The 72,089-nt window shown below is 37.2% G+C and overlaps 1 pseudogene; it reads right to left on the bottom strand.

Annotated features, from left to right (window-relative positions):
- Positions 1-40,158: 40,158 nt before the first annotated feature.
- Positions 40,159-63,819, bottom strand: LOC114497314 (annotated as a pseudogene).
- Positions 63,820-72,089: the final 8,270 nt, after the last annotated feature.

The raw sequence follows: 72,089 nt of genomic DNA, 5'->3' as shown, positions 1-72,089 counted from the left end.
AGCTGATCCTCTAACACAGATTGGCCTCTCCCTTAAAATAGACAGGTTGTTCATTAGAAACCATACCTTATTGGAAATAAGCTGGGATAGTCCAAGATGGGTGACACAGGGGCAGGGGAATATACCCACAATTTTCCCAGAAGACCTAAGAGCATCTCCTGGGGGAGACCCAGGAGTCCCACCTTCCTGAATACAATAAAAGCCCCCTCTAGAGGCAGGTGAAGGTGGTACTGCAGTGCTGCCAGATGTTGGATGACTCAGTCCTGGACCTTGAGATGATAAAAAGCCAGAGACAGATCCCAAAGGAGAACACAGAAGGCAAATAAATTCTGCTGAGACAAACTCCACCTTATTCTTCAGAATTTGCATAATTTTTTTCTCTAGCATAGGTTTTGAACATTTTTTTCATTTTCTTCAATTGTTCCAACTAATTCACTATCTTCATCTTTTATTTTTTATTTAGATTTTTATATATTATTTTATTTTTATTTCAAATCTCACATTGCACCCTTCCCTTTTCTTACTCCATTTTGCCTTCTTCCTGCCATTTCTTATTTTCATTTTGAACTTTATTCCCCCTCTTTCTATGCCTTGTTCCTCCTATTCCTTGCATTTATATTTCTCCTCCATCTTCTCAAAATCATTTTTGTCTTTTAGCCATTTCACATGCTTTTCCCTCTCTTATAATATTCTTATTTTCTTTATACTTTTATTAATCATTGCTTATTTTACATGGGTGTTATAGTTATTGCTGTTTTTCTTCAATTTTATTCCTATTTGTTCACTATTTTTTATTTCAAATCTCATAGGTTACTCTTCCCCTGTCTTACTCCATTTTGCGTTCCTCCTACTCTTGTTTACTTGAGTTTGGAGTTTTATATTTTCCCTTTCTTAGCCTGAATTCTATTCCTTAATCTTATTACTTTTCTTCCATCTATACTCTCAAAATTATTTTTCTTTCTTTTAATCAGTTCACATTCTTTTTCCCTTTCTTATACTATTTTTATTCTCTTTCCATCTTTATTAGTCTTTGCTCATCTGTCATTTATAGACCCTGTTGTGGTTTTTTTTTTACTTTGTTCTTATTGGTTCACTATTTTATTTCAAACCTCATATTATACTCTTCTCTTTCCTTACTCCATTTTGCCACCACCCTTCCCTTCTTTACTTATGTTTTAAATTCTATTTTCTCCCATTCTTTGTTTTGTTTCTATTGCCTATTCTTATTACTTCTCCTCCTTCATACTACTCAAAATCATTTTTCTATCCTTCAGTCATCTCAAATTCTTTTTTCCTATCTTATAATATTCTTAATCTTTTTCTATCTTTATTATTCTTTACTCGTTTGCTATTGATATTGCCCATGTGGTAAGGGGGTATTTTTGCTGGCATGGGTTTGGTTTTCTGGGTAGTTTTGCTTTGTTCTGCCAGCAATAGTACAGCATGTAAGAAATGGCAAGGGTTGTAACTCTCAGTCAGCCAGACCAAGAGGAACTCTCCAGTAAATGAGCCATCAATAATCAAAGCCATACTACACAAGAGAACCCACAGAAACTGAATAAAGGGCATTCCTAGAGTATCTAGCTCAGGAGATCAAAGAGACTGCATCAGTCTATTCCACAGAACTCCTACCATAGAAGCTCCTCCCCGTCCACCCAGGAAGACAGGAAGTCAAAGCAGAGCAATCTGAGACACAGAAACAAACAAAAGAGTCACCTAAAATGGGGAGACAAAGAAAAAAATACCCGATCAAAGGGAAAGGAGAAATTCCCAGGAAGAGCTAAGTGAAGTTGAGGCAAGCAATCTATCAGATGTAGAATTCAAAATAATGGTTATAAGGATGCTCAAAGAACTCAGTGAGAACTACAATGAACTTTATGGTAGCTATAAGGAACATAGTGGGAACTATAGTAGCATGAAAAAGGACATAGAAACTATGAATAAGAACCAGGAGAAAATGAAAAAAAAATACATTATCTGAAATAAAGAATACACCAGAAGGAATTAAAAGCATGATAGATGAAGCAGAGGATCAAACCAGCAAGCTGGAAGACAAGGTAGAAAAGAAACACCCAGTGAAAGCAACAAAATGAAAAAAGACTCCAAAAGAATGAGGATAGTTTAAAGGAGCTTCAGGACAACATTAAACATAAAAAAATTTTCATCAGTTATACCAGAAGGTGAAAATGGGATAGAAAACCTGTTTGAGAAAAATAATGACTGAAAACTTCCCTAACTTGGTGAGGGAAAAAGTCATGCAAGTTCAGGATACACAGGAGGTCACAATCAAGATGAATCTCAAGAAGCCCACTCCAAGACACATCATAATTAAAGTCACAAAATTTAAAGACAAAAAGAGAGACTTAAAGGCAGCAAAGGGAAAACAGCTAGTGATATACAAGTGGGCTCTCATAAAGATATCAGTTGATTTCTCAACAGAAACACTACAAACCAGAAGGGACTGGCATGAAATACTCCAAGTAATGAAAAGCAAGAAACTGCAGCCAAGACTACTCTATCAAGCAAGGCTCATATTTATCATGGGAGGCAAAATTAAGAGGTTCCCAGACAAAAGAAGTCTAAAAGAGTACATCGCCACCAAGCCAGCACTGCAAGAATGTTAAAGGGACTGCTTGAAGAAGAAGAACGAGAGAGAGAGAGGAACACAGGTACAAAGGGGAATAATGGCAATAACTAAGTACCTATCAATAATAACCTTAATGTAAATGGATTGTGTGTTCCAATCTTAAGGCATAGGGTAGCTAAGTAGATAAGAGAACACGATCTACAATATACTGTCTATAAGAGACCCACCTCAGAACCAAAGATCTACACAGGCTGAAAGTGAAGGGATGGAAAAACATATTCCAAGCAAAGGAAAATGAAAAATAGCTGTAGTAGTATACTTATATCAGACAGCATAGACTTCAAAATAAAGACCATAACAAGATACAAGGTAGATCACTACATAATACTTAAGGGAGTGGCCAACAAGAGTATATAAGCCTTATAAACATATATTCATCCAACATAGGAATGTCTGAATATTTTACAAAAATCTTGGAGGCGAAAACATTCAAGGACATGGAGACTGAATAACATGGTATTAAATGATGAACGGATTAACAATGAGATCAATAAAGAAATAAAAAAGTATGAGGAAACAAATGAAAATGAACACACAACAACCCAAAACCTATGGGACACAATGAAGGCAGTCCTGAGAGAAAATATAGGCCTATCTAAAGAAGACAGAAAAATCTCAAATAAACAACCTAATCATATAACTACAAGAACTAGAGGAACAACAACAAACAAAGCTCAGAGCAAGTAGGAGGAAAGAGATAATCAAGATCAGAGCAGAATTAAATGACACTGATGCTAAAAAAACAGTGCAAAGGGTCAATGAATCCAGGAGCTGGTTCTTTGAAAAGATAAACAAAGTCCACAAACCTTTAACCAGACTCATCAAGAAAAAAAGAGAGGACCCAAATTAATAAACTCAGAAATGAAAGAGAAGTTACAAGTGCCACCACAGAAATACAAAGGATTGTAAGAAATTATTATGAACAACTATATACCAAGAATCTGGACAACCTAGGTGAAATGGACAAGTTTCTGGAAATATAAAATCTCCTAAAACTGAATCAAGAAGAAGCAGAAAGCCTGAACAGACTGATAACAACTAGTGAAACTGAAGCAGTAATAAAAAAAATTCCCAGCATGCAAAGGCTCTGGATCAGGTGGTTTCACAGGTGAATTTTATCAAATATTCAAAGAACTGACATCTATCCTTTTCCAACTATTCCAAAAGATTCAAAAAGAGGAAAGACTCCCACACTCTTTTTATAAGGCCAGTATTATCCTAATCCCAGAACCAGGTAAAGACACAACAAGAAAAAGGAAATTACAGGCCAATATCTCTGATGAACATAGATGCTAAAATCCTCAACAAAACACTGGCAATCTGGATCCAGCAAAAATTAAACAGGTCATACACCACAATCAAGTGGGATTTTTATGCCACAAATTCAAGGATGGTGCAATATTCCCAAATCAATAAACATAATATACCATGTAAACAAAATGAAAGACAAAAATCAGACGATCTTATCAATAGATGCTGAAAAAGCATTAGACAAAATCTAGCACTCTTTTATGATGAACACACTCAGCGAAGTGGGAACAGAGAAAGCATACCTCAATATATTAAAGGCAATATATAAGAAACCTACTGCCAACATCATACTCAATGGGCAAAAACTAAAAGTGTTTCCCTTAAGATCAGGAACAAGACAAGGGTGCCTGCTTTCTCCACACTTATTCAAGATAGTACTGGAAGATCTAGCCCCAATGATTAGAAAAGAAAAAGAAAAAAAAAAAGGCATCCAAATTGGAAAGGGGCATGTAAAAATGTCATTATTTGCAGATGATATGAGAGTGTACACAGAAAACCCTATAGTCTCCACCAAAAAGCTACTTGACCTAATAAGTGAATTTGGCAAAGTTGTGGGATATAAAGTCGATATTCAGAAATCAATAGCATTCTAGTACACTAGCAATAAATTATCAGAAAAGGGAACTAAAAAAAATTCCATTTACTATAGCGACAAGAATAATAAAGTATATAGGAATAAATTTAACCAAGGATATAAAAGACATGTTTTCAGAAAACTATAGAACACTGAAAAAAGAAATTGAGAAAGATATAAATAAATAGAAGCATATACACTGTTCATGGACTGGGAGAATTAACATCATTAAAATGTCCATACTACCCAAAGCGATCTACAGATTCAATGCAATTCTTATTAAGAAAGCAATGGCATATGCCACAGATCTAGAACAAATATTCCCAAAACTTACATGGAATCAAAAAATATCCCAAATAACCTTAGAAATACTGAGAAATAACAAAGTTGGAGGGATCACAATGCCTGATATCAAACTATACTACAAGTCTACTGTAATCAAGACAGCCTGGTACTGGCATAAGAACAGACACATAGATCAATGGAACAGGATGGAGAGCGTAGAAATAAACCCATGTCTTTATGGTCAATTAATATTCATCAAAGAGGGCAGGAGCATGCAATGAAGTAAAAACAGTCCCTTCAATAAATGGTGTTGAGAGAACTAGATTATTACATGCAAAAAAATGAAACTAGACAACTACCCATTTATACCATACACCAGAATAAACTCAAAATAGATAAAATACTTAAATATAAGTCATGACACCAATAAACGTCCTAGCAGAAAACACGGGAAAATCTCAGACATCCCACTTAGCAAAAATTTGGCCAATATAGCCATTAGGGCAAGGAAAATAAAGGAAAAAATAAACAAATGCAACTACATCAAATTAAAAAGCTTCTGCATGGTTAAAGAAACCATGATCAAAGTGAAGAGGGAGCCAACTGTATGGGAGAACATACTTACCAATGACACATTGGACAAGGGTTTGATCTCCAAAATATATGAAGAACTCATATGACTCAACACCAGGGAGACAAACAATCCAATTAAAAATGACCTGAACAGACACTTCTCCAAGGAGGACATACAAAGGGCCCACAGATGTAGGAAAAAATGCTCAATGTCATTAGCCATCAGAGAGATGCAAATAAAAACCACAGTGAGATACCACCTCATTCCAGCCAGAATTGCTATCTTTAATAAATCAACAAACAAGTTCTGGTGAGGATGTAGAGAAAAGGGAACCCTAGTACATTGTTGGTTTGAATGCAGACTGGTGCAGCCATTGTGAAAAACAGCATTGATTTTGATGCAGTGATTCTATTGCGGTGATAATATCCTAAGAAACCCGAACCACCACATGAAAGAACTTAAGCACCCCTATGATGTTCATAGCATCATTATTTGCAATAGCTAAATCCTGGAAACAGCCTAAGTGCCCATCAGTAGATGAGTGGATTAAAAAACTGTGGTACATTTACACAATGGAATACTATACAGCAGAAAGAAAGAAGGAAGTCCTGCCTTTCTTGACAGCCTGGATGGAACTGGAGAGCATTATGCTAAGTGAAATAAGGCAGTAAGTGAAAGACAAATACCATATGACCTTACTTATAATTGGAATCTAATGAACAAAATAAACTAATGAGAAAAACAGAATCAGAGACATGGAAACATGGAACAGACTGATACCTGTAGGAGGGGAGGAGGAAAGGGGAGAATGGTAGAAGGAAGGGGAAGGGACTAGTCAGAGAGCATGTATGAATGTCTCATGGACATGGACAACAGAGAGGGGACTGTGAGTAAGAGGGTCAGCAAAAGGGAAAGAAATTGAAACAACTGTAATAGAACAAACAATAAAAAAAAAATTAAAGGCCTAACCAGAGACCTGCTTGAAGTTTGATTATTTGATTACAATATATAGTTACAAGGTGATCTAGAAACTACCTGCTCTCATGGACCAGAGTAAAGTAGAAGTTAGTCAAAGTTTGATTGACTCTAAAATACTAGGGTAATATTTACCTTCAGATCATTTGCCTTACCAATTTTGTTCTGCTCCTCTTAATATGAAATTAATTCATATCCTATGAGGTAATATTAATTGGAAATTATTTTGATAACAATCTAAACTATGGGTAACCTATATATTGATAATCAATAGATTACTGATATTTATTTGAAGCTTATTATGTATCAGATGTTATGCCAGGTGATTTTTATATACTGCCTTATTTAATCTGAATGGTAAAATATTTACCCCAGCTTACATGGCTATTAAAGGAGTGAGATTCCAAATCAGGTTTGCTTGACTCCACAACTTGAACTTCTAACTAGAGCCTTGCATTTTCTTTGCACTCCCCTGATCCCTCAGGGGCTTGATGGCACGTTACACACTGTAATAAATCAGAATCTGGGCAACCTGCATGCCAACATGAGGAACATCCGGGATCAATGCTCATCCAGTATGCCTCTGCATACTCAAATGTGATATCCTTTACATTGTGTTTTCATTATATTTTTATGTACTTTGAAATGTTTTTATCTAAAGGAGAAAATATGGTCAATTTAAAAATATGAAAAACCATTCAAAATGTGTATAACCAGCAATCTCACTGTTACTATTTCAGTTTCTTTATCCTTTAATTCTCTCTATTGTCTATCTAATCTCTATTTTAAACTCTTTTTTTTTAAATGGTACTGAACTGAACACACTGTTTTAAACTTACTTTTCACACTTCAGTTAACAATGTGCAAATATTTCCATACTTTTCTATGTGACATGTTTCTGAAAAATGTGTTTGAAAGCCAAATGTTTGGTCCAACAGTAGACTCATATCAGAGTGGGTGTAGTAGAATAAGAATCCTTCTCAGAGAACAAAAAGATGTCACAAAACCCATAATTATTGTTTCTGGAGGTGTGGCTTCACTTAGGCATCAGTTGGTGGAGAGAGGCTCCCCTGGCTCCCGTAGGAACGGGAGTTCGCTGCCAGTTTGGACACTAACATTGGGCTGCCAAATATTGCACAGTGACCGTAGGAACTGTAAGAGCCAACTCTGGAATTTCTCTTTTGTTGGTGCTCAGTTTTTCACTTCCATACCTCTGTGAGGTCTTAGAGAAAGGTAGGGAATCCCCAGTGTTTAATTACTGCAGAGAGGGCCTGTGTTTACCTGATTGTGACAATGGATTTCACCATCCTTATTTTTGAGGAGCTGACAATTTCTTCTCCTAGTTTCCTATCACTGGCCTGAGGAGCAGCTTGAGCCTTGATTACTTAATTAATCAAATGACTATATTGAGTACCATCTTGCATGTCCTAGGGCTGCCATAACAAATTACCACAAACTGGGTACTTTACAATGACAGAAATTTTCTTTGCTCACAGCTCTGAAGGCTTGAATTCAGAAATCAAGATTGGCAGAGCTTCACTCCCTCTGAAGCTCAAAGGGACAACCCTTTCTTGCCACTTCAGCTTCTAGTGGCTGTCAGCCCTCCAGTCTCTGCCTCTTTGTTCACAAGGCCTTCTTCTCTGTGTGTCTTCTTATCTTCTATTGCAGAGCACATCACTGGATTTAGCTCTCACTTGATAATTCAGGATGATCTCATGGAGATATCCTTAACTTAATTACGTCTTCAAAGACCCCCTTTCCAAATAAGATCACATTCACAAATTCTGAGTGGACATACTACTTTTGGGGAGTGGAGTGGATTAGCAATGAACATCATTCAACCCTCTGCACTACAGTTCTGTATTCCAGAAACTTTGAACATGAGCTGGTATAAAAGACATTTAAGTAAGTGTAACATACTATAGCAGTGTTAGAAAACAGGCATGGCAAAATTGCTATTGGAACATTGGAATACAGAGAAGGAGAGGAAAATTGGGATGATGGGATGTGGATGCCTGGGAAGCCTCATAGAGAATGACATTTCAGGCCAAAATAGAATGATTCATTCTGGGCCTTGAAAAGGTACTTTTAAAAAAAGCATGATTAATTTTAAATATGGTTATTTTAAACAAGGTTTAAGCAAGTGAAGTGAACTGGCATTGAACATTAGGGAATGGTGAGGCCTGGGGAAAACTGGAGAGCAAGTGAAGTAATTGGGGTATGATTAGGTCTAAAGGCGTAAAAGACCACACTTTCACCCTTGTATTCAAATTTGACCAGCATTGCCGTGTGGAAAACTGGATAAAGTGCCCTTTTTTTTTTGAAATTTGAGGTTCTGAGTGACTATTTTTAAATATTTTGAGACTTTGTTCTATTCCTAGTGCCTTGGTCTAGTCTAGTTCAGCCTCTAAATTTCTTCCCTGGGGCATTCTAATGTGTCCGGCCTCCACTATTCAGTCTGTCTTTCTTACCCCACTGATCCTCTTTCACATCAGTCATATTTACGTCCGCCTGCCCCAAATTAGGTTTCATTGTTTTCATGCCAGTCTTCTCCACTAGTCTGAAAGCTCCACAAGAACAGAAATTTTGTCTTAGTTATCTTTCCTCTTGCTATTCTGTCCACAATATCTATTACCTAAGAGTAATTTAAGTAATTTACTCAATAAATGAGTGACCTGGGAAGAAAACATGCATTCAGTGTTCAGTGCTACCAGAGTCCAGTTTTATGAGAAAGCACATAAAACCTCAGTCCAAAATTTATCTTCTACTGTCAATGGTGAAATAGATTTAGCTAATGATCATCCACATTAGTGTTAAGCAAATGTGTGGGATGCTAGGAAAAACCAATTCATTTGTCAATGCTTATTTCCTGATTGTCAGTCTAGCAAGAATATCACCTAAACTGAAGTCTATGACAGTCCACTTCATAAAGTAGCATTAAGTAGATATATGAACCAGACTCCAGTGTTTTGAAAACCCATTGCCATTTTTTAAAAAATCCTTCTTAGTTTCCCTACCAGGGGTCACAAACTCAAATGCAGGTAGCATAAATGGGTGAAGTGAGATGGTGTTAGACATAAGAGAATGGTGGGGACTATGGCAAAGTGGAGAGCAGATACATTAATAGGGCAGCTGCCCCTCAGCTCCAGCCAGTTGTTGCCACTTGAAAATGTCGGCCTAGGGGTGGTGTGTTAGCAGATGTTTAAGTGTCTCAAGGGAAGATAAAAATTTTGGATTTTTCTATACCATTTTCAGATTTTAAAAACGTAATGTGGCCTTGGCCGAATAGTTCATTGGTTGGAGTGTCATCCTGGACACCAGGAGTTTGTGGGTTTGATTCCCAATCAGGGCACATAGCTAGGTTGAGTGTTCAACCCCTGGTCAGGGCACTTATGGGAAGCAACCAATAGATGTTTCTCTCTCACATTGATGTTTCCCTGTCTCTCTCTTTTTCTTTCTCTCTAAAATCAATAAACATATCATTAGGTGAAGATTAAGGAAAAATAAATAAATAAGTATACAATGTAGAAGGAAAATAAAGTAGATGACTATTTTGCAACTCCCAAATAAAAATCAATGTGCTAAGCTGCCAATAACTTACCTTGATCTTATTTAGTAGTCTTAGAACTTTGAAAAAGCCTGGAGATTTTTCAAACCTGACTTGGAACTTTTCCTGAAATGTTTATTCCCCTTTCAAAACTGGAGTTTTAGAGAATAGCCATTAGGGAAGAAGTCAGAAAATGGAGCCTCATGGACAATAGACTCCAGTCAATCAGCCTCGTATCTAGAAAACTTGAAGAAACATTTCTGAAAGTCATTTTTCTATAATTTTTGAAAAGTCTGATTCTCAATGATTGAAATTGACTAATGGTTGCTCTAAGGGTTTCCTTGGTGTGAAAAGAGTTTCAAAGTGATCTAAGTGTCTCCTGAACTGTCGTGGGCTCCCTGAAGGGTAAATGTTTCCTCCCCTGAGTGAGAACTTGCTACATACTTTTCTAGAGGGTGGGGTTCTTATTTTCTCGATCAGCTCCTTGTCCTCCACGTTCTAGCTATCCAGCTATGTACTGTAAGCATGAATGTGTGTGCATCTACACAACTTAATCTCTTCGACACAGGTTTTTGTTATTTTGTTTTTGTTTTTGTTTTTGCTCATCCTGGAACTCCTCTGTGAACACCCAGGTCGGGAACCCCCGGCCTGGCCCGAAACCATGAATGAGCGAATGGGAGGTGGCTGTCATTCCAGTGTACAAGGTACCATGCTAAGTAGGTTACATGCATTTTCTTATTTAATCCTCAGAATAACAATTCTCTGGGGCAAGCATTACTGTCACCACTATCTAAGTGAGTACATTACAGTGGATATGTAATAGAGAAGCAAGGATAACTCCTCTGAGGGCACATAGCTAACGTGTGTCAGGATTGTTGTATTATATTGTGAAAATGAGAAGCAGAGGCTTTGGCTTCAGATAGAACTGGATTTGAGACCTGGCTCTACCAAATCATAATACTTAATTTCTCTGAGTCTGAGATTTTTCCACCATGGAGCCTAGTAAGTGCCTGCACACAATGATGTAGGTATAATGAGTATGAATTTGCCAAAACCATGCTCAGGTGCAAAATATCCAATTAGCTATTTTTCTAAAATCAAGCTAAATCTGATTCTAACCCATATTTTGAAGACTTCATAGAAACTTCACTATCAGTCGTCACTGAGATTGTCCTTTCCTTTGTCCCAGGTTTATAGAGATATCAAGAATATTTGAGCATATGTGAGTTAAGGTCACTTTTTTTTTTTGAAAGGTGGCAACGAACCATCACCATTTGTGTGAAAAAAAAAGTCACACAAATTATTTTTTTTAAACTTACCACAAGCACCTCTAAAAGTAGCTGCCACTTTTAAATACATTTACAGTTGTGAATTGCAGTGTAGAAAGTCCTGACTTTCATGTGATGATCTTGACATTAGTTTCAACTTCTGAGTGAGCAATGGTTATGATTTAGCATTTCCATGACTATTTATTCCTCAGCAACTCAGACACTTTATATTTCCCCATTCCCCAAGAAAATGCTATGATTCGTCATCATGAAGTAGTCCCTCATGGACAGTTACATTTTCCTATGTTTCTATCAGAGTTCGGCTCCTTTTTGGCTCTCATAAACTCATCTTGCTTTCATGTTGCTGTTAAGTTGTTCTGTTTCTGATGCATTTAAAGATACAGGCCTCCTTTTCTACCGTTTCAGTTTGAAGGGCTGGTCTTTACCAGTCATTCTCCCAATTAGTAGAACATCATATATTCTTTTGAACTTAACAGCTTGGTGCTGCTTTGCAAGACTCCACCCCAACATCTCTAAGATAGTTCAGGAAACTGGTGATGTCTATGTTGTGTCACCATCATTCTGTTGTTGTCTCCAGGGTGAAGTACCCATACACACCACGAAGACCACGTGCCAAGAGTGGCACTCCAGAGTGATTTATTCATCTGTGGTCCTCTGGATTTGACATCCACAGTCAATGGTCTTCCTTAGACTAGCCATAGACAGCAAGCACTCCTCCTCAAACTGGCTCATGCAACAGCATGGCTAAGACATTGTGTGAAATCAGTGAAGACACTAAATGAAATGTTATGTTGTATTAGCCTCTCCATAAAAACAGGTTAGGGATCAAAGTCCCGCAGGTTTGTAATTTTTTAAAAGTTTGTTTTTTAAAATTTTGATAGTAAACTAGAGATTTTGATTGACAAAGAAATTGTTTTTGCTGTTCGTTGTCAAGCTTCAGGGAGGTAGTGTGGTAGTAATGGTGTGTATGGGAAGATAGGGGCAGGTGTGTGTTCTTCCTGCTGGTGAATGATGAAGTGGGAAGGAATTGACCCACTGATTCTCGTTTTCTTTACTGAAATATCTTTGCTTTAAAAATAACATGATAAAGAACATCTTGTAGATAAGAGAATTGTATTTACTTTAAATTACCTTGATTTCAGATAAAAAAGAGGACCAAAATAAGATAATGTATTGCAATCATCTGTGTCAATTAAACAAATCACAGACTTGTTTCATAAATATGAATGCAGTCTTATTAAATAATGAAACTGCTAAGAAACAAACTGCCTTTAATTTCCAGACATTAAATAGGTAATAGTATACCTAATTTCCAAGCATCAGCAATGTGTTCCTAATAAAGAACATTTAGACCTGGGCTTTCTATGTAATTTAATGGCATAATGACAGAATGAGGGACAGGAATAGTCTGACTCTGCCCTGTCATGATTTTATGCAGAGACACACTGAGCTGGCAAAAGAAATTCCAAATTTATACCAGTGAACTATAAAAGCTCCAAAAATAGATTTAAGGTGCCGGTATATACCAAAAAATACAGTTGTTGTAAATTATTACTTTTATGTGTACTCCAAAAAAAATTATTTGTACTTAAGAAAGAATCACTACTTAAAAATTTCTCGGTGCCATGGCCACACTACATACTTGCTTATATCCCTCTCACACTCTCACTCAACATGTGTATAGAGCTCTTATAGCACTTCGGATAAGTAGGTCATAGTCTTTATCTTCTAATTCTAAAACTTTCAATGGCAGCATGGAAAAAAGCACTGATGCTTTTGGAAAAACTGATTCAGTTTTTGAGTAAGTTGAAAGTTTTCAAATCACCTTCTCTCCTCAGATAGAGGCACTGTGGATACCAGGGAAATTGTCAGCAAAATTTCCCTGAATCTAAACAATGTAAGTTAAAACGCTGTGCCTTCCAATTTGTTCAGATTTCTTGTCTTCTATATTAAGCTGAAGGGGAACGTGTTCAGTGAAATGTCTAGTCAGTGATTCTATCAGTTTAGGAGCAGGATCAAACAAATGGATGAATCGTGCAATAAGCCTTATCCTCAGGAAAACGGGTCATCTTTCTGCGAGCAGTCAGACATCTGCAGCCAAACCAGGTTTAGGTGGTTGGAAATGTCATTTAAGTAGATTCTTTTCACTTGTTCCTGAAAAAAAAGAAATGTCACCGACAACTATTTGTCTTCTCAAAGACACTGCTTTCAAATATCTTATCCCACAAGCCAAGGAATATATTTAATTCCAGAGAAAAGCCTTTCAGCGCCCCAAGAAATCCTTTTTGTTCAAAACTAATCAATTTTTGTTTTGTGCACAAAAGTAAAATACTTTGTCAAACTCTCTGCAGAAATCCTTTTAGCTATCTTAAAAAATACATTTGATGCAGCCCTGGCTGATTTCTGTTATATGGGCAAAAATTTACTTTGTCAAATTATATTCTTCAGAAAGCCTTTCAGCTGACTTAAAAATCCATTTTGTGTAAAACAATGACCATGCATCAGCTCAGAGTGATTGCACAGTAGTTACTTAGCCTGGAAAATGGCAGCAAAATGTCAGCTGAAATGAAAGACACACCGCCCAGGGCTTATCAGGGAAAGTGCAGATGATTCATGTAACATCATAAATAAATAACGCCAACTTTGTGTTGAGGCAGGTTTAACAGTGGAGGTTCTTTCACCAACTACAATGTGTTTTAAGGCAACAGTAAGTCGGGGGCGGGGAGCCAACCTGATGACAGTGACATGTGCTAAGATAAGGTATGGTGGCTTGAATGCTCATATTTCAAGGTCACTAAAGATTATATGTGTGGGTGAAGAGTTAAAAAAATATCCTCTGCTCAATGACAGGTTAGAATTTAAAGTATCAACAAAGTAATGATAATCATAGAGGGAATGAAATTTCTCAACCCAGTCCCAAGAACAGCCATATTCTTCTTCAGTACTCTTATCTTCTTGGCTTGCTCTGGCTGAAGGAGTTGCATGCAGAAGAAAAGGGGCGGGAAATAAAGACAGGATGACAACAAAAGTGAAGACCCTGGTCTTAGCTTGTGAAGTGCCAGTTCCTGGCAATACAATGGTGCCCTCAGCCAGCTAACCAGGGCAGATGCACAGGGCCCACTTTCTGAGGGTCCTATGGCTTGATTTAATCCTCGAATGTCAACCCCTTGAAATTGATAATATTTTGGACCCTAAGTCTTTTCATTTTGCAGGGAGCCCTGAAATTATGTAACTGGCCATGATCAAGGCTAAATAGGTCTGCCTGTGACCTTCACAGTTCTTATGTACTTTTGCCTCCATGGTCCTCTTTCTTCATAAAAACATTAAAAATTATATTTTACAACTGCACTGGTATAAGGATAAATATATTAAACATTTTATTTGACATTTTTTATGATTAAAAAATTTAAATTGTTTTCACGGGCCCTAAAATTATTGTGGACCCTGATCTGTGCCCTACTGTGCTAAATGGAGGAGCTGGCTCCGGGGCACAGCGGGTGGAGAGTAGGCATCAGCAGCCCATTTCAGCAACTCCCAACAAGTCCATGTCCATGTGTGCTGCTGGGAACAATCGCTCTTGGACATTAATTTTGTCACTGAAAGATGGGGCCATATTCTTTGAGCATGTATTTGTAGCACGTTATATGCCACAGAACCCAGGTGGCCCTTCTCCAAGTAACAACATAATAAAGAGTGTGGTTAGTACAGCGACATTTCCAGAGTTCTCAGTCTTTTCTGTAAGAACCTGAAAAATTCTATAAGTTAAATCAGAATCATATTTGCTCAGACCTGAGTCAGGTTATGGCAACCACACCACAGACTTTAACATTCCCCTGCTATTGTTCTAGTGTTAGATGGGCAAGACAGGCACTAACCAAAATAACTGAGTGATTAGAATTAACTTGCAAATGATTGTTCATACCTCTAGACCACTTTATTTTGGTGTGCTTTTAACCCCATCTGCGGTAGCTGATGACTTCCTTTTCACCCTCCGGAAACCCAGGGAACCCCACTGTAGGGTTCCATGGGAACACCAACTGCTCTAGGATCAGACTCCACATTTTGTGTCTTCCACTTCCCTGGTTCACGGCCCTCCATCAGAGCTTCTCTGCCCAGGTGGCTCTGATATCTGACACATGTAGCATGGAACTGTGCAAGGTGAGTTTCTGTGGAACTCAAGAATTCTCCTAGCTTGGTGTTTCTTAGCTCTGCCTGAGCACCAATATTACAAGAGTAGAAAAAAATAAAATATCCTGGCCTCACCTCTAAACCTATTCAGTCCACATTTTCAGGGAAAGTGTCTGGGTATTTGTGCTCTTATAAAGTCACCCAAGAAATGCTAATATTTGGGTCAATAACCGACACACTTTCCCGACTGGTCATCTGATGCAGAAATCACTTTTATAGATTTCCTGACTTGACTTGGTTCTGCATTTGGAAGAATGACAGTGGTGAATAGATGTCAAATATGATCACCCTTAAGGGAGATATCCATATAATAAAATATTATCTTCAGTCTCTTACTCTCATACTATATAACACTTGGGACTATGATGTGGATTTTTACTAAATTTGAAGGGTATATTTGGGATGGTCGATTACAGTACAGGCTCTGTGGCTTGCACACAATTTATTTTGGGAGTCTCTGGGAGAATCTCAAATAGATTGGTGCATTTTCAGAGTGGCTGAACTGAAGTGCACCTGTGTGACTGCCTTAGGGAGGACATGAAATACATGGTAAGATGCTGTGAACGGAGAAGACCAAAAATGAATTCAAACATGAGTCTTAAATCAAGAGCCAGGGGGGAGAAACTCTTGAATGCCATCATTCATTTGTGATTGAGCTGTTTCTCACAAGAGCAACGTTATAGTTTTGCTTCTTATATAATGTTAGATGCTCAATGAACATTTATAGTAGGTGCTTAATACATGCTTTTTGCTTGAATTAATCACAGTAGACAGGCTTTTTGAGGTAAGTCATCTATAATGACATCTTTGTTAAATAATTATGTTTTTGATTTGCTCTCCGAGTTAAGAGGGATTACATGCCTTTTATAAATTTCATTGTTTTCAAAATGTAATAAAAATGTTAAGTTTTTCATTTTCTGTAGTCTCTACTGGACACTCCATATTGGATATTTGACTTTAAGGCTTTCCAAGGGCCTCTAATATCACCTAGACTGCTGCACAGCCGGGTTCATTCTTGCCATACTCTTCAGGCTGTTCTTTTAGGTTCAAATAGGAAGAGCTTTAATGGTACAAAACATTTTAAACACTTCTTAAAATGCCAAGATTATTTGCTGAAATGGGCTGCCCTGAGAGCATCTTTGTTTTGAATTGCAAATGGAAGTTCATAGATTGGAGTCTGCCTCTGCAGTGCTTAGCACTTCATTCTCTCTTGTATGGTTTGCAGCAATGAGAGGTTAAGAATCCAGAACCTAACTTGTTAAGTTAATATTTCAAGGGTAAATCACAGACCTCTATGTCCTAGGTCAAGGTCTTAAATTCTTAAGTTCATTGCCTAGTATACACTTGCAAGTGCAGCCATTATTCCTGGTGTGGGTATTCTTAATAATTGCTCATCTCTCAAGGGTCTCCTGTGACCTCAGTACTGCCCTGAACTTTCCTTCCCCACCCTTCTACTGTTCCCTAACTATTGCATCTCAGCTGGGGTGTCTAATTGTATTTTTCAATTCTCATTTCAACAATGGCTCCAATTTTGCAGATCCCTCAAAATAATCACAAAAATAGCTGCAGTCACCAAAATACCCCAGATTTTTATAATTATCTGCTTATGTATACAGGGTATAAAAGAACTCATTATGCAGTACTTATTTATGCCCTTTCATATTCAAGTTTAAAGACTTTTCTGCTTAACTCCAGCTGTCTATTTGTAGTACATTTTATAAAGTCAGGTAGTTAAGACAGGGAGAATTATGTATTTATGACACAAGACCTTATATTATATGTAAATTATATGCTGACTTTTCTTACAGTTCAAAAGGATATACCAGGGAATTTTCCTTATCAGTCCATATGCTTTATGTTTCCTCATTAGCAGCTAACAGAGGAAGAATACTTTAGAAGCAAGGAAAAATTTGTAAACATATATGCTTTTCTGAAGGTTGTTTGGAATATGGTACTTTAATTTTATTAGGCTTTGGGAAAAATAAATCACATCTTTAGTCATGGTCTGCGTCTCTACAATAGTCTTATATATTTAAGTGTGAGTGAATTTGATTTATTTTCCTGTGTCCACTCAAAGTATTCCATCCTATTAGTATTTATGTCAGCTAGGTTGAAGAGTGTTTTATATCTGGGCCCTACACTCCTTTTCAGATTCCAATTTTATTGTGGGTCTGTTAAAAGGTCACTTTAACCTCTCTGTAAAATGAAGAGCATAAAGACATATGACTTTTCTGTCACTTTGCCGATACCTGTCAGAAAACATTCAGCCTTGCTTGCGCTGCAGTAGGTTTGTGAAAGAAAACCTGTCGAGATACAAAAGATGACATGATGAATAATCAAAATAACTCTGAGCTTTAAATGTAATCCTATAGGAAGTGTTATGATGGGGAGTCCTGGGCAAAAATCACATGATAATTTCAATGTAGAAAACAATTCACAATGACTTTGTCTCCTTCCACATGATACCATGTCGAGCAATGTCCTCAAGCTTTGGAGGCCTTCGGGTTACAGCCAAACATTGATTATTTGTCAGATAATGCTATCAGACTTACAAAGACATCCACAGTCCTCCTGCAAGAAAATAAATGACTCAAGAATCTGTTTGGTGAAAAAAAAAGAAAGAAGACACTGCATAAGCACTCTAAGAGTCAACAGAGGGTTGCAAGTGGACTATGTTTTGATCACATTTCAAGTCCATTGCTAATATTATTAAAATTTATTTTCTCCATATAACGAGATATGATTTTTGCATTTCAGAATGAGATTTGCAATGTATTAAGTGGGTACCTGTGCAAGGTCAACTCTAAGTAAGTTTTTTGTCTTCAGAATTTATGGTTAGTCATCAATAATTGTAGCTATATGCCCATAGAAAATTACTAGTTTGTTTTTGTTTCAGAATATTTGGTGCCAACTGGAATTAGGACCAAGTGAATATTTTTGTATGGTGACTTGGATGACTTTGGGAACTTAGTTTTCTGGTACCTTGATAAACTCCCATATGTCTCAGGCATTTGGTCCTTGATTTCTTTGGGCACTCACATCTTTGGGACATTTTCCTGTGCTTATGACAAAGCACTTGGGGTAGTCTGTTACTGTTTTCAGCCTCTCCCTTCATTTTGAGGGATTTAATCAAAATGACAAGTTTGAATCATGAGGGTTTTCTCTGTAACTGGTCCCAGCTGGGACAGGTCATACTGTGGATTTATATAGGATTAAAGAAATCTTGTAATGCCCTGTAGAAAGAAAAAAAATATTGTAAAAATAAATAAATAAATGGCAGGCAGGGATGTTTGTTAATGGTAGCATCTTTTCTCTCTTTAAAATGTGGAGTATTTTCACTAACATAGAGCAAGGTAAGTGTACATTTTTGCTTCACCCATGGTGTTGATGTAAGAGCAGAGTGGAATAAGGACACTTATTTTCCTCCAAGCGTGAACTGGCTGCCTTTTCGGCTGTGCACTTCATGTTCACTTGCTTTAACAAGATTTACACAGTCCTAACTCACTTATTAAATGCTTCAAAAGCGTTCTAAGGCAAAGATCTTCAAAAGCAAAATGCATGTCTCAGCCGTTGGTCTGAAGCCTACTGCATAGAGTTCCCTGATGAAATACGTGTGCTGGAATCGAAAGGAAGCCATTCAATCTCTCCAATTTTTCTAGTTCTGATTTCTGCTCCATTGCTTTCAACCCTTTTATTGAATCCTCCACCCTCAATTCTATTAAAATAATGACTTGTAAAAGTTTACAGAGAAAAGTTTACAGAGAATTAGAGTGTTGATTTTTCAGTGCATGGTGTGGGGTGAAGGGAAGAGAGTATGATGTGGGTGTGGTATTAGAAGGATCTGGAAAGAGATGAGCGGAAGTTGTGCAGACTTTAAAGCAGAGGGGAAGTCTTGCCGGTAGTCCTGCAAGATATGTTTAGAGGTGGCAAAAATTAATTCCTGAGAATAGCCATCTGTAAATAAGAAACTCTGAAGCACAGGGGCAATGAAGCCAGTGAAGAAACATTTCTCTGTAGAAAAGCACTCACTAAGCTTATTCCACAACTTTGCTATTGCAGTCAGCACTTTAGAAAATCCTCCACTGAGCTCTATTTGGTTTTCCACCAGAAAAAAGATGAGAGAATGTATAATAACTGAAAGATTCTTAAAATATTGATTTGAAGAAATATAGGGTAATAAAGAGAATGAGCTGGAAAAAGGGGGGTTGTCTTTTTCTTGGCAACTCACACTTCCACACTTCTGGTTTGCATTACTGTTATAAGAAATGTTTTCCAGAGATGGAATATTGCATAGACAGTGGGAAGGGAAAGACCTAGGACATGGACAATTTGCATACATTTAGCTCTGTTAATTTCATTAGGTAGGAGAACCAGTGACAGTGCAGCTAAAAGCTAAAGATGAACGAACCCACGCTTTATCTCCTGTTGCCAAGGACTGCATGATGAACTCTGCAGTGACCCAGATTTATTACAGAATAGTGCTCATTGCTGCTGTACCAAGCACTCTGTTGCAATTATTGCACATTAGGCAGAGGAACAAATCTCAAGGGGCAATGTCTAGTCTTTTAATCAAGTAGTGGAAAAGTCAGGGTGTATAAAAATTACTCTATGAGATATATATACATGCATCTCTATCTGATAACAGTCCTCATTTTGCCCAGAAAATGCTTTTATTATATACAGGAGTCATGAATGTACCATGCCCTCACTTAATCTTTTGTCTACTCTAGTCCAGTTTTTTTCTCATATTCTCAGTCTTGAAGAACCCAGAAGCTCATGGAAATTATGCAAAATAAAATAAGCACTTGGAAGAATAATTCACTACATGATATTTTTGCCTCTCTTCGCCTTTCCAAGAACTGCTCCTTCATTTTTCTTACCTACATGTTTTTAAAGTAAAAATTTCTCTGATTTTCAGCAATTTGATTGCCACAGGACAGACACTATGACATTATTTTAAAGGATATGTTTTAGTATTTAGTGAAACATGAAAGCTTATGCTACATGCATGCTGAATCTGATAAGTCATTGATTAGTTGTAATGGATGAGAGGAAAGCTTGTGTAAACATAGAGTTAGAAGATACTATTAACATGTTTTATAGGAGAAACAAGCCATTGTTTTATACAATTCCCTGAAATATCTTTCAGGAAAGATTTAGGAATTATAAATCTGGATCACAAATAACTCAAGTCAATGTAGTTAAAGTTTACAAAGAAACAATGTAAAATGGTGGGAGGAGGAAAGGAGATAAAAAGGAAGCAATAAAGAGAGAAGTAAAGACTGGAAGAAAGATCCAGGTTACATCAGCATTTGTAAGCCATTGCTGCATAGTTTATTTTTGTTGTCATTGTATACCTTTTAAATAATCTATAGCATGCAAAGTGATTTAAAATGGTGAAATCAGTCTGTGTAGGTAATCACAGTCTAAAAAAAAGAACATTCAGCTATTTAAAGTTACAGTAGTAGTAATTTTCCTGATCATAATATTTTTCTAAATATCATAACATTGAATATTTAGATATCATAACATTGATATCTAAATATTCTTTTTTAACAAAAATGGTAAAGGCTTTCACTGTCTCAAAAGGCTAGCTAAAATATACCTTATTTTTTGGACTATAAGATGCATCCCATCTCCTCAATTTGGGAGGAATAATAGTTGTTAATGCTGCTGTTGAGTTCTGTTTACATTTATATTGGTGAAATATTATGTTATTTATGTTATTAAATATTTTACCACATTTTTTATTTCAAAATTTGTTTTTCTATTTTCCTCTAAAACCTAAGTGCATCTTATGGTCTGGAAAATATGGTAATTTATGTGAAAGAACCAGACAGGGTGGGGCAGAAGTATGTTTACAGTTATGAATGTGTGAAACACTGAGTTTATTCTTGTATTACTATTTATTATTACATTATTTTTATGTGATATAATAATTTATATTATAAACAGCTATAAGCCTACTTTCGCCCCACCCTCTACTTGCATTTTAAGAAGGTGCATAAATAAGGGGCACCAGCACACACACAGCAAGTGTTGTGGTAAACACCTGTCTTTTTGGTAACTCCATTTTCAGTAGGAGGTACTGTATCATGTTAAGTTGTGAAGCATTTGGTTTACATTGTCCTTGCGAGTGTGTATGTACATCTCTCTCACACTCACGTAACTCACAGTGGACACTCATGAGGATAAGCACATGTGGACGAATAGTTAAAGGTTTCATCTAGTACAATCACACCGCTAGGTCATCCGAAATGCACCTAGGGAGCTGGGACCCAACACTTCCGTGAAATGTCAGTAATATGATTTTAAGCCCTTAATAAAAGCACCTTCATCAATATTCTTCTACTCCAGCATATGGATTTACCTTTCCTGGTCCTGAGATCAGAGGGAATTTATGTCTTCCAATTTGGTCAATTTTTACTACCAATTGTGCATGTCTGATTTTGTGAGGTACTAAACAATATATTGACAAATTAGATCAGTAGAACAGCATTTTTAGTAGTAGAGAGATTGGTTCTCTCTACAATTTATAAGCTCACCCTTTCCCACTTTATACCCTTTCTGGAGTATTGAATAAAGGCACATAGTGAGGTACATGGAGAGCAGTGAAAGAAAATGAGATGTCAGAGAGGTGGACAAGTCAGGGTTGAGGAGAGAACCTGAAAAGCACAATAGATTTTTCAAAGTAAGATCTATGACAGAATAAGGGAAGGTCTGTAGAGAGCATGAAATTAAATAAGATGGACTAACAGAGATGGAGAGATCTGCAGAAAGGAAGCTGCAGACGCAGCAATGGGAGACATTTTTCTGATATCCGTGGAAGTGAGAACTGGAGACAGGGCTATTACAGTAGAAAGAGAAAGACAAATGAAGCAATAGAAAACGACACATATATACAAGTCTCTGTGAATAGCCCCCCAAGAAAAATAGCAGAGTCAAAAAGCATTCACCAGTACATACAAGCTGGAGAGGACATTACCATTTTTTAGTCTTTCCAGAAAGCTTTCTATTTGGAAAGAGCTGTTATTTTATTTTTCTCAAATGTAAACCCATGTGTAGCAATCAATATTATTATCCATAGTTGAGGAATTTGAGACACAGTGAAAAGTGAGTTACCCTAGAGCAACAACGAGAAACCCAGTGCCAGAGTCAGCAATCACTGCGCTTGGTGACGAGCAGACAGCGTGGTCCTGTTGCAACCCCCTCTCATCCCCACTCCGTTGAGTGCCTAACTTTCTGCTGCTGCATCCCTCACCCACTTGTGGTTGCTTGTGGCTGTATATTTAAGATCCTACCTGTATTCCTATCTTTGTCCCACTGTCTCACTAGATGTCTCAGCTTCCTTCTAAGATCCTGCCTTGTATCTTGTCATTTTTATTTCTAGATATAAGAGTTATATCTGAATGCCTCAGGGAACTGTTGCTTCATGGACTTGTGGTGCTAACAGCTTGTGTTAACACTGCCTGGAGAGTGCAGTACCCTTGGATGCGAAGGCGAACCTCAAAGCATTCACTGTCAGCTGAGCCTCAGCCAACTGGTGGCTCGGGTGCCAGGTGCCTTTCTCGCAGGAACATTGTGTTCAGGGTAAGCACTTAAATGACACTGATACCATCACTTCCCTTCCTGTTCCCAACAATGACATGACTAATTGTTCAGTACTCATTCCCACTGAGCCAAGCACACAGCTTCACCGTCACAGAACTTCAGTAACCAATACTCACTGATCTGAAGTGGCATCTTTGTCACTCCAGAGCTAATCCAACCTCATACTGGAGGCAGAAAGTGATACAGATCATTCAGCATTTACTTGAGTAATATTTGCAGAAGAGCACTTTTACTCATAGCACTTAGAAGAATACTAAATTTTAGGAAGATCTCCTTAACTGGACCCCAAATCTTTCCATCCATATATGGAAATGTTATAAGAAACATTAGTTTTGCCTTCTTGATGGGCAAAGAATAGAATTCTTAATTTATTAAAGTTTTTTTGATGCTTTTTAATATCAAGTCTTAACTAATAACAGAAGCTGATATTTACTAAGTCCTTATCATATGTCAGGCATTGTTGTAAGTACTGGAAAATATTTTATTCCTGGAGCAGGTACATTACTACCATTTTACTGATAAAGAAACTGAGATACAAAGTGATCTTCCCATTAATTACTCATTTTTTCTCTCCTCATAACTCTGCTGTGAATGTCATATCATGGCATTATGATTAGTTGTGTACATGCTTATCTCTCATAACAATTGCAGCTCTTCAGTGGTCCAGATGACATCATTATCCGGAGCCCACCAAGATTTCTGGGACATGGACACTGCTCTGTAAAGGTCTGTTCTTTAGTGAAAGGATATAACAACATTTTAAGAAAGGAATTCCAGTTCAGTTTGGTTGAGGAGATAATGACTAACTGAATTAAATTATTCTGGATCAGATGAACGTGGGTCAAGGTTATGGAAGAATCATGTAGGTGTGAACTCAAAGCCAAACAATTTTTCGAAGTCATGCAGAATTAAAAAGGTGCCAGAAAATGAAAAGGGACATGTGAAATCCCAATTAAAAATATTTTAAAAAGTGAATAAAGAATCTACAGAATAGTGAATGTGGTATAGCACAGCTCCTCTATTCTATGCTGCTTATCTCATCTACTCTTTTGGGGCCAAATTTGAGTTATATTGACAATCAATGTAACATCTGAAATAGGATATCCAGAATTGTGAGGGCCCTGATGCTTTGCCATACACAGAATGGAGATATTGTTCTTGGAGAAGAGATGAAATGAGACATGATCTCTAGTTTTTTGCAATTATTATGTGGGCAGAATAACTTTTGAACTAGAGTTGATAAGTGGGAAATACAGGGAAACTATCAGAAGGCTGGTCTAGGGAAATTTCTATCAAGTTATTATTTTTTTAACCATTATTTTAAAATCATTTTTATTCTATTATAATTGTCCAAATTCTCTCCCCCCCCTTTGCCCTCCTTCACCCATCCCACTCCCCACTCCCACAGTCCATCCCCACACTGTTGTCCATGTCCATGGGTCATTCATACAAGTTCTTTGTCTAGTCCCTTCCCCTTCTTTCCACCATTGTTCTCCTCCCCCCTCGCCTCTGGTCATTTTCAATAGGCTCCATGTTTCCATGCCTGTGGTTCTATTTTGTTCATTAGTTTATTTTGTTCAATAGATTCTACTTATAGGTGAGATAACATGGTATTTGTCTTTCACCAACTGGCTTATTTCACTTAACATAATGCTCTCCAGTTCCATCCATACTGTCGCAAAAGAAAGGAGCTCCTTCTTTCTTTCTGCTGCATAGTATTCCATTGTGTAAATGTACCATAGTTTTTTTATCCAGTCATTTACTGATGGGCACTTAGGCTGTTTCCTTCACTTGCTTATTGTAAATAGTGCTGCTATGAACATAGAGGTGCCTAAGTTCTTTTGAATCAGTGATTCAGGTTTCTTAGAGTATATTCCAAGCAGTGGAATTGCTGGGTCAACAGGTGGTTCCATTGTTAGTGTTTTGAGGAAACGCAATACTGTTTTCCACAGTGGCTGCACCAGTCTGCATTCCCACCAATAGTACACTAGGGTTCCCTTCTCTCTGTATCTTCCCACCACTTGTTTGTTGAGTTATTAATCATGGACATTCTGACCAATATGAGGTAATATCTCAATATCAGGTCATTTTAGTTGTGTATAAAGGGGGATTATTCAATATCAGGCATGGTGCTCTCTTCTGGGTTGGATACTTAGAAGATTAAATACAGAAGTCTCAGTGAGGTTGTTATCAGATAACTCATGGAATTCATCAGATACAGAGAACTTGAGAACCAAATGCTTCAGAAACATCTTGGTCCAGTTAAAAATGCTTACTGCAGGTTTCCAAACCCTCAATAGCTTAGGTTGGGTCACTTTCAGGTATGGCTAATTATCTATGGTATATGGGCTGAAGAATCTTATAAATGCCTTCTTGAGTTCTCCAAACATTGCTCTCACTTGCCTAAACCATCTGGGTAAAATTATATTTTTCTACATCACAGCTCTATTCTATTGCATGCAAATATATATGTGGAGGAAAACATTCTAGCTAGTATCAACCATTTTTACCTTATTTTAAGGAGAGTCAGATCAAAATTTCATAGAAAACAGGAAGGGGCTAAGCCCTTAAGTGAAAAGGAAGACTGTCTATTATGGAAGAAAGGTGGGAATGATTGTGACTGAGGAGCTAGCATAGACCAACCAACAAGCTTTTGTCACCTTTGGGCCTAGGACTATGCACAGAGCTTGCACATTAGTTAACTTGAATTTGGGTTTTCCAAAGGGTATTCTGAAGGAATGCTGTTCCTGCAAGATTTGCTTTAGAAAAAATGGACTCTGAAGTTAGATAAGTTTGGAAAATTTGAATTCTAGGAAAAGGGACAATTTGGTATACCTCATTTCTATCCATGCTTCCTGGATGATTCACTTTTGTGGGAAAGTAGAGCATTTGTCTAATGCTGTTAACATTCCATGAGTTTTGTGTTCCCTGGAATACACTGTGGGAAAACTGCTTACTCCACCTCATAGAACTATAAATCCATTGGAGGGCTCCGGCTAACAGTTACCACATTCCCTCCATAAAAACTCAAGAAGAAATCCGATTTCTAGGCCCTTGCTTGTGGGATTCTTTGTTCACCATAGTTTGGTCCAATCCTTGTCTAATGACCATATATACACAGAACTGTAAGGAACTGAAAGACATGTCTCTTTGCTTTGACATCTTATTTATTTTAATATATGCCAGTTGTTGCTCTGCTTTTTATGCATTCTGATTGTTATGCCTTTGAACTTTTGCCCTGAAGCAATTTAATCATGATTGGTTCAATTGTGTAAATCCAATAAACAAGTCTTGGCCAAGGTCCCTTGGAGGTATTTTCCTGACATTTCTCTAAGTGTGTTTACAAAACCCTTTTACCCAGCCTTTCGAACCATAGCCTTTTCCATGTGTTCTCGAAACCCACTACTTTACCAAAAAAGCATCTTAGATCACTTAAAGGCCCTTCATTCCTAAAATGAAGACATTTTTGATTGACTTTAAGTCTCTAATTTCCTTTGTATTTTTATCTTAAAAACAGGCTGGGCAAAGGCATAGCCACAAAGAGTCAGTTGCTTTACAACCACACTCAGTTCCTAAATGGAAATATGACTAGCAAAGTTCGATATTTTATGTCTCCTTTTCCAAAGGATAATTTTCATGTCTTTTATAAAGTCTAAGTGTAGCCTAGTCCAGAAGAGTATTTTCTAGGGCCTTTAAATAGTTACTCTTACTTAAAATATAAAGGTGTTCTTTTCCCTTTTGGTTGAAGCTACTGGCCACATGCTAAATACTGCTCAAAATTGGTCTTGCATAATAAGTATGCAAAATAAATGACAATGGAGTGATTATGTATCACCCCAGAGTAACATTAAAAACACAATGTGAAAGCTATATCTAAGACAGAGCTACCCTCAACTCTTTCTAGGAATTGTAACTATAGGTGGGAGATTTTATATTATTAATCACGATACTTGAGGAAATTATCATTTTAATAGTCCTTGTTTTCCTTTTGAAAAGGAGAAAAATGAGCCACTTATGTGAACATAATTTCATTTCTACAAGCTGTTTAAGAGGGTTATTTTCATGTGGAATAGCCACGTCAGCTTGTAAACCGATATATAAGAACTTACATTAAAATGTTTCCACTCAGTATACTAATGTTTAGCTCTGGTATTCATCCAAGAATTGGACCCCTCACAATTATAGCATCTGTTTTTGTTTGGTTAATTTTATAATCTCAGATGTTTCCATAAATCCTGAATTAAAGAGAAAACTGCTGGGACCAATTTGTGTGGGTAGGCTAAATGTAAGAGTATATCATCACTGTGCAAGGATGTTTTGCTTTTCTCTCTCCCTCTTTGGCTTGTTATTACAGATATCCCATTTTGGCAAATGCTTCCATGCCTTAAAAAAAAAAAAGAACATAAAAAGAGAGAGAAAGATTGATTTATGCTGCACAGAAAATGGTCAGTTTTGTCTTGTTTCAGTTAGATGGTGATATTTGGGATTTAGGCCTTTTGTGCCACTGAGCAGATGGTAACAAGTGGGTGGGTCACTTTTAACTCTCAGAATTTTATAGAGTTCATAGGTGTTTCTAGTTCCTCATATTAGCTCAACACACTGGCAAATGCTTTTTTGGTAGTGAAAAAACAGGGTCAACAAACAGAATGACCAGAGACACAGAAATATTGTTTCTTTCTAAAATGTACTTCAAAGAAAAATAGTGACATGAAAATGTGGAACACTATAAAAAGGCCGAAACTCTGGGTCTTTCCAAATTACTGATCAGATTCTTACGGAGCGTCTAAGAACCCACACATTATCTTTATAGTTCTCTTGCCAAAAACAAAGAGATAAATTCTTTTCATTCTCTATTCACTTTTTGAAGAGTTGAACAAGCAGAAATTTTTCAAGCAGCTATAAGATTGCAGTGAAATCTAAAAAGCCTAAACAGACAGAAGATATGTTTATTGTTTTAATGTTCCATCAGATTGTAGGGTATGACTTACAAGACAGTACCTGGAGCTTTTAAGAACATAAGTATTCATTTGATCACATTAGGGTATTTTTAAAAATCTTATTATCATTGAAAATAATGGAATCACAAATAAAAAGAAGTGTCTCTGTAACCTGCCACTCCTTGGCTGTCTCAGTGAAACCCTCTTTGCGTTCTCCTTTGTGGGTGAATGACTTGGGGGACTCTGCACGGGAGGATTGATATTTTTAATTGAAGGCTAAAAATCTCCCAACTTCTATCTGTCAGATCATAATTTTTCTCCATAAAATGAAGTTATTTATCTAATTTTCATTTACAAGACAACTGAACTTTTCCAAAATGGTTCTAGTTCTTTTATAAAAATTAATTGATGCCATTCATTTAAGTCTAACTTCTCAATTTTTAATTCCAGAACTAATTTTATGCACTTTGGATAACATAGTTTTCTCTTTATTGGGAAATGTAATACAATTTCATTTATCATTACAGCTTGGAGGGATGCCCTTAAAATAATAAATTATCCTTTATTAAGTTTTCCCCTACAAGTTCTTTGAATTTTGGTTACTTTAGATATGGAGTTATCTAAATAACTTATTCTTTATTCTTTATTATGTAAATAACTTATCCTAAATAAGTTATTCTTTATTGTTATCCCCTGTAAGTTCCTGAATTTTGGTTACTTTCCATTTTATTTAGGGAAAACAATCAGTTTTGCGATCAGCTTTTGTTATTGGACATAGTAGTGAAAGATACACAATGCCTTGTAGGAGAAAGTAGCAAATCTGACTACTAAACACTGCAAGGTAAGGAAGGGATGGTCCGGGAGAGACTCTTGGGTACAAGATCTTACCCAGATACCTAGTATCTCTGGCCTCACTTATGCACAAAAATAATGGTAAAGGGGTGCTGTGAGGATTAAGTGAAAAACTAGTATAATAAATGATATTTTAAGTATTGCATAGATAGATAACACCAAAAATTTCCACAAATTTTCAAATCTTTCTTTGTGTAGAATTGTGTGATTAAATATGACTAAACAGAAAAAAATGACAAAGAATATGCAATCCTTGCATTATATTATTATCTGCCCTTTCAAGTCTATGTACAAGTGAATATATGCTTATTTAAGCAATTATGGGAATAATGGTGAAAGAATCAACGATATTCCCATTAATATTTATATCTCATCTAATATAAAATTATATTACTAGGCCTAATAAAATACCAGAACTAGTATCAGGAAAGAATTTATTATTAATAATTTGGAAATTCATGAGGAGCCACATTCAAAATTATGTCTCTTGAAGCATACAAAATAATTTTAGTGGTCTTTAAATAAACACATATTATTTTATTAAAGCAAAATATATTAAATGTTTTTTATACTTTCTATTTTGTATGTTTTTAAATTTAACTTGCAAGGTCTATCAAACAAAAGCCTGTAAAACACAATTTAGAAATATTAGCATTTTGAAACTTTTTATAATTCATTTTTTTATAATACAAACAATTTATTTTAATTAGAAAAAAGCATGGCAATAAACTAAATGAAATTTAATCCCAGTACCTGCGGAACTGTTTTTAACAGTGTGTTTTATGTTTCTCTGAGGTCTGGTTCCCCAGAAACTACGTCTGCAATAGAATCAAGTGAACATGATTAGGAGTAATAGGATAAGGCAGGGGACAGAGCTGGGGAAGTCTGTGGGATCAGCTCAAGTCTCAAGTTGCTGATCTCATGAGGCACTCACAGCATGGACTGCACCCCTCTATTGATCATGAGCTGAGGCAATGGGGACAGGCAGTTGAGCCGTGTGTAATTCAGCCATCCATGGCAGGATGCCATCGGAGGAGGGAGTTGCAACTCTGGGCAAAGCTCTTCCTACTTGGTGAAGGGCAGTTCTTCAGAGTTGTCAGTAATGAGGTGTCAATTGTGTATGCTCACAGCAGCCCTGGTGTGGATGCACTGGCTCCATAGTGTTAGATACGGAAGGCACACCTACCGCATTCACTACACTCTTCTTTCTGAACTATAGACTTGTATCGTCTGCATAGTAAAATTACACAGTAAGCATTGTTTTAATTGCTTTTTAAAACATTAACAATATATAATGAATATCTTTCCATGTTAAGAAACTTACATGTGCTCTCCATCTATGAGTTTGTCTTTGTTTTGCTTGTTGTTCGCTCATTAGATTCCACATGTGGATGATGGCTATTAGGGGGTGGGGTTAGGGAGTGGAGGGATTCAGCAGAAAGGAAAAAGGACTGATGGACATGGACAACAGTGTGGTGACTACTGGGGGGAGGAAGGTCTAAGGTGACTAAATGGTAATGGAGAAAATACAATAAAGATTAAATTTAAAAATCAGTGCATGAATTTATATATACTTATAACCTTGGAAATATTTTAAAATCCTAAATAAAACATACTTTAAATATATATGTGAAAGAAACTTAACATAATGAATACATAATATTGTAAGTATAGATAATCACTCACTTAGATTACTTTCAGATCTCTTTCTTTTGGATGAAAAATGTATCTTCATTTAAATACTTGTTGTCTCAGAAGGTACAAGTACTGAACTATTGTTTTAACTTTGACATATTTCCATCTGTTATATTTATACACTTCCCCTTGCCACACCCCACATTGCTCTTTTTTTTTTCCAGTTAGTTTTCATCTCTTTGTCTTGGTCAAGATTGCAAAAAAAAAACCCCTAACAATTTCATTTTATTGTTGATGCTTTAATTTGGGAGCTTAAGTTACATTTACTTCAGCTTGAATTATGAAGAGAATAAAGTTACATTATTCCTGATTTGGAGAAATTAGATAAAGAAATTTTAACTAGTGAAACTGGTTTTATCAGAAAAAATATTTTTTATATGTTTTGGAAAATTTTCTAGTTTTACACTTTTGTTCAATAACTTCATAATAGACAATGGTTTGCCCCAGAAATTTTGTGTCTACAGTAATAAAAGCTTATGTTAGAGCAGACATATATTTAAAGGTTTTCAAATTTTTCTTTTCTATATTTTTAATGTTTAATATAACTAAGACTTTTTTATGCTTTTTATATAAAAAAGGTTGAAATCTTTTCACCTTCTGCATATCTCATTTGGGTTCCTATTACACACAATCACCCAAAATTTGTTAAAATTTCATGTATAAATCACTGGACCAGAAGCAATATGAAATTGAAAACTATTCCTCATCCCTGACCTCAAGGATCTTAAAATCTAGGTGTGGGGAAGGTTAATACTGTAACTCAATCTCTTAGAGTTGAGATGACAAGACAATCTATCAATTGCCAAAGGAGTTGTAAGAAAATATATATTTTAATATATTCACATGAAAACAGTGGAACTTAAAGTGGTTTGAAAGATATGTAGAATTTGTCAGACCACAGAAAAGAAATGAAGTTTTCTAAAAAGAGGGTAATCAAGAAATGTAGAAAACTTGAGCAGAGGTTTGAGTAGTATTTAAAAAGTTGATATGATACATTAAAGCAAGTAAGATCATATAATTTGGAGGAATGAGAAGAAAGAAGGAAGTCAGAGAGGGAAGTAGAGGGAAGGGAGGAAGGGCAGACGGAGGGAGGGAGGAAGGAAGGGAGAAAGGAAGGAAGCTCCATTCAGCAAGGTGAAGTAGTGTGTGTGCATCAGCTTTGCAGTGGCTGATCATGATGGCTGAAGAGAAAGAAATAAATGCCAAATGATCAGGCAAAACATTTTTGTGTCATAACTGAGGCTTTGCAGATCAGATGGAAAGGGGTCACCAGCAGGACCAGAGTCCTTTTGAAATGTACTCTCATAACAGACTTGCTGACCAGGAATATTGGGGCAAGGTATCTGAATTGGCATGCCACATAGCCCAGTTCATTTTCCCAACACCTTGCCATTTTGTCCCATAACTAGTAGCTCACCTGAAAGAAAAGGATCCTGTTAAAGATCAGTAATACTGCTAGGGAAAAAAAAGGAGGCAAAAATGCAACAGAAAATGACAAAGGAAACTACATATCAGAGAAAAATTATGGTAAAAAGTTAAACACATGAATCAAACATTTCTTTATTATAATATTAAACATTAAAATATAAACTTTTATAAACAACAAAAAAAAATAGACACTGTATATCCTATTCAAAAGGAAAAGATGGAAAGGGAGGTAGAAAAAATGAGAGATATAACACAATCACAGGGAAAAAACAAAGTAGAAACAATGAAATGTGAAATGGATATATTACAACAACAATCACTAACATAGAAAGTGATTGAAAAGTATAGCAAAATAAAATGGTAAAGACAAAAGATTAATAGTCAGAAAAATAATACGCAAAAGACATGTAAAGAAAAGCCAACAAATGCACAACTGAAAACGCTAGGAAACTAGGGGAAAATTTTAAAAAATATAATAGAAGAAAACCTGTAGTAAAAGAAGAACTCAATCTTTATCATGCTTGTATTAAAATGTTGCCTCTGATAATGGCCCCAATTTACATAAGAAAAACAGCTAAATTATAAATAAATAACTGGGAGAGGGAAATTTAACCCTATTCAGTAGTTGACAAGCAGTTAATGCAGGTCCACTACAACGTACAGGGCAATATTTTAGATATGCACCAGCATGTCTCAGATTCTGGTTTTTCAGTTAAAATTTTCATGAGAAAGTTTCCAAGAAGTATTGGAGAGCTGGAGAACTGAAGTATTTTAGAGTTATTCTCAATGGGGACTAGGCCATGTTCAATTAGGTTTCACTCCACTCTACTGCACATATCTAAAGAGATAATAGAGTTCTGACAAGTATTACTTGTTTTGTTTTTTTTTTTTTTTGATACACACTTCTGGAAATCAGTGACACCACCTAGCTTCCCTGGGGTCTCTTGATAAAACCATATCCTACTTCCGTTTCTAGAACTAAGGAAAAGAGCAGAATTAAGAGCCATTAAAATAACAGTTCATTTCTTAAGTCATAGGAAATATTTCTTTACAGCTTAATTACATTAAAAGACAGTTAATTTAGTATATAAATTTTATGGATTATGTATACATTATATAATTACACATATGAATTTATGCAAGTGACTTAAGCATTTCCACATCTACTCTTGGGTATATTTACAGAAATATATTCCACAATTCCTATCATCTCTCTTTTTGCATACCTCCTCTATCAAGGTCACATACCTCATTTTTAACTTCTAATAAGTCCTGGTCAGCTGTTGATAATGCAGAGTGCATTGTTTGAAACCAAAAATAGTACACTAATTGTGAAACGGTGGCTATTTCTTTATATGTGATGAAAGCAAGTAGTGGCTCAGAAGGCAGAGCAAAGAGCGCAGAGCCAAGAGAATAATGAATCAGAACATTATTTTCAGTGGGAAGAGCTGCTCCCTAATCAGAAAACATTCCCTAATCTCAGAGTAGGGAGCCCTGAAAATATTTACCTAACAAGATTTCAGAACTGCTATGGGTCAGTGGCTCTATACACCTTACATTTCTCCCTTTCTTGAACAGAAGAGTCTATTATAATTACCCTATTGGATTTTGGATGCACGTGTATGGGTGAGGTGGGGAGATGAGATGGCCTGTCATTTTAGTTCACAAATCAAGAAGGGCTGTGTCTGAGAAGCTGCATCTGAGTAACCAAGGAGACTTTTCACATCGGGAATGATTTAATGATGAAAAAATGGACTTTGAGCTAATATTGTAATTGAATGAGACTTTTGGGATCTCAGGAGGGGGATAGTGTATTTTGCATATACAAGGGATACACATTGCTGTGGCCAGAGGCTTAACTATAGTTGTTTATCTTCAGAAATGACCCTCCAACAATTCCCATCATCACTTTATTTGCATGCCTCCTCCATCAAGAAGTACAGTCCATTTCTCAATGAACCTGGATGGCCTTTTGATGTGCTTTGATCAACAGAATACTATGGAAATGATACTGTGCATTTGATAACCTGGGCTTTAAGAGGCCTGGCAGCTTCTGTCTTTGTTTTTTGGTATACTCTTGCTGCTGTTAAAGAGATCCTAGCCTAGTGTACTGAATGATGAGAGACTGTGTGGAAACAGAGACACAGAAATCCCAGTGTCCTAACTGAGCCCATTCCCTGCATCAAGTCAGCTGAATTCAGGTACATGAGTAAGTTCAGAAAGACCAGCAGTAGAACCACCCAGCCAGAACTGTGAAAAGCAAAACATTGTTCTTGTTTTAGATCATTAAATTTTGGAGTAGTAGGTTACATAGCAATGAGTAACTGGAACACTATGCGTTCCCAACCAGATTTTCAGACATTTTTTTGTGAAGTCTGAGAAACTGGTGAAATACAGCTAACATGATGCCATTTAAAAATACTTTTTGGTTAAAGGAAAATGAGACAAGGGGGTTGCAATTTAGGAAGAAAGCAAAGGAAGAGGCTGAAAAAATCAGAAAAAAAAATAAAGAGTACTGTCTGTCCCAGACTTTGGGCTATAAACTTGGACTCCTGACAGTCCTGTGGCCAGAGAGGGTTACAGAAGGAAAGAGAGGGCACTTAGAAATACAGCCTGCTGCCAATGTTACAAAGAGTAACTTGGAAATTGTGCCAGTTGGATGGCATTCTCTCACTTTGAGTGCAGAAGAGGATTGGAGCAGCACTCTGGCTCTGTGGACTTTGACCACTTTTTGAGTTTTGGAGCACAGCTCCCAGATACAGAAGTCATTCCTGCCATGAGAGCTTGGGCTGTAAATTGGTGGTATGAGTTCCATGGCTAGCTTCATGGAATATTAGAGAAGAGGCATGAAAAGTTTCTCCGTGAACTCCCCAAACTCCACTCCCCCTCACTGTCCTAGAACAAGTTGATTCAGATTTTGAGGTGATTTCATTAGCACACGAATGATCAAATTTGTTTATTACTTACACAACCTTATTTGAACCCATAGGTTAGGGATTTCTAGAAGAGTTCATGCCATATCATAATAAGTATGTGTGTATATATATAATAATAGGTATGTGTATATCATATATCATAAATGGTGTGTGCATATATACATCATAATAGGTGTGTGTGTTTATACACACACACACACACACACACACACACACACAGAGTCTGTTCAGAAAAAGTCCAGCCATTGTTAATATAACAGGGATTGTTTGCATGACATCAATGTAACCTGGCAGCCAAGGATAGTGGACTGAAATGTGCATGCATGAACAATGATGACTTTACTATACTAGTAGTAGGGGTGGTAGATGCCATTGAGTGAGCATATGCACTGTGTGGTCATCACATTCAAAATGACCAAGCGAGTAGAGCAATAAACTTGCATCAAATTTTGTGTTAAGCTTGAACATTCCTCTGCAGAAGCTGTTTGGATGATTCAGAAGTCTACAGCTATGGGCAACTGGTGATTGACAGCTCCATCATGACAATGAGTCTGCTCATGCATCACATCTCATGCAGAACTTTTTGGTGAAACATCAAATCACTCTGGTAATTCAGCCCCTCTACAACCCAGATTTGGTACCCTGTGACTTCTGGCTTTTCCCAAAACTAAAATCACCTTTGAAAGGGAAGTGATTTAGGACCATGGATGAGATGCAGGAAAATATGATGGGACAGCTGATGATGATTGGGAGAACTGTGTGAGGTCCCAAAGTGCCTAATGTGAAGGGGACTGAGATGTCATTGTCCTATGTACAATGTTTCTGGTATCTTGTATCTTCTTCATTAAACGTCTCTATTTTTCCTATTACATGGTTGGATACCTTCTGGACAGACCTCATATGTATATGTGTATATATAAGTTTATATTTGATTTACATTTATAATAAATACAATTATATACCTCCTTGTATTATTTTTTGCAATATCAAATTTCTTTCATTTTTTGCAATACACATTATTACTTTCCTTCTTCATTTTTAATCCTCACCTGAGGATACATTTATTGATTTTACAGATAAAGTAAGGGAGAGAAAGAGAGAAACATTGATGTGAGAGAGAAACACTGATCAGTTGCCTCTTGTATAGGTCCTGACCAGCGATCAAACCCACAACCTAGTTTTGTGCCCTGACTGGGAATCTAACCCATGACCTTTCAGTTTACAAGAAGACACTCCAGCCAGGGCACACATTATTTCTTTGAATGGTCTCCTAACAACGCTGTAAAGTATGTAGGGCATTAATATTTTCTTCATTTTAACTGAGAAGTAAAATCATCTTAAGTAAGTGATTAAGTGGCTTTCCCAAGATTATAAAATAAAAGTGATAGAACCACGACTTGAATTTAGCTCTCCTAATTGTAGTAATTAGTGGAAGATCAGTGCTTATATGACAGACTGGATATATTTATATAAGTACTGACTTTGGAATTTTTATCTATATGGATATAAGTATATACTTATATAAATATATACCTATAAGTATATAAATGTGTATGCATATATACTTATACACATTTATGCATTTATTTACATATGTAAATTTATTCTAAAGACATAATATTACATCTTATCACAGACTTAAAAATACATATAAAAACAAAATATTGGGGTATAAATTTCTATCTTATAAAAATATACCCCCACAAAATCTCTCGTAATATATGTAACATAATATATTTGAAATATTTTTGCTTATTCTTATATTATTTCTCAAAAAAATTTTTTGCAAACATTTCTATATAGATTTTTTAGGTGTAGTCACCATTGATATAATGTTGTCTGGCAAAAAAGGTTATGCATCAATGGTTTCCACAGGAATAAGCTGTCATCAGCACGTTTCCTTACGAAATAATATTCATTAAAAATAGGATGTTCTCTTAGCTACAGTGACAGCTCATCACCTTGTCAATTTTCTATAATAATATACCCTTTACAATACAGTGCTAACAAGACACAAGGTAGCATTTCAGTCATCCACTATAGTGTCAAATTGGAGACTAGATATACTGCATTCAAAGAAGAGATGCCAATTAAATGTACTCTCTCTATAGTCAGAGCTCCAGTACCATCTATAATGTGATCTGTATCCTTGTTGTCCAATATTAGATACTAGTGTTCCACCACTTTTAGTTTCCCTCTCTCTCTTTCTCTCTCCTTTTTAAATATTAACCCCAGGCAGACTGTCAAAACTACTACAAGACTTGGCAGGGGGATTTGCCAAATGAGGGAATGCTGAGACCTAGAGTTAGGCAGATATACAGGATTGTAGAAAAATAAAAGCAGGGCATTTATAATACAAGAAAAGCATAATATATAAGATGAATGTATTTAGAGTCTGTCACATATAAATGGAATGTTTGTCACTGGTTAGCTATCTGACTTTATGCAAATAGTTAACTTTTCAATGCCTCAATTTCCTTTTATTAAGAGGGGATATTAATTCCACCTCATTGGGAGGGTGTGAGGATTAAAGGGGGTAATATTGTAAAGGGTTTAGCCTAGAGTCTGACACATAATAGGAGCCTAATACTAGCTCTATCCATGTACTCACTTTGAAGGTGTCATTCTGTTGAGCAGTCAGTTCTCAATATTACTGTTGCTCCTCTGCATGCTCTAAGGGGTTTTTATTTTTCGACAATTTAACTACATGTACCTACTTGTGTTTTCCTTTGTATTCAAAAGACATTCTCGCATTGATTGCATTAACTGAATATGTGGCTTGAAGTCTTTCATTTGCTTTAAAAGTCTCAAAATTATCATTTAAAAATTTGCTTCTAGACTATTCTTACTCCTTTGCATCCAGAACTCCAAACTCCAGTTATACCTATGTTAGTCTTTCCCACTGTCTAGTATCACTTATGCCCCTTTCTATATTTTCAATCCTTTTAAAAATTCTGTGCTTCAGTTTTGTTTAATTTGCTAGTAAACCCCCCTATTAAATTTTCTTCTCTAACATTTTATTATGAAAATATTCAAACATACAGAAGAGTTGAAAGGATTTTACATTGAAAACCCATATATCACCCACTAGATTTTACCTTTAAAATTATATTATACTTACATCATCACATATCTACCTATCCATCTCTTTGTCCATTCATCAATCCATCTTACTGTTTAATACTTTTCAAATTAAAATGCAGACATCAAACCACTTCCTTCTAAATATCTCAGCATATGTACTATTATCTAGAGCACAGTATTTGTATATAGTTTTTATTTTGTTTGACATAGAATTTATATAATGGTCTGGCAGAAGTAAATCTTCCTTGAGTGTGGTTGGTAAAGTATGTGAATGTCTCTCACAAGATGCACAGCAATTTGAACACTTCACCTAAAATGTTATATATGGTGTGCTTGAGTGTGATATTATGTTATAGAATTACATGCTTATGATTTTGAATAAAAGACTTTGAATAAAAGAGGGCATTATTTGTGCTGGACCCCATTGAGTGAAATGTATGAATCATAAATATTTATTTTCTGAGTTTTGATAAGTGCATATATTTCTATAGCCAAACCGCCTATCAAGACAGAACATTATCATCATGCCAGAAAGTTTCCTTATGCCTCTTCCCTGTCACTCTCAATTTCCACACCCAAAAGCCAGCATTGTTCTTAATTTTTCCACCATAGATTAGAACTTCATAAAAAGTAAATCATATAGTATATATCTTTCATGTAAGGCTTTTTTATACAATCTAAGGCTTTTGAGATGGATCCATATTATTAACTATATTTGTAGTCGTATCAATTTCCTAGGATGGTCATAAAAAAATTACCAAAAGTTGAGTGGCTTAAAACAAGAGAATTTTATTGTCCTGCAGTTTTGGAGACTGGAAATCTGAAATCAAGGTGTCAGCAGAGCCATGCTCTCTCAGATGACTCCAGGGGAGAACTCTCCCTTATTTCATCTGGCTTTTGCTGTTTGCTAGCCACCTTTGGCACTCCCTTGCTTGTAAACAATTTACTCAGTTCCATGACTGTCTGCTCCCTGTGTATCTCTACATCATGTTTTCTCTGTGTATCCGTCTCTGTATCCAAAGTTGCCCTTCTCATCAGGACACCAGTCATAGTCAATTAGGACCTATCCTAAAGACTTCCTTTAAACTTGATTACCTCTAAAAAATGTCCCACTTACAATAAGGCCACAGTCTGAGGCACTGGGGTTTAGGACTTCAACATATCTTTTTTGAGGGATACATTTCACCCTGTTAACAGCAGTTTAACCCCTCTTATTGCTGAGTATAATTTTATTGTATGAATATTTCAGTTTATTTTAACCTATTCTGTTGATGGACAACAGAATACATTCCAGTTCTGAGCTCTATGACAAAGTTGCTGTGAATTTCCTTTTATAAGCCATTTTTTTATCATATGTCCATTTCTCTTAGTTATATATTTAGGAGAGAAATCGCTAGACCATAGGGAAAGTGTATTATTTAATTCTATGAAAAATGGTCAGATCTTTTTCCAAAGTGGTTTTACCCTTTTGTTCACCCACTAACAATGTATAAGAACTTTGGTTGCTCTACTTTGTCACTGTCACCTAAACATTGTCATTGTTGTAAGTAATTCCTTTATTTGTTTATCATATTATGGATGATAAAAGAGCTTAGAACAAACTGACCAAAAATCAAAAGTTACATTGCCTTGGTACGGATGCACCTCAGTTTGGAAAACTCAGAGTAACTGCTGCTACAAAGGTGGAGAACAAAGCAAACAGCACAAAGCTGAGGCACGGCATGCCTCTGTGTGTCCTACCAAAAAAAGAAAAAACAAAATGGGAATGCAGTGGTAACAAATGAATCCTTTCCAGAAGGTGGCCTGTGTGTACACCCTGGAATCTGGAGGCTTTGGGATAAGGACCATTGTCAGAGGCTGGGAGGTTGAGGGGCTGAGTTCACTGTGCTGGGAAGAACTTGAATCTTCAGAGTCCAGTGAAGGACCTGAAGCCACCTTGCCTGACTGGTGCTTCCTCACCACTCTGAAGTGCAGGGAAACCCAGCTGGAAGCTAAAACTAGAAACATAAATCCTCCTGGCAATTGCATCACAGGTGCTGATCCTTATCTTTGGTTGTGTTGAATTGTTTGAACTTTGGTTCAGGAGACTTCTCTCTTATCCCAGGTCCACCAATTAATTAAGCTTTGAGAGACAAGTAAAGAATATTTCTCAATACTCCTTTGAAACAACCTTTAAAAAACTGGAAACCCCAGACACCATGTTTTCTATAAATGAAAGCCCTCTCAGAACACAGGTATGGGTGCTTTCACTGATTAAAATGGAACAGAACTGCATCTTGGTGAGCCCAGGGATCTACTGCATCGCATCCACACATGTGCAACAGTGGAGTCTGCTTTCCTGAGCAGCTCCCTCAGAGGTGTGCTTCAGGATGGGGTACTGCTCTTGTGCAGAAATTGCAGAGCCCCGGTCTCATCCTTCAGCTGCTGCAGCATCTGGAACTCTGTCTGGCATGCTATCCATGTTCCTGGTAGGGTTGTGCAGGGTCGGGTTGTGGAGAGTCATGGCCATGCGATTTTCAGCCAGGTCAAGTGGATCTTATTGGTCAGCTCACCTGTGACTCTGTTACTCCAAGCACACAAGAGCCCAGGCCCATTGCCTTGCTGAGCCAGGTGGTAGACAACAGTGGCCAAGGTCACTGCTTTTTCCATGCCTGGTACTCTCTGAATCAGGTTTAGTGTCTCTGCAGCACAGTTTTCATAGCTTAGACTTGAGAGTGGTTGAGGTCCGGGAGCCCTTGTACGTAAAATGCTTAGGCAGCTGGCACTTGGTGATCACATGCACTTCATGGCCAAGCAGTTTGTGGTAGATGTGGCCTCAAACAAAGGCCTTGTTCACAGCAAACATTTTCCATGCACGTTGCATCCTGTGGAATGTGGTTGACTTCCACATAAAATCCACCAGGAAGTCATGAATCACTGGCACAGGTACCCTCACACTGCTTTGCAGCTCAATGGCGATCTCATTGACCAAATTATCAGGGACCTTCATGATGTGGCTATTTCTACTTGGGTGTCAGGTATCCTTTGTATCACCAGCACAGATCACCTCCCTGCATGAGCCGCATGTCTGAACCAAATTATGACTGATCTTTCACAATCAGAATCAGTCTTGGGTAGATCATGCTTGTTAAGGTCCGGGCCCCACCTGACCATGATGTTCTTTTGAATCTGGGATGTTTTTTTAGTTTCTAATTGTAGTCACCCTGCAGCTTGACCAGAGGGTCAAACAGTGTTCTGGTACTGGTAAGAGCCCTGGAAATGCAGAAGGAAGTGCTGTGGCTGATTGTCCACATTCCATCCCACTTCTCCGTGTCCTCCAAGGAGGCGGAAGGATTTTTCTCTGGGTCCCCTCCAGCTTGTTGATCTCCTCCAGCTGGGTGGTGACCTGACAAGCCCACCACTACTCCTACTTGGAAGGGATCTTGGCCAACCAGACAGGATGCACTGGTCCTAGATCAGGGCTGCCGCTCCTAGCTGTCCCAGTTGATGCCCTTGAGCCTGCTCAGACTGCAGCAGGGCTGCCTGCACAGCGGCACCATGACCCAATTGGCCTAGAAAGGAATGAAGCCAAGGAGGAAAACTGTTGTGGCAGCCACTATTGGAATCCTTTGGAACTGTCTCCTCCAGGAGCCCATCCTAATGTATTTTGCTCTTACTAGGTGATTTAGAACGTGGCTGACCGAAGTATACCCACATTGGTAACATAACCACTTCCTGCTGGTAATGCAGTACACCATGCAAGCTGGCTTGTGTATTCCACAGTAACTTCAGGCTCATACAGGGAAATTCTTCACATAATAGGTATATGTTCATCATCTTCACAGTTCAACTCACTAACAATCAGCTGGTCTTGGCCCTGCTATCATCAGTAGAGGTTCCTCAGGATTCCCTGGGTCAGCCCACCTGCACCTGAAGCTGATCACTGTGCCCACGTGGAAAGTGCTACCAGTGCTGCCACCTCCAGACCGCAGCGGGTAGTCAGCATCTGCCTGGGGAGGGTGAAGTCAGTGAACGAGAACTCGGAACCCTGCTTGTCGGCAGCGCCGACAATCTCGGGTGATGAAAATGTTCTCCATATTAATTTGGGTGGTTGTTATACGGAAGCATACAACTGTAAAAATCATGGAGCTGCATACTTCAGATATATGCATAGTAATTTATGTGATTTATACCTCAACAAAAGTTTAAAGTACAGCATCACTTCAAAACAAACCTGGATTAAGACATTTTATTTGTTTGTTTCTTTATTACAGAAGGAGGCAGGTCAGCCTTTTTCTTGTCTAGGAAGGTGAGAATCTCTAAGCTGAGCCTCTGTGCCTCTGTGTTCGTGGTGCCTCTGCGCTCCTGGTGCCTCCACGCTTATGGTGCCTCCGCTTGGAGCATGCTCAGGCCAGCTCTGTGGTTGCAGCACTGGAGCCAGATGGTACGCCAAGGCCTTGGCCACCAGGCCAAGAGCCACAAGTGCAGAGCCTCTGCCACTGCTACCATCAAGCCCCTCGGAGCCGCCTTCAGCTTGCAGCATGCAGCGGGAGCTACCATCACCACCACCTGTTGTGAGTAGTTTTTAAATTTTACCTATTCTGACAGCTGTGAGGTGGCCCCTATTGCATTTTTAATTCATGTATTATTATTTTTCTTTAGTTTTAGAATTGTCTTTTTATTCATTTGATATAAATTCCAGTTTTCTGGTTAACTTCATCTTGTCATCTATTATCTTAATTAATCACAGCTATTTTAAAGTCTTTCTGAAAACTAATATGCACATCTCACGTCCTCAGTTTATTTGCTTTTCCCCCCTTTGTCTTTTACTTTGTGTAGCTGGTAATTTTTTTTATGGCCTGACTTATAGAAATTATGTATACAATTTAGAGGGGTCCTAGAAAATGTTATCTTTCTCTAGACAGGATTTCTTTAGCTTCTGGCATGCAATTAGAATAGGCATGGATTACTTTAATCCAGACAGACTGAGCTGATTCACAGCTGGGTTTCAGTCTTTGTAAGCCTGGTCCCTTTTTAGCTTAACCTCACTCTTAGACTGTAGCCCTTCTATTCTGTGTCCAATGGATACTTCAGTTTTTTTTAAAATCAGAATCCCATATTTTTAATGGTCCCTTAGTCCCATTTTTAAAAATCTCCCAGAATGATGAAACTGCCAAAACTTCTGCATAGATTTTCAAACTCTAGCAGCTACTTTCTGCCCTACTTTTATACTTCTTGATCCACACTACTTACAAATTGGCAAATGCCTCAAGAGGAAAAGAGGCTCAGACTGTTGGGCTCAATTCTTTGAACCCTTTTTTCTAGAATCTTGACCTCTGAGGTCTTGGCTGTGTTGATGCCCTTGAAATCCAAATTTAATCTTCCCAGGACCATGAAATTGTTGAAGTTTTTAAAAAGACTACTGATTGTTGAAAGTAAAAACAATAATGGAATATGTTGAATTGAAATACTCGTATATGGCGAGGATACAAAAATTGAGTGGGGAGTAAATGGAATTATACCATTATATAATTCTTGGGTTGTTTCTTAAGTAGTATTATAGTATTTTAATTGAGACTGGGGTGAGTTAAGTGTGCATATTTCAGTTTTTACTGTAACCACTAAAATACACACAAGCAGACAGACACACACACACACATGGGTTGCTGAAATGCCAATAAATTAGATAAAATTGAATGATAAAAATTACTCTATAAACCCAAAAGAAAATAGGAATAAATGAACAATGGAATAACTAATAGATGGGACAAATAGAAAACAAGTTGAAAAAGATAAATAAACAATAAAAAAAGATAGTAAAATTAAACTGATCTGAACAAAACTATAATTACATTAAATGTAAATGCACTAAATACTCCATTAGAAAGAAATGAATTATAAGACTGGATAAAAATCAAGATACATCTGTATTCTGTAATATCTAAAATAACAAGTTAAATTTAAAAGCATGCAAAAAGATATATCACAAAACACTAAGTATAAGTCAGCTGGTGATAAAGTGAAATATAAATCTATCCTATGCCATAGCAATTCCATTTCTAGGTATTCAGCCAAGAGAAATGGAAACGTGTGTCCATAAAAACATGTATACTAGAATGTTCATGGCAGACTTCATTTATAATAGCCAAAGTCTGAATAGCCAAAATGTGAAAACAATCCAAAGATTCATTAGTACAAAAATGGATAAAGATATCATAGTATATTTATACAATGGAATACTACTTAACAATAAAAAAGAATACACTTTTGACTGATAAAACAGCATGGATAAATCTCAAAGCTATTATTTATGTGAATGAATCTAGATGCAAAAGAACACTTACATATCACTTCATTTCACATAAGTTCCAAGAACAGGCAAATCTATTCCATGTTAAGCAAATGAATTAGAAAAGAGGAAAGAGGGAAGTCTCGGGGGTGATGAAATTGTTCTCCATATTAATTTGGGTAGTTGTTATATGGAGGTATACAACTGTAAAAATCATGGAGCTGCATACTTCAGATATATGCATAGTAATTTATGTGACTTATACCTCAACAAAAGTTTAAAGTACAGCATCGCTTCAAAACAAATCTGGACTAAGACATTATTTTATTTGTTCCTTTATAACAGAAGAGAATAGGTACACGCAATCTGTAAAAAACAGATTCTGAAGGTAGAGTAACACTTTTTGCTATCTTATTTTAGTGGGTCATTCACAAATAATTGAATACATGATTGAAACCCATTGACATATTTAGTAGGTCAGTGAGTTTCTTTTTCTAATGATGGTGGTTCTCACAGAACTTTTAATTTTAGGTCCAGTGCACATCTCATGTGTCCAAATTATTGGATAAATGGGAGGGGAAAGGGTTGGGTTTAAAGAATAGAGTGTTCGTGCTTTGAGTAGTACATCAAAACTACATAAAACATTAAATGAAGTAGTTATCTACTCAGACTAAAACAACATGTATTCACAGTTATTTTATAATTGGAACTAAAATGAAATTTAACTAGAGAGTTTGCCTAAAAAGAATTTAAGATAACATAAATATTTTCAAATATTTATGGTAAAGATGGATGTAATGTATGACCAGAGAGGAGTTCACAGTAGAGAAATGCAAACTAAATTAGGGTCAAATGGAAATTTGAGAAGCAGAATGAAAAAAGTCACCGGAGGTCATAACAACAGATTGGACATTAGAAAAGACCAGTGAACTTGCAGATAATCAATAGAAATAAGCCAAATCATAGTTCAGAGTGACAAAAATACAAAGCTGTATTGACCTTTATATTGTGGAACAATATAAAGACACGGAATATTCATAGAATCGAAATCATAGGAGGAGGAAGAAAAATTTGCTTTAAAGAAAAAGATTTAGAGAAAAAATATTTCCAATTAAAAAAATATGGAAGCTTAATCACTTATTGAATCTAAAAGGTCAGTGTGACTTACAAAGTAAACTTTTCTTCTCCAGCAAACTACTTTACCATTTGAGCCATGATTTTAAGTTTTATTGAGATGTAATTCAAAAAAATAACTACACATATTTAAAGTGTACAATTTGATGTTTTGACATATAAATATACCTGCAAAATTTTATGCCTATTTGTAATTTCTCTTCCTGATCCTCTCCCTGGTTCCCCATCAACCATTGATCTGAGTTCTGTCACAAAAGGCTAGTTTGCATTTTCTAGAATTTTTTATAAATGGTAGAGTGCAATATGTACTTCTTTTTTGTTCGTTTTTTTCTTTCATTCAGCATACTTATTTGGAGGGTTATTCACATTGTGTGTCTATCAATAGTTCATTCCTTTTTATTGCCAAATAATATAATTTTATTTAATGAATTATTACGCCTGGTAAAAGTAAGCTATGGTAAGAGAAAAAAATGATTGCCTTAAATGGGAAGGTGAGGAGATTTATTGGAAATGGCCTTGAGAGAAGTTTCTGTGGTCTGGTACTGGCAGCAGGGTGCACACCTATGGCAAAGCCCATTGGACTATATTGTTAAGATAATATGCATCTCACTGTGTGTAAATTTATACCTTAGGAAAAAAGAAAAAGGCAGGTGTGAAAGACAATCAGGCACATGGCCCACCTGCCATCCTAGTTTGTTGATAGTCTCATGTGCTTGAGTCAATGATTTGTTTATGGTGTTCCTGGTTATTCACAAATACCATCTTTAGATATATTTTTAAAGCATTTCCCTCTGACTTAACTCTTTTGTTAAGGCAAATTTAAGAAAAGTGTATTTTTTTGACAAGCTTTATCAAAATACTCTAACTAAATCAATCATTACTTTCCCCAAGTTGTTTTTATGGAAGTAAAGCCTATGACCCAAACTAAGTATAACTATAATAATGCCCAATATTTATTAGAATGGAGTTGCTAATGTTAAAGCCTCATTTTTATAAGTTCTTCTGGATCAATAAAGTATAATAAAATATCACACAGCCCTGATATCATATAGACTTAAAATTTTGTCATAAAAACCAAGAGATATTATTCAAACTAACTTGCAACTCAAATAATTTCAATTAAATAACATTTTTATTGAATGACAAATGATTGAAGTATAGGTGTTCATCTATTCATTCTCCATTTATTAACTACTTACTATAAGAATAAATGTAAGATTTTATGTGCTTTACCTACTTCTGGATACCTTTGGTCTTTTCAGTAATAAATATTAGCTTATATCAAAGAGTGATTGCATGGTATACAAAACTCAGTATTAGGCTGTATGTAATAAGATTACCCTCAATGTTGGAATAATATTGAATATATTCAGTACTTGATATTGCACTCAATATTAAGCTAGGTGTAACCTAAGTAAAGGGCATTGGATTTATAGAGCCTACAAGTGCCTGGACCACCCCTTATAACAAACCCTTTTCTGAGTATGTTCAGTCTTCTATTTCATTTAAATACCATTAATTTTGGCAGAGCAAAAATGTGCAATGTAGTGTTCAAGTGTCTTTGAAAAATAATTACCCAGCCAGATAAACAAATCTATAGCTTCCCATCCTGAGTTTTTCCCCTATAGGGTTTTGAGCACTGTGACTTTACAGTTAGAACATCAATGTGATAGTCATCATTTAATTACAATTTATCTTTACACTTGCTCTTTTTATTTTGAAATTCTGTTACCTGATGCTCTGAATCATCTAGCACGGGACCAGGAACCTCAATTTGAGTAAGCTCGTCTCCTGCTACTGAAAACTCTAACATCACTTTCCTGAATGGAAAGATCTTTGTCTCCAGGAAAATTTCATACTCCTGGGCCCATCAGGCCCTTTGAAGAGTGGTCCCTTTATGTATACACCCTGACCTTGTTCTGCCTCTCCCCTTTGCTCACTGCTCCCGTTTGTTGATCAGGCTTTCTCTCTGGTCCTGGAGAGTGCTGAAGTCATTCTGCTATTTGGGTTTTAAGAACATTCTTCCTCATATCTTTGGATCTACAAGTTTGAATCTTTATTATCACTCAATCCAGCTTAAATGTTACTTCTTTTTCTTTTTCTCCAGCTTTATTGGAGTAAAAATTATAAATAATATTAACATTTAAGGTGTATAACATGTTTTGTTATATGTATACACTGTAAAATGAATACCACAATTAAACTAATTAATATATCCATTACCTTACCCAGTTCCCACTTTTTCTCTGTGTGTGATAAGAACACTTAAGACATCCTCTTTTAGCAAATTTCAACTGTACAATAGAGTATTTTAACCACAGTTTCCATGCTGTACATTAGGTCCCCAGGACTTACTCATCCTGTATAACTAAAATTTTGTACCTTTGCTGACATCTCATTTCCCCCACCTCTCAGCCTTGCCACCATTCTACACTCTCCTGTTACAAGTTTGACTTTTTAGATTCCACATGTAAGCGAGATCACACAGCATTTGTCTTTCTGTGCCTGGCTTATTTCACTTCTCGAAATATCGTCCAGGTTCATCCACACTGTTGCAGATGGTAGTATATCCTTTTTGGCTGGGCCAGACAGTCCCTGAAATTCCCATATGCAATTCCCTTTCCCTGCCCCCAGTCTTTATATTGTTATCTGTGTTATTATATTTATTGAATCTATGATGCTTATGTAATTGTCTCTAAGTTTGTTTGGACATTTCCTATCTCTCTTTATTGGACTGGAAGCAGGGCTGTGTGTTGCACCTTTTCAGAGGTGTTATAAATGCCATTATTACTAGTCCCTAAAATAGTGCCTGGCATAGCAGGTGCTCCAAAAATATTTGTTGAAAAATTAACTCTTGAATGTAATGGTTTTGAGAGGCAAAGGTAATTAATGAGTTTATTTTAGCCATAATCTTTTCCATTTTTATTGCTCTGCTGGTTTCTTGCACCCCCTACAACAAAAACCTAAATTGAAAACAGTGAAAATAATTAAATTTTTTAAAAAGAATTATATTTCACTGATTATGTTATTATAGTTGTCCTGACTTTACCCCATTTGCCCCCCTCATCCCAGCACGCCCCACTCCCTCAGGCAATCCCCTCACCATTGTTCATGTCCTCGAGTCATGTGTAAAAGTCCTTTGGGTACTCCATGTCCTATACTGTACTTTACATCCTGGTGGCTATTCTGTAACTACCTGTTTGTACTTCTTAATCCCTCACCTCTTCACCCATTTCCCCACATCCCCCTCCCATCTGGCAACCATCAAAATGTTCTTTGTATCCATGATTCTGTTTCTGTTCTTCTTGTTTGCTTTATTTTGTAGATTCAGTTGTTGATAGATATGTATTTTTGCCATTTTATTGTTCATAGTTTTGATCTTTTTCTTCTTCTTAAATAAGTCTCTTTAACATTTAATATAATAATGGGTTGGTGATGATGAACTCCTTTAGTTTATTCTTGTCTGGGAAACTCTTTATCTGCCCTTCCATTCTAAATGATAGCTTTGGTGGGTAGAGCATTCTTGGCTGTAGGTCCCTGTTTCTCATGACTTTGAATATTTCTTGCCAATCCCTTCTAGCCTGCAAAGTTTCTTTTGAGAAATCAGCCCACAGTCTTGTGGGATCTCCCCTGTAGATAACTAACTTCTTTTCTCTTGCTGCTTTTAAGATTCCCTCTTTATCTTTAACCTTTGGAATTTCAATCATGTTGTGTCTTGGAGTGGGCCTCTTTGCATCCATCTTGTTTGGGACTTGCTGTGTTTCCTGGATTTGCGTGTCTATTTCCTTCACCAACTTAGGAAAATTTCTTTTCACTATTTTTCAAATAGATTTCCAGTTTCTTACTTTTTCCCTTCTTCTGGCCCTCCTATTATGTGAATATTGGACATCTTGAAATTGTCCCAGAGGCTGCTTATAATATCCTCATTTGGGGGATTCCCTTTTCTTCTTTTTGTTCTGATTGGTTGTTTTTTGCTTCCTTATGTTCCAAATCATTCATTTGACTCTCAGCTTCATCCACTCTACTGTTGTTTTCCTATAAATTGTTCTTTATTTCAATTAGTGTACCCTTTGTTTCTGACTGGATCATTTTTTATGCTGCCGAGGTCTTCACTAAGTTCCTTGAGGATTGTTATAAATAGTGTTTTGAACTCTGTATCTGGTAGATTGCTTATCTCCATTTTGTTTAGTTGTTTTTCTAGAGTTTTGATCTGTTCTTTCATTTGGGCCATGTTTGTTTGTCTCCTTGTTTTGGCAGCCTCCCTGTGTTTGTTTCTATGTATTAGGCAGAGCTGCTTTGACTCTGTGCTGTGGTAGTGTGGCCTAATGCAGTAGGTATCCTGTAAGGTCCAGTAGCACAGACTCCCCTATCACCCAAGTTGGGTACTCAAGGTACTGTCTGTGTGCACTGAGTATACCCTTCTCTCATAGTTGAGCCTTGATTGCTGTTGGCAGCTCAATGGGAGGGACTTATCCAGGCCAGTCAGCTACAACTGCTGGCTGTGACCACTGACCACCACCTTCCACCCTCTGTGGAGGATCAGTTGTGTAAGGGCAGGGTGGTGGTGCTCTGACATGGTCTGTAGCTGCCCACTGGGTACACTGGCCCCAGGGTTCCCCAGGTGGTGCAGACCAACGTTAGTCCCCCTCCTATGTTTTGATGGCTGCTATTAATGCTGGATTTGGAGATTCCCAGGGGAAGCCAAGCTGTGAATCCAGACTGGCTGCTGCTGCTACTGGGTCTGGGGCTCACTGAAGCCCACCATTGCTTGTTTGATACAATTTAGGAAGCTGTGAAGCTTGAGCAAAGATTAGCTATTCATATGGAAAGCAGCTTGGGTAGGCCTTCAAGTTGTGTGGGTCAGAGTCTCTGGTGACCTCCAAGGTAGGTCAAACAGTGTTAACCAGGTTAATGGAGTCTCCAGTGGTTAATGGTGCCATATCTCTAGATATGGCACCAGTTTTGCTGGAGGGTTTAGAAAAGGTGTTACAAAACAGAATTGCATAGAGTGAACAATATACTATTACTGAATGGACCCACCCTTGTGCTCCGGGGGTCCCCTACCCTGTACTAGGTTTGCCTTCCCTGCCACCAGAGAAAGACATCTCTCAGTACCAGAGACTGGTGAAAAGGAAAGGGATTATTTATTTAAAGAGTTATACAAATTTAAGAGTAATGACTTAATGTCTTCATTGAGATCCTCAAATCCTTTAGAATACCCACAAATGCACAGTCCTTCCTTCCGCTTCTGCCCACTCCAGGGTATCGTATCTCAGGAAAAGAAGTAGAAGTCCATGGTTCTTCTCTGCTTAAGCTGTGTGGTCCCCAAAAGACCCTAGATTCGCATGGCTGCTGCGCCTGGGTTTAAATCCCAGCACCAGTCTTCCTCCGCAGCACCATTTCCAACTCTTTCCACCATCAGTTATACCTGCCAACATTCCCATATTCTTCCAGCTTTACTGGGCTGCCATAGTAAGTCCAGGCAGGTGTGGCTGCATGGCCACAGATAGTTAACATATCTATGAAACCAGTTAAAGGCTATAGATATGTTAAGTGACTGTTCTAGAGGTTATCTGCAAAACTGTTGCTATGCAAAACAACTCTCCATGGCCCTGCTCCATGTGTCCCATCCCCCAGCTCAGACTGGTCAGGGTGAGGACATCCTATATATGTTTTTACTAATATTTCCTGGACACCCTGAGTTCTGGACCCCATTACAAATCTCTATTTGGGACCCCCCACCTTGGCTTCACTCCGTTACAAAGGGACAATGGCCTCTGCTTGCCTTGATGCCAGACACTTCATTTCTTTCTGTACACTACAGGTGCCTTGCAAGCTGCTACCCTGGTGCTGGAGTCAGAGGGAGTGAGCCTGAGTAGGTGAGTCTGTGTGTGGGTTCTTTAAGAGGAACTGCTTGGGGTTGCAGAAGTTTCTTCCACCAACTCAATCCCAGCTGGTTTTTGCAGCTAGAAGTTGTGGGGACTTATCTTCCTTGCACAGGAACCATGGGTTGGGGTGGCCTGGTGTGGGGCTGGGACTTGTTGCTCCAGAGATATCCCTCCTGAATTTTTACCCACCACATGTGAATGTGGGACCAGCCATTCCACATCTGTGCCCCTCCTACCAATCTGGATGGAAGTGGTTTCTTTAATTCTGTAATTGTCAGATTTCCATTCAACTTGATTTCTTAACAGTTCTGAGTAATAGTGTTGTATATTTTAGTTGTAATTTTGATGTGGTTGTGCAAAGAGGTTAGCCGTGTCTGCCTATGCCATCATCTTGACCAGAAATCTATGTATGGAATTTTTTCCCCAGATCTCTTTGATATAAATTGCAAAGAAAAGAATTGGTCACTTAACTGAATTGCTTAAGAAAGAAATTGCTTAAGAATGATGTGTTCATGTTCCTGATACTTTACTTTAATATTAATGATTATAAGCAGAATATATTTCTTCATATTCATCATTAACATTTGGATCTGTATTTGTGTATTAATCATAAATAACTAATGTGTGACCAGTATGAGATATTACCCATCTTTATAAATCTTTTGTGATAAGACTACTTTGCTAGGTAGATTAGATTTCATAATAATTTATATGAGTCTTTGAACTCATGAAAAATATTTCTCATTCTCAAACACTAAATATATTGATGGAGAGTAATATCACATTTTATTTAAAAGGATGTAGAACACTTTTTGGCAAAATTTAAAGCAAACACGATGATATAGTTAAATTGAAGAAAATATGGATTTGTGAATTAAAACTTCAAATGGCCAGGATTTTAAAATTTAAAATACATTTTCCATCTCGTAGAATATATTTATTGACTTATAACATAAAAGCCATGCATAAAATCTTTTTGTATTTTCAATATTCTAAAAAATATTTAAACACTGTGGGGTGAGATTTTTTTTTTTAATTCTGCCTGATATGGGACTCAGGGATGAATAGACATGTGGGCTTTGGTCAGGTTAGGTGAACTTGGCCTATCTGATTAGTAATTGATCCTGAGTACATACATTTCATTCCCTGGAATTGATAACGACCACAAAAAAGCCAACCCCTTTGCCTTCCAAACCCATCTACAGAATACAAATACTGCAGCCAGTGTATTTAAAAAAAAAAAAAAAAAGACATTTTATTACACCAGAGCATTTCCTCCTTTTTCTCTGTGGTATCATTTGAAGTCTGCTTTTTAAAACAGAAGTTGAACAAATGAATCCTTCTGTCCTCACTTTCAGTTGTCAGCAGTGCTTCAGTGTGAGATGAAATAAATTGCCAAGCCCTTTCATCTTCTATAATCAGCTCTGCACAGCTGAGTACACCCACAGCCCTGCATGCTGCCTCTGCCAGCACTTCATTCTCTGTGGAACAGGAAGTCTTTGTTAGTGCCACATTTCCAACGCTTTGCACAGGACTGGGGTTATTTTGGTTCCCTCCCCGCCTTCTTGCTCCCTTGCCCCTTCCACCTCTTTCCCCCCTCCCTGCCTGCGCATTGAAGGTGCAGTCCATTTTCTATAAAAAAGAAGTTTTTAGGGAGTAATATTATTTTTAATGAAGACGTGTGACATGGGTTTTTTTTCACCCTACAACACAGTCATGCAAAGCTTCATTGCTTTAGTCATACACATATTGACAAGAATTACAGATTGAAAAGTACTTGTGGGAGTCTGAAACCATATCTTTACCTTTTCAAAGTGCTTCATTTTTAAAAGCATAGAAGCAACACATTTATATTTCTACCATAAAGACAGGACAGTCAGAGAGATTTACTTACTAAAGTCTAGGTGTTATCCTTCTAGCACTCAAACCATGTGGGGGTTTATTGGGAGCAAAGCAGAGAATAACACTTTGATGAAGAGGATAGAAATACGTGCCTGGTAGTTGGGGTATTTTTTTTTTTTTTTTGGCCTTGAATTGATTCCTTTTAAGACTACCTTCCCTCTACTCTGTGTGATTCTGGCAGGTGCTTCAGTAGGTGATTTTTCCTCCTTCTCCCCCTCTTTTTCCTCATCTTCCTCCCAGTTAGTAGCACTGCTGATGCTGGCTGAGTGGTTGCTAGGTGTCAGGCCCTGCTCTAAATGCTTTACACATATTAACTCAATTACTCATGCAACAACATGATGAGATAGGTATAATTTATTGCCTTCATTCTCCAGATGAAGAAACTGAGGCACATTTTGGCTAAACAATTGATCTAATGTCACAGCTAGTAAGTGCTGGAACTGAGATCCAAATCCAGATTTCTGCTGTTATCTAATACACTTCTAATGCCACTCTCAGGGTGGGCAGATGACCTTAACCCTTGGACACAAGGATTGTTTCAGGACAGGGCATGTGGTCCAAGAAGAGGGAGATGGCTCAAGTAGAGAGGTGCACATGGCATCTTCCCACAGGGGTTACACAGCCAGTGGGATTGGTACCTGGATTGACAGGGGACATCATGCCTGTATGTGCAAAAATAGAGCTCTAAAGGTATTTACTGAGCTCTGGTCTAGCTGTCCCTGATTCAGTTTACCTCGGAATGTTTTGGGTTTAATGTGAGCTGATAAGTTTCCTTTGTTTGCTTAAGCCAACTACATTTGGATTTCTCTCACTGAGAGAAGAAAGGTTGTTGAGTGATAGAGAGAAACCATATTTGAATCCAAAGTAGCCCTGCAAAAAATGATAGGGTCCACTCAACTAAGCCACTCAATGCTTACAAAGTACCTTTTTGAAATGAGAAGATATGCTAACTGGGAAATGTGTATTGATCTTTTAAATTTGAACTTCTAAATTTTAATTTTATCTCAAGTGTAAAGGAACTAGAAATGAATTAGTTTCCTATCCACTTTCTGGTGAGAGAGACCAATGGCACTTGGAAACCAGTTACAACAGACCAGAAAAGGCAATTCCCAGGGAATGTCTTTCTCTGGATGGCTGGTGAACACCAAGAGAAGGAAGTAATTTCTCCTTGGGCTTTCACTCAAATTAGCTCTTTCCACAAGACCAAACTCTCCCTATTTCTTCTTCTTAGTGCCCAGCCCAGAGTGCAGAATTGGGGGTATGGAGAAGGTCACAATGATGACCACTTGTCTGAGTTTTGCAGAATTGCCTTGTTTTATGAGAGGGAATTGCATTGTATTTATGCTTGTCCCAGCATCAACACAGCCCCTTGCACACCACAACAGCTTACATTTTCTGGGTGTGTCTGGGAAGGTATTTTTGGAGGAGATTAGCATACGAATGAGTAGACTCAGTGAGGAAGACTGTCCTCCCTAGTGTGGGTAGGATTTATTTATTTGTTTGTTTATTTATATTTTATTGCTTATGCTATTATAGTGTCTCACTTTTCCCCCTTCACTCTCCTCCACCCAGCCTGCACCCCACTTCCATAATCAGTCTCCTCACATTGTCCGTGGCTAGGGGTCCTTTACATATATGTTCTTTGACTAATCCCTTCACCTTCTTTCAATCAGTCTCTTCCTCCTCCTCCCTGACCATTATAGCTGTCAGCCTGTTGCATGATTCTATGCCTCTGGTTCTATTTTGCTCCTTAGTTTATTTTCTTCATTAGATTCCTCTCATAAGTGAGGTCATATGGTATGTGCTTTCACTGACTGGCTTATTTCACTTAGCATAATATTCTCTAGTTTCACCCATGCTGTCCCAAAAGGAAGGAGTTCCTTCTTTCTTTCTGCTACATAGTATTCCATTGTGTAGATGTACTGAGTTTTTTAATCCACTCATATACCATGGGCACTTATACTGTTTCTAGCACTTGGCTATTGTAAATAGCACCACTATGAACCTTGGGGTGCATAAGTTCTTTTGAATTGGTGTTTTGGGATTCTTTGAGTATATTCCCAGCAGTGGAATTGCTGGGTCAAAAGGTAGTTCTATTTTAGTTTTTTTGAGGAAATTCCATACTGTTTTCTACAGTGGCTACATCAGTCTGCATTCCCTGCAACAGTGCACTAGGGTTCCCTTTTCTCCACAACCTTGCCATCACTTGTTTTTTGTTGATTTATTAATGATAGCCATTTTGGGAGGTGTGAGGTGATATCTCATGGTGGTTTTAATTTCCATCTCTCTGATGGCTACTGGTGTTGAGCATTTTGTTATCTGTCTGTGGCCCATGTGTATGTCCTCCTTGGAGAAATGTCTATTCAGGTCATTTGCCCATTTCTAATTAGATTATTTGGTGTTCAGTTGTATAAGTTCTTTATATATTTTGGAGATTAAACCCTTATCTGATATATCATTGGCAAGTGTGTTCTCTCATACTGTCATTTTCATGATGATTTCTTTAGCTATGCAGTAGTTTTCAATTTGGTATAGTCCCATTTGTTAATTTTTTCCTTTATTTCCCTCACACTAGAAAATATATTGGCAAAAAATTGCTATGCAAGATATCTTAAACTTTACTGCCTAGGTGTTCCTCTAAGACTTTTATAGTATCCCAATTTGTATTTAAGTCTTTTATCCACTTTGAGTTTATTCTGGTTCATGGCACAAGATGGTGGTCTACTTTCATTTCTTTGCATGTACCAGGAGATATCTCCCAACACCACTTTTTTATTGAAGAGACAGTCTTTAATTCATTGTATGTTCATGCCTCCTTTGTCAAATATTAATTGACCATAAAGGCACAGGTTTATTTGTGGGCTATCTATTCGGTTCCATTGATCTATGTGTCTGCTCTTATGCCAGTACCAGGCTGGCATCTTTTTTATCTTTTTTAAAATGTATTTTATTGATTATGCTATTACAGTTGTCCTATTTACCCCCTTCGCCCCCTCCACCCTGCACACCCTCTCCCACCCACATTCCCCTACTTTAGTTCATGTCCATGTGTCCTACATATAAGTTCTTTGGCTTCTACATTTCCCATACTATCCTTACCCTCCCCCTGTCTATTTTCTACCTACCATCTATGCTACTTATTCTCTGTACCTTTTCCCTCTCTCTCCTCCTCCCATTCCCCTGTTGATAACCCTCCATGTGATCTCCATTTCTGTGGTTCTGTTCTGTTGGGGTCCACCCTGCCTGGTATCAGGAAGCTGTAACCCCTCTGTGGCTAAGGCTGAGTGAGAGACCTCCAAACCAGGAGACACTAAGGAGGCAAAACTTATTTCCCTGGCATGAATGCTGCCTGTTCTAATGCCTGGCTCCCTTTGCATGATTGGCAGTCAATGATGGGTAACAATTTTCTAAAAAAGAGAATGAACTTAAGACAGACTCCATCACATGAGAATGCCCTCAGGGAAGAAACTCAGGGGGCTGTGGAAATGAAGGGGTGATCGACATCGACCCTTGCCCCCTCAGTTTTGCCAAAGCCTGAGTCCTTGAGAAATCCAAGTCTTACAGCTGTCTTTGTCTCCTCTGCTTGACTCAGGCCTACAGAAATAACAGGGGTGGTGTAGATCAGACCAGAGTCGGTGGACCCCCCAGGGTAATCAGACCTGGGACATAGAATATGCAAGATCCTGTGAGATCTGATTGCTGGAGGATGCTCTTGAATTAGAACATGAGGGCCTGGGCAGGAAACAAAACTAGCCTTTTAGGTCTTGTAGTCTTTTTAAGTGATAAAACCCCAAAATCTCAGCCCAGAATCCCAGTGTGAGTTGTGCCAGCCCCTTTGAAAGCTACCTATTCATTTGATCTTCCCTGCTAGACTATAATCCACAAACTGTATCTGTATTCTTAATAAAATCCTACTCAGGCAGCGACTCAGGTGCTCTCCACTAGAGAGAGTGGCCATGCCATTCCTGTTCCTCCACAGGACTCGTAGCCTGTGTGTATGTTTTCTCGTATCATGAGCAGCTGCAGCATTCGAGGACACTGTAGGCCAGTGGCCACCTCACTGTTCCTGTTCTAATTGTTTGTTTATTTTTTTTTTTGTTTTTGTTTTAGGTGTGGTTGTTAATAATTGTGAGTTTTCTGTCACTTTACTGTTCATATTTTTTATCTTCTTTTTCTTAGATAAATCCCTTTAACATTTTACATAATAAGGGCTTGATGATGAACTCCTTTAACTTGATCTTATCTGAGTAGCAGTTTATCTGCCCTTCCATTCTAAATGAAAGCTTTGCTGGATAGAGTAATCTTGGATGTAAGGTCTCTTTTGAGAAATTAGCTGACAGTCTTATGGGAACTCCTTTGTAGGTAACTCCCTCCTTATCACTTGCTGCTTCTAGGATTCTCTCCTTCATTTTAATCTTGGGTAATGTAATTATGGTGTGCCTTGGTGTGTTCCTCCTTGGTTCCAACTTCTTTGGGACTCTGTGAGTTTCCTGGACTTCCTAGAAGTCAATTTCCTTTGCCAGAATGGGGAAGTTCTCCTTTATTATTTGTTCAAACAACTTTTCTAATTGTTGCTCTTCCTCTTCTCCTTCTGGTACCCCTATAATTCGGATGTTGGAATGTTTAAAGATGTCCTGGAGGTTCTTAAGCCTCTCCTCATTTTTTTGAATTCTTATTTCTTCATTCTTTTCTGATTGGATGTTTCTTTCTTCCTTCTGGTCCACACCATTGATCTGAGTCCCAGTTTCCTTCCCATCACTATTGGTTCCCTGTATATTTTCCTTTATTTCACTTAGCATAGCCTTCATTTTTTCATCTAGTTTGTGACCAAATTAAACCAATTCTGTAAGCATCCTGATTACCAGTGTTTTGAACTATGCATCTGATAGGTTGGCTACCTCTTCATGGCTTAGTTGTATTTTTTTCTGGAGCTTTGATCTGTTCTTTTATTAGGGCCATTTTTTTATTTTTTATTTTTTACTTGATGTGCCTGTTACATATGAGGGGTGGAGTCTTAGGAATTCACCAGGGTGGGGTAATCCACATCACTGGGTTATGGCACTGTATGTGGGGGAGGGGTCAGAGAGGGAACAATGGCGCTTGCTTCACTCTGCTGGATTTCAGTCCCTTCCCCTGCTTCCCCCAAGCAAACTGGGCTCCTCTGTTGCTGATTCCCATGTGAGTGGGTTTGTGTTTGTCCTGGGACCCTGTGGGTCTCTCCAACAAACTCTCCTGTGAGGCTGTCTTCCACTGTCTCAACCCACACAGGTGTTTTCAATCAGTGGTTTGAGGCTTTATTTCCCCGCGCTGGGGCCCTGGGTTGTGCGATCCATCCTGTCCCCCTTTGTTTTGCCTGTTTATCTGCATGCAGATGTAGGACTGCCCAGTCTGCCAGCCACTGTCTTGCTGGTCAGCTGCAGTCTGGATTGCCCTGCTCCACAATCTGTGGCCTCACTGGGTCCACCAACAGCTGCCTGGCCTCGAGTCCTCTCCACTCTGGCTGCCTGACTCCACCCCTCCTACTGGTTTGGATGACTGTTTTCTGTAGCTCCTTGGTTGTTGGACTTCCATACAGTTCAATTTTCTGGTAGTTTTGGTTGTTTTTGCTTTTTAAATTGTTGTACTTCTTTTGGTTGTGCGAGGAGCCACAGTGTGTTTACCTATGCCTCCATCTTGGCTGGAAGTCAGTACTAGGCTGTTTTGATTACAGTGGCCTCATAGTATAGTTTGATATCAGGTATTGTGAGCCCTCCTACTTTGTCCTTCTTTCTCAAGATTGCTGAGACTATTCTGGGTGAGTTTTCTTCCATATAGATTCTTGGAATATCTGTTCTAGGCATGTAAAATATGCCATTGGTATCTTAATAGGAATAACATTGAATCTATAGATTGCTTTGTGTAATATGGACATTTTAATGATGTTAATTCTTCCAACCCATGACCACAGTATATGCTTCCGCTTATTTGTATCTTTCTCAGCCTCTTTCTTCAGTGTTCTGTAGTTTTCAAAGTACTAGTCTTTTACCTTCTTGATTAAATTTATGTCTATGTACTTTACTCTTTTGTTGCAATAGTAAATGGAATTGTTTTCCTTGTTTCTCTTTCTGATAGTTCATTATTGGTGTGTAAAAATGCCATCGATTTTTGAATATTGACTTTGCATCCTGCTACTTTGCCAAATTCATTTATTAAGTCGAGTAGTTTTTTGGTACAGCTTATAGGGTTTCTATGTACAATATCCTATTGTCTAAAAACAATGAGTTTTATTTCTTCTTTTCCAGTTTGGATGCCTTTTGTTTCTTCTTCTTGTCTGATTGCTGTAGATAGGACTTTCAGTACTATGCTGAATAAGAATTGTGAAAGTGGACACACTTGTCTTGGTCCTGATCTTATTGAGGGAAACACTTTTAGTTTTTCCCCATTGAATATGATGTTGGCTGTGGGTTTGTCATATATGGTCCTTATTATGTTCAGGTATGCTCTCTCTATTCCCACTTTGCTGAGAGTTTTTATCATAAATCAGTGGTGGGTTTTATCAAATGCTTTCTATGCATCTATTGATATGATCTTGTCATTTTCTTTCATTTTGTTTATGTGTTGTATCACATTTATTGATTTGTGGATATTGTACCATCCTTAAATCCCTGGAATAAATTCCACTTGATCATGGTATTTGGTCTTTTTTTAATGTATTGCTGTGTCTGGTTTGCTAGTATTTTGTTGAGGATTCTAGCATCTATGTTCACCAGAGACACAGGCCTATAATTTTCTCTCTGTTGTGTCTTTACCTGTTTTTGGAATTAAGATAATACTGGCCTCAAAAAAGAGTTTGGAAGTCTTCCCTCTAGAATTTTTTGGAATAGTTTGAGAAGCATAGGTGTTAGTTCTACTTTGAATGATTGGTAAGGTTTGCCTGTGAAGCCATTTGGTCCAGGGCTTTTGTGTGCTGGGAGTTTTTGGATTACAGTTTTGATTTCACTTCTTGTTATAGGTCTATTCAAGTTTTCTGATTCAGTTTTGGAAGATTGTATGTTTCTTGAAATTTATCTATTTCACCCAGATTGTCCAATTTCTTGGCATATAGTTGTTTGTAGTATTATAATTTGTTACAATCCTTTGTATTCCATGGTATCTCTTGTTACTTCTTCACTTTCATTTCTAATTGTATTTATTTGGGCCCACCTCTTTTTTTCTTATGAGTCTGGTTAAAGGTTTGTTGATTTTGCTTATCTTTTCAAAGAACCAGCTATTAGACTCATTGATCTTTTGAATTCATTTTTTAGTCTCTGTGTAATTTAGTTCTGCTTCAACCTTGATTATTTCCTTCTTGATCTCACTCTGGGCTTGGTTTGTTGTTTTTCTAGTTCTTTTAGGTCTAAGGTTAGATTGTCTATTTGAAATTTTTCTGTCTGCTTTTGGTAGGCCTGTATTCCCTCTCAGGACTGCTTTCCCTGTGTCCTATAGGTTTGGGGTTGCTTTGTGTTCATTTGATTTGTTTCCAGGTATTTTTTGAATTCTTCCTTGATCTGATTATTTACTGATGCCTTATATAATACCATATTATCTAATCTCTGTGTATATGAATGTTTTGAGTTCTTTTCTTGAGGTTGACTTCTAGTTACAAGCAATTGTGATCCAAGAAAATGAATGATGGACTTAAATTTATTTGAATTTGTTAAAGCTTATTTTGTGTCCTACTGTGTGCTTTATCTTTGAGAATGTTTTGTGTGCTTTTGAGAAGAATGTATATTTTGGTTCTTTGGGATGAAATGTTTTGTAAATATCCATTAAATCCATTTGATCTACTGTGTCATTTAATTCTGACATATCTTTGTTGATTTTTGGTCTGAAAGATCTGCCCAGTGTTGGCAGTGGGGTGTTAAAATCACCTATAATGACTGTATTGCTGTCAACCTCTTTTTTAAAGTCCCCCAAGATTTGTTTATATATTTAGGTGCTCCTATATTTAGCACATATATGTTTATAGGGATTATATCCTCTTGTTGGACTGATTCCTTAGTATTATGTAATGACCTTTTCTGTTTTTTGTTATGGTCTTTATTTTGAAGTCTATTTTGTCTGATAGAAGAAATGCTACTTGGGCTTTCCTTTTGCTTCCATTTGCATGGAATATTTTTTCTATCCCTTCACATTCAGCCTATGTACTTCTTTTGTTCTGGGGTGGATCTCTTGTAGACAGAATGTATGTGGATCATTTTGTCTTATCCATTCAGTTACCTTGTCTTTTGATTGGAGCATTTAATACATTTGCATTTAAGGTTATTATTGATAAGTACTTATTCATTACCATTTTTTCCCTTTTGTATCTGTATTCTTCTCTCTCTATTTCTTCTTTTTCTTAAAGCAGCCCCTTTAACTTCTCTTGCAATGCTGGTTTGGTGAAAATGTACTCCTTTAGCATTTTTAAATTTTTTGTCTGGGAAGCTCTTTATTTCACTTTCCATTTTAAATGGGATCCTTGTTGGATAGAGTAGTTTTGGTTGTAGATCCTTGATTTTCATTACTTGGAATATTTCATGCAAGTCCCCTCTGTTTTGTAGTGTTACTGTTGAGAATTCAGCTGACAGCCTTATCAGAGCTCCCTACAGGTGACTAATTGTTTTTCTCTTGCTGCCTTTAACATTCTGTCTTTGTCTTTAAACTTTGTCATTTTAATTGTGATGTGTCTTGGTGTCAGCCTCTTTGTGTTCAGCTCAATTAGGACTCTCTGTGCTTCCTGAACCTCCATGACTATCTCCTTCACCAAATTAGGGAAATTTTCTGCTATTATTTCTTCAAACAGACTTTCTATCCCTTGTTTCCTTTCCTGTCCTTTTGGTATCCCTCTGATGTGAATGTTGTTATGTTCCATGTTGCTCCAAAGCTCTCTTCTAAGTCTTTTTTAAATTTTGTTGCTCTGACTGGGTGTTGTTTTTTTCCACTGTGTTTTCCAAATTGCTGATTTGATCCTCTGCTTCATCAAGCCTGCTTTAATTCTTTCCAGTGTATTCTTCATTTCTGATAATGCATTGTTCATTTCCAACTGTTTCTTAATCATAGCTTCCTTTTTCATGCTGGTGTGGTTCTCATTAAGTTTTTTGAGCATTCCTATGTCTGATAATTTGTTTGCCTCAATTTCACTTAACTCTTTTTTCTGGGAATTCCCCCCTTTCTTTTGTTTGAAGCTTGTTTCTTTCTCTCACCATTTTAGCTGTCTCTTTTCTTTGTTTCTATGTATTAGATAGATCTGCTTTGACTCCCTGATTTAAGGGTGCACTTATGTGGTAGGTAACCTGTGGGACCCAGTGGTGTGGACTCCTTGCTTTTCTGATCTAGATGCTCTAGGTATACCCTCTGTGTACTCTACATGGGGTCTCCTATTTGGACCCTTGATGCTGGTGGCTTCTTTGTTGGAGGAGTCTCCCTTCTGGTTGGCTAACTGTGGTGGGGTCTCAATCCCCACCACATCTTGGACACTGTTGTCCAGGTGCTGGCAGAACAAAGCAGAAAAACACAAAATGAAACCAAAATAAGCAAAACCTCCTCCCAACAACAACAGCAATGTAATGATAAAAGATCAGAAAATAATACAAGTGAAGAGAAATGGAGTATTAAGAAAAGGGAGAAGTAAAAGAAAAAGCATAAGGGAAGACCAAAGGATAAAAAAATGATTATGGGAGGGGAAAAGGGAAGAGAACTAATACAAATAACGAATTGAAAATGGAAAACAGGAAGAAGCTACAAAGAAAGAAAAAGAAAAACTGCAATAAGAAAAGGAAAGATGAAGGGAACAATGTGGTAATCCAAGGTGAGAGTAAAACAAGAGATATAAAAGAAAAAATAGAGCAATAAAAATAGAAGAAAAAATAGAAAAATATAATAAAAATGTTATGAAAAAGAAAAAAAGGAAATAATGAAAGAAAACAGAGTGGAATTTGTCTCAGCAGACTTTAGTGCTTGCCTGCTGGGTTCTCCCTTTGGGTAAGTCTCTGATGTTGTCTGAGGCTGGTGTAAGCCCATGTCAGATGCTGTCCATGTCTATCCCTTGGCAGCCTATTCAAAGCTACAAGTGATCCGGGGTTTGTGGCCAATTCCTCCAGGTTTGGCTATGCATAGCATGGGCCCAGCTGCTCTGCTATGCTGGGTTTTTATCTGCACTGGGCCCAAGGGAATGTCTGTAAACGTCTTAAGTCATTGCAGGATTCCCCTCTGCCTGCTGATCTGCTATCCGTTTTAGACTAGTCTCAAACCTGACTTTTTCTGAGGGGGTTTCTGGTGGAATCTGGGGGATGGGGCTCCTGTTAGATTCTCCTTTGCAGAATATGGTGGGCAGGATTCCAGAGGTTCTGGGGAGCAGTATCCCGAGGGGTTAGACAATTGGTTTTCCACTGGGAAGAGCTTGCTCTTCTCAAGAAAGATAGGTGCTGCTGACTCCAGGTATATCCACAACCGTTCCCCACAACCATTCCCCAACATCTCTCCCCAGTGCCTTCTGCTCTAGACTCTCCTCAAGCAACTCCAGTCTGCTCCACCCTCCCTCTACTGTTGCCCATGGTAAGGGGTTGTGAACACAAAATCTGTTTTTTGGACCCTTTAAGAATTAAGAAAGAAAAAACTGGGGCTTTGTCTCCAGCAGGCCCCAAGTCTTCCCAACAGAGACAAACCTTGTGGTGTTTCACCACTGGATGGTACATGGTCTGCTGATCCTGGCACTGGCTCCCTGTGTTTCAGAGTCCAGTCTGTGGTCCCAGCCTCTCTCCCTTCAAGGGGAAGTTCTGGCAGTTGCTCTACCACCTGGGCCCACTGGCCTTGTGAAAGGGTCATCTCTTTTAACAACTTCACCATTCCTACCAATCATGGTGTTCTTTTTTCTTCCCTGTCCTCAGTCAAAAGTCTCTTTTTCAGGTAGTTCTCAGTTTGTTTCAAGCATCTAGTCCTCTCTTCAGTTCAAATTCCAATTTGGTTCTGGGTGGAGGTATGTGCCAAATCTTGCCCCTTGGGTGAGTATCATATAATCTGTTGAGGTCCTGAATAGAACAAAAGGAAGAAGAAGGAGGAATTTACCCCTTTTCCTCTGAGTACCTGCTTGAGCTAGACATTGCATCTCATCTCATCTCACCTCACCTCACCTCACCTCACCTCACCTCATCTCACCTTCTCCTGCCCTTGGACTGGGATTTATACCACTGCTCCCCTTGTTCTAAATGCCTTTGGACTTGTACTGAATTATACCAGTGGCTTTCCTGAGTCTCCAGCTTCCATATGGCAGATCATAGGATTTTTTAGCCTCCATAATCATTAAACAGAATCCTCATAAAAAATCTCCATGTATCTATAGATGTCTATCTACATACATATATCTCCATATATAGATATGTTCTGTATCTATATATCCTATTGTTTCTGTTTCTCTGGAGAACCTGATTAATACAATTTCTTAAGCACTCTCTAATTCAGGAATTTTTAAAGAACTTCATGCACATTATTTTGCTTAAATTAATTTTATCCTATGGGATGGATACTATTATTATCACCTCTATTTTACAGATGATGAAACTGAGGCACAAGCTATGAAGTAAATTTAGCATTTACCTAGGTATTATGTGATAAAACAAAGATTTGCCCAGGTGGTTAGCTCCTATGCCACACTGTTAATTGTTGTGTTATGCTGACTTTTCTTGTAGAAGGTACCTCATGAATATTTGTTGAACTGAACTGAAATTGTTGAATTTACCATGTGGTTTGGCTAGCAAGAAAATAGGTCTTTTATGTTATGAAAAATAAATTGCACCCCCCCCCCCCCGCCAGGTTATAAGAAGTAGCCACAGTCAAAATTCCTCCATTCTCCTGAGGCTTTGATCATCTTAAGATAACTCCAGTCTGCAGAATTACTTTACTATCATTAGCATACATAGTTAAATATTTATTAGTAAAATTAATATATTTAAATTTGTTTAAAATTAAGCTGACCACTAATAGCTCTGCTTATCAGAGACTTTATATGTTATTCTACAGCTTAAGAACATTTTAATGACCAATAAAATTACTCCCTAGATCATAGCAATTTTCAGATTTTGGTGTTATAGCTGAAGATACAGTGAATCATTCTTAAATTTCCAACTGCTCACCACTGACTTCTGAATTGTCTGGTTGATCTTTACATTTGATAAAAATAGTAAATAGAAATTCTCCAGAGGTAGATTATATGAAGGGGAACACTCCCAAAAATGAATTATCTTCTGGAGGGTGGGCCCCTTGTAATACATGCTTCCACTACTAGGTGAGTGGTCTGGGAACCCATCTATATCAATACACTAGCTGGTGTGATTATAAGGGGCTTTGTTTGGCTTCAGTGAATTTTTTTTGAAGACCCTTTCAATGTGTTTGCCCATTTCATGATGGGTGATTTACAAGCACAGCGGCCCACACTGCACTGAGTTTTCAGCAGTTTTTGAGCAAATACTGCATGACCTCAAAGCCACACCATCCCTAATCACCAGATCTTTTCCCGAGTTACTCTTTTTGTTTCCCTGGATGAAAAAGGTCCTCAAAGAGAAATGTTTTGTTGATGTGGAAGAGGTGAAACAAAAAGCGGCAGAAGCACTGAAAGGCATCAAAATCCAAGAGTTCAAAAACGTTTCTGAAGCAGTGGGAAAAAAATTCTTAATAGGTGTATTACATCAAATTGAGAATGCTTTGAAGCTGACTGAAGTTTAAATATGTGAGAGTATTTATATATAAAAACATATAATTTTTATAAATAAATTCTGGGTTTTTTTTGTTTCCCCCTCCTATACAGGGCAGGTTATACTTTATACAATTGGGCATTACATTTAAGACATGGATTCTGTAGAATGAAAAGCTACTGCACTGTATTTATATGGATTTATTTGATTATAAGTCTATGCATTTAGCTAACATTGAGGGAAGGGGTTCAAAAGATTTTACACTTGTAAAGTTGATTATATAATGGCATCATTAAGTGTTTCCCTGTATAAATAGATTTTTATCGTTTCCAAAAAAAATGTTGATCTATTTCTATTTTATTTACTTAATGTATCTATATAGGGACAGATGTTTAATTATGCATTTCTACTGCTAAGATATGGTTGAACAGTAGGCCTTTGACTAGATTTCTGATTGTTTGGAGATTAAGCATCAATTAAGACTGTTTATCTAAATTCCATGAAACAGTATAAGACTGTATTCCATGAAACAATTCTTAGTTATGTTTCAAAATGGAAGAACTGCAAAAAAAGAAGACAGTGATTATAAGAAGATATTACAGCCACTGTATACAGATATAAAGTAATATATTCTGAACTCTTAGGTTGAAGAAGATAATGCTCTGGAATCATGTATTTCAAATACCTTTAAACATACAGCACTGTGTAGTTGGCACTGGTTGAGTTTTCAGTCTAAGTAAGATCCATGCTGAAATTTGGGGTATCTCTGACTCTACTTTGGGAATATTTTATGACTTTAAAAAATCAAACTACATGTTATTTTATCTGGCTAACTATATTTATACTGAAAATTTTATGCATTTTTATCACTCCTTTAAATTCAGTTGACTAAACTTTGTAAAATGGCAATTTTCTGTAAGATGACATGCTTTGTGCTATGAGGATACAAAGATAATTAGGCATGAACCTTATCTTTAGGAGTTTAATCCAGGGAACAGACAGGCAAAAACTAATAAGGAAAAGTGTATGTGCCTAAAAGGAGGTCCAAAGTCAATTAGGAACAGAGAAGAAGGAGAGAGTAATTCTTCTGATTGAGGGAAGACAGGCTGCCTTCAGGGAAGTAGCAACATTTGAAGTAGACAAAGATCTTCATATGGGAAGAGGTGGTGATGAGGACCTCTCAGGAATGTGTTATCTTTTCATATGAACTGCAAAACTCTTCTAGCGATGAGGAGGGGGCACATGGTGTACAGATTAATAATAGTCTGAACTAATACGGGGGCGCCCATATACCAGCAAATTTTACTTGTGTGACCTTGTTATTTACATCATCTACTATTTGGCTTCTTTCTATGACTTCTTTAAATCACAGTAAATAGATTTTGTTTTACTTGGCTTACAAATGTCCTTAAGCCTCCTCTTCTGATATTAAAAAATAAATGAAGGCAAAGCACTTAGTGTCACAGAAACAGCCTGCCATTACTAACTCACAGTCTTGGCTTTTTTCTCCTACCAAGGGCTAGCTTGCCGTTACTTGTAGACATGACTCAATTCTGCAGGGGTGACTTTTAGTTTAGTTGTTAGCACCATGGGAGTGGCTCAGATTGGAGTCTCACAGCTTGAGGTCTTCACATCTTGGGACCTGAAGTGGATATGGCCCCAGCTTCCAAATCCAGGATTATTCCTTTAAACCTCCAATTCTTCTCCCCCAGCTGGCTGTGGTATACTAGTGAGTCAAAGGATGAAAATGTATTGGAGGTGAAATCCACTTTGCAACTGAAAGAAGGACTCATTTTGGCCCTACTTACTTTTTCTTTGTGCTGAAGATATGCTGCATTATAGTGTATTTTAATTCAGTTGTTTTTCAACACAGCCTTTATCTAGTTGTAGCATCTACACCATCTCTTACTTAGCCCAAGGAGCCCAACAATTCTATTTCACCTAGAGCTAACCTAACCCACTAGGTTATTATGATAGTAGTGTAATTTAGTTTCTGATGAGTGAGAAACTCTGGGTATAAAAACAGAAATAGTTTCTAGAGAGTTGGCCAGATGCAGTGGATTCTTTGATTTTGGTCATTGCCGCCTCCCTGGCCCATTAATCCTCACAGTTCAGGTCCATAAAGACTCTTTGGGGACTTTTCTGTACAATCTGTTTTGTTAGAATTATGGTATTAAATTTCTCATGTAAATGAACATTATGTTATAAAAACAAAAATTTCAATGGAAAAATGAGGGTTCAGGATTATAGTCATTACATTTTTTCTACTGTAATGCTTAAATAAAAATTATTTTTGTCACTAGAAGTGAATTTCGTTATTGCAGTCTAAAAATAGTATTTTGGCTCATTACAATTAACAAAACACACACCTGGATGCTTTCTCATTTATCCTTCGTAACTCTTCCCAAAATTCCCTTGGTTTTCTTGGTCACCTTTGAATGTGACCTTACAATTCTGCTCATTGCTCAGTTCAACACAAGCAAAGATAAACAGAAGAACAAGAGAAGTTGCTCACAAAGCAGTCCAGAGTCTAACAATGTCATAGTAGTTTCTTAATGTCATGATATGTATTTTGCATCTCAGTAAGAGCTAGATCCAGATGGGGAAAACCAGAACATTCAAATCTTGGTATGCATAAGAATCATTAGGCTATTTGTCAAACATGTAGATTTCTAACCTCTTCCTAATGCATATAATGTGGTGGGTTTGGGTCGCAAGTAGGAGTCTGCATTTTTATTTTTAACAACTATCCCAAGTAGTTTTGGTACAACTGGTTTGCAGAACACTTTGAAGAAAAATGTAAAAGTGTCTGCTCATAATTAATCAGCCCCTTTATATTCAGTTTGAGTGTTTTATTCATTAGTGCTATCGGAGAACAGCAATGCTGTCTTTTGTGACCTGTAAATGTAGATCTAAATCTGTAGTTGAGAAAAACACTTAAGTGCCCACAGTGTCCTGTGATTTGTCCTTTCAATGACTTTATGAACCATACAAAACTGTATGAAGATTTCCAATAGGCTGTAGACCACACTTTAAGAATCACTTTCCACAGCTGTCTTAAAATTATGGAAGAATGCCCAGAAGCTGATATTTAACAACCATGGAAATATATCTACTTGAAATCTTACAAGTAAAAACAACTTTGGGAGGCCAGTTCCCACCTCAGTATTTGGCACTGGATTAAAGTTTCACATCCACATTGGGGATCCACATTCAAAGGTAGAGACACTTGGGTATTCACATTAATTTCATTCACCTAAAAATAACAGCTAAAGAATGTACAGCTGATGTTGATCCCTGGTGGCATTCAGTTTGTTTTGCTCTGTCTTGGCTGTGCCCATATCACGTCTACAGTCTTTGGACATACTTAGAGCAGCCACACAGACTACAATCTAATTACGGAGAAATATAAAAACAAAAAGCTCTGCAAGTAAATACTGAACTATTCTCAAGTGCACAAAACATGTAATTGCTCAAATCTCAAAGTAACAAGTGAGTAAGCAAATACATATAAAATTATAAAATGATGTGACCTCAGGTGATTTCTGTGTTTTATTTTCATGTTCTGAAAATTTTTTATTGCAGTCTAATTGACATACAATCAACTGCACAAATTTAGGATATATAATTTTACCTTTTGACATGTGTATACGCCTCTGACATTACAACTGCTATTAAAGTAATGAACATATCCAGCATTTCAATGTGCCCTTTTGTAATCTTTCCCTTTCTTCCTCGTCCTCTACTTCTCTGTTCATCTTTAAGCCATCACTAATCTTTTTTCTGTTTGTACACAGTAGTTTATAGTTTCTAAAATTTTATATGAGTGGCATCATACAATATAATCTCTTTATTTGACTAATTTTACTCAGTAATTCTTGTCATATGGGTTACCTTTACCTGTTATAAACCTCACACTAAAATTTTTATTTTGGTTTGCACAATTATCAGCTAGAAATTTAAATAAGAAAATAGTACAATTTATAAATATTCAGATATTTAAAATTATCCTCAAGTCTTCCTGTTTGACCCACAGATTATTTAGTACTGTGCTATTTAGTTTCCAAGTATTTGAAGATTTTTCTTTTATTTTTCTATTACTGATTTTTAGTTTTATTCCACTGTGGTTGTAGGGTACATGCTGCCTGATTCCAATTCTTTCACATTTATGGACCTGGCAATGGTTTATCTTGATATATGAGATCTGTCCAGAAAAAGTTCAGCCATTGTTAATATAATGAGAAAAGTTTGTGTGACATCGATGTAACCTGGCAGCCAAGGAGAGTAGACTGGAATGTGTATGCATGAACAATGACTTCACTGTACTAGTCAGTGGGGGTGGTAGACACAGTTGACTGAGCATGTGTACTGTGTGGCCATCACATTCAAAATGACTGAGCAAGTAGAGCAATGAATCTGCATCCAATTTTTCATTAAGCTTGAACATCCCTTGCAGAAACTATACAGATTCAGAGGGCCACAGTTGTGGGCAACTGGTGATTGGCAGCTTCGTCATGACAATGTGCGTGCTCATGCATCATGTCTTATACAGAAGTTTTTTGGCAGAAATCAAATCACCCAGATGAGTCAGCCCTGCTACAGCCCAGATTTGGCAACCTGCTACTTCTGGCTTTTCCCAAAACTAAAATCACCTTTGAAAAGGAACAAATTTCAGACCATGGATGAGATTCAGGAAAATATGACAGGGCAGTTGATGGCAATTGGGAGAGCTGTGTGAGGTCCCAAGGTGCCTACTTTGAAGAGGATGGAGGCATTGTTGTCCTATGTACAGTGTTTCTTGTGTCTTGTGTCTTTTTCAATAAATGTCTCTATTTTTTATACTACGTGATGGGATACCTTCTGGACAGCCTTTGTATATTCCACAGACACTTGAAAAGCATGTATAATCTGTTCTTGTTCAGTGTAGTGTTCTATAAATGTTGATTAAATTCTGTTGGTTGATATTGAATTCCTCTATTTCCTTGCTGCTTTTTTTGTGAAGCTGCTTTAGTAATTGTTGAGAGAGTATGTTGAAGTATTTTTTGTGGATTTGTCTGTATTTCATTTTAGTTTTATATATTTTGCTTTATATATTTTTTAGCCCTGTTGTTTGGTGCATACACATTTAAAATTGCTGAGTTCTCTTGGTAGATTGACCCTTTTATCATATACCAGTATCATATCATGTATCATATATCGTATATCATAACAGTATCATATACCGTTCCTCTTTGGTGCTGATGATTTTCCTTGCTCTGAGGTGAACTTTGATATTAATATAACCAATTCTTTTTATTAATATTTGAATGATGTATTTTTATATCCTTTTATTTCCAACCTTTGTTGTTATATTTGTAGCAAGTTTCCTGTAGATAGCATATAGTTAGGTGGTTTTTTTAAAAAAAAATCTACTCTGCCAATGTATCTCTTTTAATTGATATATTTAGATCATTTAGTGTAATTTTTGACATGGTAGGACTTAAGTCTGCCATTCTATATTTTGTGTTTTGTTGGTTCTTTGTTTCATTTTTCTGCTTTTTTTCCTTCACCTTATGTGGCTTTCTTAGGATTTTCTCTTGATCTCTTTGGTTTTGAGTCCATTTCTTTGCTTGGCTTTTTTTTTTTTTTTGGTGATTGTTATGCAGATCTATTGTTATATCTATATTTTTTTTGCATTTTTCTGGGATTGTCATTTTATCATTTAGGGTGAAGTATACAAATCCTACTCCCTTTATGCCCTTCTATCTTTTTCCATTTATAATATAATTGTGTTAAGGACCACATTGGACACTATTAAAATTTTTGCTTCGATCATGAAGCATATTTTGGCAAAATTAAGAATAGAAGCAAGTCCTCTTGTATGTACCTATAGTTTTTCTTTTGATGTTTTTTCTTCCTTCCTGATGTTCCAAGCTTCCTTCTTTTACCATTTCTTTTTGTTTGGTGAATTTCTCTTAGTCCTTCTTTAGGGTAGGTCTGCTGGTGACAAATTATCTTAGTTTTTTTCCTCCTGAAATGCCTTGATTTTACCTTATTTCCTGTAGTATATTTGTCCTGGGTATAGGATTCTTGATTGATAAGTATTTTCTTTCAGTACTTGACAATACTGTGCCACTTCCTTCTAGTCCATTGTTTCTGATGAGGAATCTGCTGTCACTTGAATGGTTTCACTGTATAAGATGAGATGTCATTTTCCTCTGACTGCTTTCAAGAACTTTTGTCTTTACTTTTTTGAAGTTTAATTATGATGGGTCTTTCCTAGGACTGGTTTTATTCTG

This window comes from Phyllostomus discolor, chromosome 3 (genome assembly GCF_004126475.2).
Source record: "Phyllostomus discolor isolate MPI-MPIP mPhyDis1 chromosome 3, mPhyDis1.pri.v3, whole genome shotgun sequence".
NCBI lineage: Eukaryota > Metazoa > Chordata > Mammalia > Chiroptera > Phyllostomidae > Phyllostomus > Phyllostomus discolor.
Note: the sequence above shows the minus strand (reverse complement) of the source record. Positions and strands in the feature narration are given on the sequence as shown.